This window comes from Echeneis naucrates, chromosome 19, assembly GCF_900963305.1.
Source record: "Echeneis naucrates chromosome 19, fEcheNa1.1, whole genome shotgun sequence".
NCBI lineage: Eukaryota > Metazoa > Chordata > Actinopteri > Carangiformes > Echeneidae > Echeneis > Echeneis naucrates.
Genome location: NC_042529.1, coordinates 2,080,131 through 2,151,289, shown reverse-complemented (window position 1 = coordinate 2,151,289; position 71,159 = coordinate 2,080,131). Strand labels below are relative to the sequence as shown.

General features: G+C 44.3%; 3 protein-coding genes across 6 annotated transcripts; 1 reads left to right on the top strand and 2 right to left on the bottom strand.

Annotated features, from left to right (window-relative positions):
* Positions 1-21,594: 21,594 nt before the first annotated feature.
* On the bottom strand, positions 21,595-37,835 carry ormdl3 (ORMDL sphingolipid biosynthesis regulator 3). 2 transcript variants are annotated; one of them, XM_029527329.1, is made up of 5 exons: positions 37,795-37,835; positions 32,342-32,459; positions 23,613-23,803; positions 23,371-23,522; positions 21,595-22,712 (listed from the first exon to the last, which is right to left on the bottom strand). In XM_029527329.1, the coding sequence occupies exons 3-5, from the start codon at positions 23,784-23,786 to the stop codon at positions 22,577-22,579; spliced, it is 462 nt and encodes a 153-aa protein (XP_029383189.1). In that variant the 5' UTR covers positions 23,787-23,803; positions 32,342-32,459; positions 37,795-37,835; the 3' UTR covers positions 21,595-22,576. The 2 variants fall into 2 exon arrangements, with proteins under 2 accessions (XP_029383189.1, XP_029383188.1); XM_029527328.1 differs by lacking the exons at positions 32,342-32,459; positions 37,795-37,835 and adding an exon at positions 24,363-24,510.
* On the top strand, positions 32,345-47,024 carry wnt3 (wingless-type MMTV integration site family, member 3). The gene is made up of 4 exons (XM_029527327.1): positions 32,345-32,424; positions 41,878-42,119; positions 44,477-44,742; positions 46,545-47,024. Exons 1-4 carry the CDS (start codon positions 32,345-32,347, stop codon positions 47,022-47,024), a joined length of 1,068 nt encoding a protein of 355 aa, XP_029383187.1.
* Positions 47,025-48,386: 1,362 nt separating this feature from the next.
* On the bottom strand, positions 48,387-70,954 carry LOC115060190 (vesicle-fusing ATPase-like). 3 transcript variants are annotated; one of them, XM_029528046.1, is made up of 22 exons: positions 70,822-70,954; positions 68,212-68,297; positions 68,015-68,117; positions 67,314-67,353; positions 65,406-65,572; positions 65,130-65,237; positions 64,785-64,860; positions 64,034-64,189; positions 61,904-62,103; positions 60,773-60,938; positions 60,562-60,636; positions 60,111-60,298; positions 59,129-59,224; positions 58,597-58,753; positions 58,295-58,428; positions 57,778-57,844; positions 57,583-57,662; positions 55,881-56,015; positions 55,628-55,741; positions 52,333-52,388; positions 52,110-52,181; positions 48,387-48,636 (listed from the first exon to the last, which is right to left on the bottom strand). In XM_029528046.1, the coding sequence occupies exons 1-21, from the start codon at positions 70,831-70,833 to the stop codon at positions 52,151-52,153; spliced, it is 2,247 nt and encodes a 748-aa protein (XP_029383906.1). In that variant the 5' UTR covers positions 70,834-70,954; the 3' UTR covers positions 48,387-48,636; positions 52,110-52,150. The 3 variants fall into 3 exon arrangements, with proteins under 3 accessions (XP_029383906.1, XP_029383905.1, XP_029383907.1); XM_029528045.1 differs by lacking the exon at positions 48,387-48,636 and adding an exon at positions 49,659-50,821; XM_029528047.1 differs by lacking the exons at positions 48,387-48,636; positions 52,110-52,181 and having other exon boundaries at positions 52,329-52,388; positions 68,015-68,111.
* Between the last annotated feature and the right edge of the window lie 205 nt (positions 70,955-71,159).

Here is a 71,159-nt window from a genome sequence, read left to right as displayed (position 1 = left end):
GTCCACAACCTGCATCGAACCGAAAACATGCAGATTATCAGCGTCATCGCTCAGATGTCTGGTCTCCCAACATCTCCTGATTTTGATCTGCTAAGGCCAGTTACATTTATCCTGAAAACTTCTTTCTAAGTGTCACTCTTTTCCCTCTCTAACTAGGTGGACTGCACTGGAAGGCGTCCAGACCAGAACAAACTCGACCAGCTCCTCTGCTCTGTAGGATCAGCCAGCTTAGCGCTCCCCTTTGAGGGCAGGGGCCTTCTGGGTAACGTGATGGATGGTTACCTGTCTGACTGACAAGGCAAGCGTGCACATCCGCAGTAAAACTGCGTGCTGCAGTTTAATCAGTTAAAGTGTCTGTCTAAAGTAGAGTAGAGAAGAGGACAGGAGCCGTGCTCGCTGCCAAGAAAGGAATAAAGTTATTCTGAACACCACTTCAACACCTCATCATTTCTCAGCAGGGTAGTCCAGAATAAAAGCTAGTTACGAGCCAGACTTAATGAAGCTGAGCTTTTCAAACTGCAGCTGAGAGCCTGACAGTGGGGGGGGGGGTCGCTCGCAGGAGAAACTCACTTCTCAAGTCATATTTGCATCACATCCTTGAAAACAAGTTATGTGAACATCATATTACAGGTTGTTTTTGCAGATACATACAAGTTTTGTTTTGGGTTTTTGTTTTTTTTTTTGGCAAATGCAAAATGACAGGACGGGGAAGAAAAAGTTTTGGACTCTGCTTCGGCTCCAGACGTGCACCTGAATAATCACTTTCAGTGCAGAAGCAGAGGGCCTGCTCATTTACTGTGAATCCATCTGACATCTGCAGACAGCTGCTAGCCTGTTAGCTCGCAATCAGGAACAGCAGAATTCGTGCACGCTTCACTCCACATCTTGTAGCCAGGGATCAAACAAACGGCGCTCAGACCGCCGTGCAGAAGTCTTTCCTCCAGCTCATGGATGCAATCTAAGCTCCACTGCGAGCCAGCAAACCGTCCTGAATCTGCAGGCTGTGATCATGATGTCACATCTGCTTTACTCTCAACTTAAACAACCCTTTTGTGCACGTTGTACTAATGCAAAATAATTTACTGAGAAAAGAACAAATGAAAAGATTGATGTAAAAAAAATGCCAATAATCAGATTTTTATTTTTTTTTTTTTAATCCAGCTGGAGTTGGAAGAAGTCTCATCTTCTGAAAGCTTGTGAATTGATTTCCTGTTCTCATGCAGTACAGCCTGAGAACTCCAGGGACAAATTATACTGAGAAAATTAGCGTGATCACTTTAGCTGGTTATTGAACTGATTACGTGAGTCTACTTGGTTTTGTTGAACCAATTAGTCTGAGATCAATTTCAAGAGTCAGCTGCTTTTGAGGGAGAGAACTGGGGAGCTGGGTGGATCAGAAAAACAACAGACTGATGAAGGGAGGGCTGATTAAGAGACATCTGAATGTCCTTCTGCTGGACGATGAACGTATGAGAGTTTGGCCTCATGCCCTTTAAAGTCCTGCAGCTATAAGCTGCAAATAAATCCAGTACACATTTAGAATTGCAGAGATAATCAGTTTCTGCAGGCAAGAGGAGGACCGGGTTTGAGTGAAGAGGCAGAAATCATTGTCAGCTTTGCCGGGACAACAAGGATGTACCTGCACCCAATTAACCTGTGAATCATCGACTCCGTCCTCCACGTCTCACACTGATGAGCTGTCATCCAGGTTAAGTGTCAGACAATTGACCCAGCATGCAGCTTTCCATTCTGCTCTCTAATTAAATATATTCAGCCGGTGCCACAGGTGTAAATCAGCCTACCTGACCAACCAGCAGAACTTTTCTTTACAGCCTGAACACGTATTCATCAAATCACCAATTCTTCTGAGACTTAAAATCGATGTGGAAATGGCTTTTCTAGTAAATTATGATAAACTCAACCAACATGGAGGATGCAGAATCGTTTATAGAAATTAAAACTGTTACATCATGAAATAAATGTGGTAAGTTTGTGTGTTTGTCTGCCAGATGTGCCGAGATGAAGCATCCTAAAAAAATGTAATCATTTCCTGTTGTGTTTCCTTGAAGGCATTTTCAGGCAGATCTCGGTTTACATGCGGTGTTTCACTGGGGCGCTGCAGTCTTCAGGGCCGACGTGCCCTCCCACTCCACACAGCACTCTTCTAATCTGAGCCACACTTCTTCAGATGTCTCCATACAACAGAGGGAATTCTTACATCAAATGCTGTCTGTTGATACATGGGAGAAAATACAGAGCAGAGCGAGCAGAGGAGGAGAACCAAAAGCATGTGATTGCAAAGAGATAAAAGCGGCGAGAGGAAGCTCAGGCTGCTTCAAAGAGACGTCCCAGCGAGCATGTGAACATGTGGCCTTGTGCCATTCGTGCCGTTACGAGCGGCTGCAGAAGACGAAGATACTCAGAGATACTTCGATTATTAGTCTTAAAACGGCCTCGTCACGCTAACTGTATTTTAAATGACCTCCCTTTGTGTACTCATTATCAGAATTACTCTTAATTTTGTTGAACTTTAAAAAGGAGACGCTGTGTGACTAAGGTGCTTTTCTCCTCCAGGTGTCAGAAACAGGTCTCATATAGAGACCAAATGTTATTTCTTTTTAAGAGCGACGCTAAAAAAACAGCCTGCAATCAAAGTGACTTTGGACAGATTCACCATCAGGGCCACGTGCAGTTAAAGTTGAAGGTGTATTCGAAAACAGCTGATAAATAAGATGTATCAGAGTTCAATCAGCCTTTATGCCAATAATGTGTTTCCAATTTTACCTCGTCGTGTGTTTCAGATTTTTATGAAATGATGTATTGGTTGATTGCGGCGCAGAAAGAAAAACTTCTTAATCAGGAGCCTGGAAGTGATCTGTGATTCCTGCTGGGCTTCATCTCGTCCTCACAGAGCTCTCACGTCAACACCGTGGAGGTCGGACAGAAGCCGTATGTTCATTATTATTGGTACATTTATTATCCCCCCCCACCAAGCCTGCCCCCTCGTAACCAGTTTCAGGCTTCACGCAGACCACCCTGGACTGTCCTCTGGGGGGGGGGGGGGGGCTGAAGTAATTAACCCAAACATCTCTGTTTAAACTTTCAGTGTAATTATCTTCCAGCGAGTCTGCAGCAGCATTTTAAATCAGATGCCAAACTGAAAAAGGTAGACAATCCAACGCCAACGGTTCGCCGTGCCGCCTTTAAACATTCAGGACATCAACCGCAGCGCTGTGCACGCCAACATGGCAGCCTGCCGCAACATACTGTATGCATTACATGTTCTTTTGATCATACACTTGGTGCTCTGCTCACTGTTTTCCCAACATGCCGGCTTCCAAAGCGGCCTAATGAAAGCCAAGCCTCATGTCCAGCTTAGCATCCATCGTTTTTAATGGCCCCCCTCCCTCCGTCGGCCCCCTCGGCCCCCGCTGCTGCTGCTGAGCCCAGCGTGTTCACTCAATGTGCTCGTGGGCAGCGATGAGATCAGAGCTCAGACATTAATCACCAACACACATATATACATACATACTTTACATCCATCACACATGAACTGGAGGACGAATATAAACTTCAACTAGAAGAACACATTTCAGCATCGCGAGCTGAAAATGAAAGCCTGAAGAGGAGCACGCTACTTTTTCTTTTTTAATCTCAGACATGAAAATAAATTTATACAACATGCTAAACTGCACAGGTTTATGTTTGATGACACATATTAGCGATTATGAGACGCTGGAACTCATCGTTCAGTCTCCAGGCAAAACCGTCATCAAGCTCCTTCTTGTGAAACAGATATATAACGGCGTTTCAACCAAAGGAAGACATTAATCTTAGTTTTACTCCATTAGCCCGAGCCAAAGCTCTCATACGTCTTCCTGACAGGAGAGCTACATTCAGTAGCTTCTGCAGGACAAGATGTACAATGTGGACTTTATTTTGCTGACCAACTCTCCAAAATTCATATTTTTTGAACCATTAATAGGTGTAATATTATTTCTAATGACAGTGATGATTAAGCAGAGTGCACTGACTCATTCACAGAAACATTATGACTCTCGAAATCGCACAGTATCTTTGTTTTCATGTTAAAGCGCCCCGTCTAGTTAACCCTGGAGGTGGATCTTGTCACAGCAGTTCACCTTTCTCCGCCCTAATTGGATCTTTCAGGTAAAGACTCGAATGTGCGCGTGAAATGTGAACGTCTTAAGATTCCTGCAAATCCTCATCTTTGAATGAGTAGCGCAGTCTGTGTGCTGGTTTGAAATGAGTTTGCTTTCATCTCGGTCACATCAGCAGTTTGAAACGTTTTAAAATAAAACCTGGAGATATTTTTGAACCGAGGACGTCTAATCCAGGGCTCTGTTACTGCAGCGACCGTGGTCTGTATCTTTCTTCAGTTAAGCAGATTGAACAGCACAAGTGGACCAAGACCAAATCAATGACCCTGATCCGGAGTCCCCGAAGGCTCGGCTCCATCATCACAGCAAAAAAGACTGTACTCATGTTCGATGCCATAATGAGCTCTGAAGCATCCCTGAATCGCTTATTAAAACATTTAATTCTCAGAATTGGACGCGTTTGCAGCCGTTCATTGATAAAAAAAAACAAAAAAAAAAACCTTGATACCATCACATCGATGGCTTTCTCATTTGTAAACAACCTTCTTACAGCTTATAATGGAGTTTGAACTAAGAGACGCTTGTGGGCAGGCTTACTGTGTTTACAATCAAATCAATACGACAGGAGTCGCTTGACCGGCGCTCAGAACGGCAACCATTAACATCCAAACGACCTCCATTATTGATTCAATCGCTACGAAATGTGGTGGTTTGTTTTTGACACATTCATGCTCCCCTGTGGATGAATCAGTGCAGCTTCCCCGAGGCAGCTTTAGAGTCTTACTGCAGCATCAGCGATTCAACATTCAACGGACACAGATAAATCGAAATAAGGAAAAAAAAAAAAAAGGCCAATTGTATTTTTTTCCTCTTTGTTCAGCTCCATCCAAATAAAATGTGATTTTAACATTGTTTTAACATTGTTATTTGAAATGTTTTTCACTCTTCCACACCTCTGAAGGACGCTGAATTGCTCCATCTGTATTGTCCTTTAGATGCAGTTGTAATGCCTTCATAATGTGGGATTGTTAATGTATTTTCATCTCTTCCTCCGTGAGGCACTTTGAATTTCCTGCATTTGAATGGTGCTGTATAAATAACCGTGCCTTCCAGCTATACTGTAAAAAAATAAAGCAAGCACACTAAAGCAGTTTACAAACCAGAATGACAGTCTGACTTTGAGAAATAAACCCTTTATTTCACGAAACCTGCAAATCTGTTCGGCGTCAACATTCAGTTTGACAGTTTTCAGTAAGCTGCTGCTCAGTCTGTGTTAAAAAGGTTTGCTGCCCTACACTCGCTGTTATGAAATATAAATCTCCAAAGCACACCTCATTATTAATTGATGGAAAAATGTATTAAACTATAAAAGATGAAAGCAAAAGCTCAAAAAGCTCAGAAATAAATAAATAAATATATTTGCACAAGGCACCAGGACCACCTCAGGCTGACTTCCTATGAATTTAATATTTTCTATCCAACACCATTATGCTCAAGGTCACTTTAGGACGCGCTCGCCATGTTGTTGGCCGATGAGATTCACTGAGGTGCTCGATTCTCTCATTTTTGAACAAGTTTTTATTTTTTCTGTCGTCAACAGTTTCCCTCAGGAACAAATCAGGTGAGCCGAGGACAAAAGCAGTGAACCTGATTATCGGGACACCTGGAGGAAACAATATGAAGACGCTGCACGGTCGAATGTCCCCAAGAAAACGTCAAAAGACACATCCGTTCACCCAAAAAGAAAAGCTTAATGACTGACGGCTCTTGTGTTGAAGGTGGGAGGATTAAAGACGCGAGGAGATGAGACTATCTGTAGCAGTGGGGCAGATTACTCGGCTCTGTGGCGTTCACACAGATTTCACGAAGCTAATATCAAAGCAGCAGCTGGAGGAAAAGGCCAAGCAGAGACACGAGGACAGAAAGGGAATGAGAAACGCAATCTCCATCACACACACACACGTGTGTTTCTATGTGCATGCATGTGCATTCAACGCGACACACACGTGTCTCTTTTTCTCTCTCTCTCTCTAGGATAATATTTTATGCAGCACCAAACTAAAAACTCAGGGTGAATTCTGAAACTCTCTGATTGAGGACGTCTTAAAAAATGCAAACCCCATCAAAGAGCTCCACTCTGAATCCATATGAAGATGCAGCTGACTCTCGCTGACACTTCCACCTCCCTCTCTGTGTCTGAGCAGATACTTTCTTCTCCGGCCTTGATGTAAACCCTCTGAGTTTTCATTATTAAAAACTCTTCCCATTCTGAGAACAAAAAGAAAGTTCTTGGCTCTAACCATTTCCACAAACATGTTTCTCTGACAAAGGATGAGGGATGTATGTTTTTGATTAAGCTTGTGTTCTTTATTTCTTACTGTGCTCATTAACGTACCAAATAAACTCACATAATGTAAGAGGTCATCTGCGGGTCAATAATTTGGTCCTTCTGCACCAAATCTGATGGCGGAGGTTAAAATAGTTTAATACCGTAGCAGAATTCATTTCCCAGGGAAGATAAAGAAGAGTTAAAATTAAAAAACACAGCAGAGGAAGCCGTTCCTAAATAAATATATATGTAGCACATTAAACAGCAGTTATATTATGTACATTGTGTCTAAATCATATTTTGAATAATCTCAGCAGCAAAAAATGAATAAAAAAAGACTATTTATGTGTACTATCACCTCTGATAACAACACACACTGTTGGAGTTGAAATATGAACTCATTATTATTCTGATTGCTCGTATCAGATATTTATCAGGCTGGTGTAAAGCTGCAGATACTGTCCAATATTTCAACGCAGTGACCACCGTTTGGTCAAAATAAAAAACACAAGGCGCTGCGTTCAGAATTCAGAATTAACAGCAGGGGGGAGGAAAATAAAACTGAAAAATAAGCTTTGCTCATATTTCCACAGCGTTTTTAGCTCACCAGCTAATTAGCCATCTTGTCTTCAGATTGAGCAGCGTGCTCCTTTTTCTTCCCCCCTGCGGATGTTTGTTATGTCGCTCACTGAAGCGTCTTTGTGTTTGAGTTAGATAAGAATGAGACATTTGTTGAAAAGCTAATGTGGTTTGTTGTACAGAGCGTGCTGTGTAACAGGCTGCTGAAAGGTGATATTACCATTTTATGCAAATGCCATCTGAAGTCAAACCATCTGAATTAACCTCTTTTGGGTGCTACTTTCACACTTATTTCTTTTCCCCTTGAAGGAGGGCAAAGAAAATGTGACTTACAGGGCAGACGCTGAATATATTTATACAGTATAGACCTTTAGGAGCGTTGCAACACAACTGTACTGCTCAGAGATTAAATCCAGGTCCGGCATACAAATCTGCACCGCTGTAAAACCGTCAGACTTCTCCAAGAACAGCAAATGTGAATCGTCTACAAAGAAAAGCAGAATCTAACTTCCATCCCTGAAAATCCACCAGGGACCAGAACAGAAAGTCACACTTTGTGTCAGATAGCGCCTGCATGTTAATCGACCAAACAGGAAAGCAGGAGGGAGAAAAGGTGTTTTCTTTATTACATGATGTCGGTGCATGACTGATGTAACCTGAAAGACGCTCATTCAGTTCTGCCGCCGCCTGAATCTCATGAATTGATGCAACTTAAAGAAACAAAGTGCGCTTTTGAACTGCACGCACACACATTCACACACACACACACACACACACTCACACGCACACACACTCACACACACTCACAGACATTCACTCACAGACACACACACGGGTACTAATGTCTTCCAGTATGCGTCTCTGCAACTTCACACTCAGTTAAATTCAGAATCAGTAGATTTTTGTTTGCACTTTTGTTATCATCATCTATTAAGTTAACGTTTTGAATAAACCACTTGGTTATTTTTCCATTTCCAGCCTGGATGTCAAAACTTGTTATTTTAGGCTTTTGGAAGAAACATGTCATTGCTTCTTTCCACAGTTTTCTGACATTTGACAGGCTGAAGTTTAAAGTTGGAAAATAAACTTGTCAGCAGATAAACAATGCAGAACTCCAGACAGAGAAGTTGTTGGACTACGTTTTGGAATATGTGGTCGTCAAATATGAACCAACTTCCCCAGATTTCCCAACTGCAACGAGCTCTAATTCCCTACAACACCACAGCTGAGTGTTGGAAATCAACAAAACACACTCCAAGTTTGTCTGCTTTCTCTCTACGACTGTGAAGCTATACAACCATTCCAGAGACTGTGAGGTCACGCTCATGAGTTTTTTATGAGCGAATAACTTGATTTATTTATTTAGCCTGATGGAAGTGGGAAGTATGTGTAGTCTGTGTCTTACTGCATGTTTTACAGTCACAGTAAATAAAAAACACACTACACTGTACGTCTGCAGCGTCCACGTCGTAGGCTGCATCTCTTTTATCTCTGGTTTAAATATGAGGAGGTGAAATACTAGCTTATTTCATCATCATTTCATCTCCTGGTTGTTATTTTCTGATTAGGGAGGCACTCTAATAATTCAGTCACACTATCATTCCTTTGTGAGAGACAAATTGCAGGGAGCTGCGAATACCTGACCTTTCTGAATTCCCCACAATGCAAATGAAACGATGTTCTCACCCAAAGCCACAGGAGACATTATTCAGCTGGTCATGATCAGCATCTATCAGGCATCACTGCAGCATCTCTGCACGCATTGGTGACACAGTCCACCTGCAGCCGGATTCATTTCTTCCTCTTACGCTGTTTCTTGGTTTTTAATTACAACTAAAGGAAAAAAAAACAAAAACAAAAACAAAAAAGAGTCGTCCTGTGGATGACTTTACTGATGGCATCAGTATTCTGTGCACGTGCTGCCGCCTCAAGTGGTAATAAAACATCACACTCCATTTGAAAAGGGAGGAGGATGTTTCTGTCTCAGTCCTGTATGCACATTATCACATTAGCACATTTAATACTGTAGTAAAGATAACACAGCTTCGTGCCAGCCCATATTGTAAAGCACCATCTTCGATGCCCATAAATCACAGTGAAGCCGGCTCGAAATTAGACTTCTCGACATTTTTGTATTCTTCAGCCAATAGTTGGGCTTCAAGGAGATCACATCCTGTCTCCATGAATGAAAACAGCACAAGCTTGCGTGCCTGAACTCGGCCAACAGGGATCCCGGTGTTGTTAAGCTGGAAGACACATGTAGCGTCAGGCCTCAGTCACAATACGTAGCTGCAGACGTGTTTTTAAGGAAAAGATTAGAGCGAAGCGTGTTGAGATGTTCTACCCCGATTCAGAGGAGCGAACATTATTCACTTTCCACCAGCCTTACTGTGACAGATATCACACTCTGCCTGCTTTTAAGAAGAATCATTCCTGCCAGAGATTGTGAAATTACACTTAAATGCTTGTTGACAAAATGTGTTTGTGGCAACTTTTTCCTCGCTGACATTATTGATGTCGAATTAAAAATAAAGCGCGCTAGCTGCTGATACAACCCAGCAGCAGTTTAATTTGGGTGCTGGTTCCTGCTCAGAAAAGCAGTGTTGAAGAATATTCACTTTTCTATCATCTCTGCAGAAATGGCACAAAGTCAGGCAGAGCAGATGATGAGAGTGCTGCAGTTGTGTGAAATTTTAATGGGTACACACACAGAAATTCATTTGGTGAAAGAATTAATTTTCTTTCGTTGCCCAGAAAGAAAAACACTATTGCAGATGAACCTCCCAAAAAACCGCAACAATCAGGGGTGGAATAAAAACAGTACCTGCCCAGCTGACAGACAGTGAAACGTCTGATCTGTTCTCCTTCAGCAGGAACGTCGCTCTCAAAGATCATTATTTTCATTTGCAAATAAGCAGAGCGGACGGGCGGACAGCTCACTTAACGGGTGCCGAGTCAACGCCCCACGGCCGATCGATAAACAACTTGTGGAAATGACTCATCACCCAGCTCACCCCTCAGGCAAAGTGCTGAGGCGAACCCCCCCACCCCAGAAAGAAGACAAGGAGAGAAGTGATGGCCGCACTCAGACACAAGTGGCCTGCTGGCAGCAAGTCCATCTCATCCATCGATCTGCTCGGCCCGGACCTGAGAAATATGACTGAGGGCTGATTCCCTAATGGGAGCAGCAATGAAAGCGGGAGGGCCGCGGCCTGTCGGCGTGATGCATGCCGGGCTACTCGTCCACTCATTGTCAGCTAATCGCCCCTGCACCGCGCTTTGTGTCTCAGTCAGGCCACGGCTAATAGCCAGAAGGCCGTGTCGTCCAGGCTCACACCCCTCCTTCAGCTCAATGTCACGTCTGTGCTGTACATCACCGCCTCCACTGCGTTTATGGCAAAGAGTGAAAAACATACATTTATCATCTAACATACACCCCCCCAAGGCATCAGCATCTTTGGTCTTCAGAGACACATTTGGTATTCAGGCCCAGATGCCCACAACTACAGATTACCTGCTTTTAGAATTTATTGACTTTAATAGTCAGAGTAATATTTGACAGTCATCAGAGAGAAAAGATGCACACATTCAGTCTCCTGATGATCTCTTCGCACATTATTGAAAAGGTGTCTGATAAGATCGGCCAAATCAATCATTTAGAAGGGTAATACCTTTTTTCTTCCCTGTACACAGATTCCACATCGCTTCATCAATCACAGAAACTATATTAAAGTTGGGTTATTAAAGTAAACCTGTATAATAAAATGAAATAATTGGAAAGTGGTGAGCCAACTGCAATGTCCTTGTTCTCCTACACTTAAAAAAAAAAAAAAAAAAAAAAAACAAAATGGCATGAGGCCCGGGAATCGAACCTCAGTACCGCCAACTGAAATTAGTCTGTCAGATTCATCATTCAGTCAGCACCAACTTTTGCATTTAGAGCCACTGAGATATGGAACATGATGTAACATGAACCTAACATGTCACTGTGAACTGAATCGATAGTGAACATGTTTAAATTAGATCCAGCGCCATCACGTTTCCTGCTCTGTGCCGATTGAGTTAGTTACTATTTTCCAATTCCAACAAACATCATCTGCGGCAGTCACTTATACACAATATGAGCTTCTTTTTTTTTTTCTCCAAAGCCTCCAGAAGAAAAATTATCCACCAATGAGTTAAAAAACCCCAAAAAAGTCTTTCTTGTTCGGCATCATCCCCATCAGGAGGGCCGATCACTGAACCGTGCAGAGCTTTTTTCATTCTGCTGCACACACTGTGAGAAAAAGCTTCTGATTTAAATGCAAATGAAATATAAGTCAGTCTACAGTTCCACGGCCCAGCAGAAGATCCAGCGTCAGAGTCAGAGAGTATCCGGTCTTAATTAAACACGACAGAGTGGCCTAAAGGACCAACAGGTAGGATTCAGTCTCATCTAGTGGTGAGCTTGTAAACTGCAACTGACGAAATACTGAAGAAACATGACAGGGCAGCACTGAGGTGTGTGTGTGTGCGTGTGTGTGCGCGCGTGTGTGTGTGTGTGTGTGTGTGTGTGTGTGTGTGTGTGTGTGTGTGTGTGTGTGTGTGTGTGTGTGTGTGCGCGCGTGCGTGCGTATCTTCACATCAGTTCTGTCTCGACACTGTGACCAAAACATTTCACATTTTCTGCACGTGGAACATTAAAACTGTCTCATCTTACCGTGACTGACGAGTCACTCCAGAAGTTTCACCTGCAAACACAAAAAAGAGCAACTTTGACACCTGAAAAGTGAAACCAACTATCCAGACTCTGTATTAAATGTCGATAAAAAATAGAAAGTTGAAACTAAATGCACTCTGAACTCTTAAAAATGTGACACACTCTTTCTGCCTCTTGTGGGTTTAAACGTCAGTCTCAGAATGACAAACACAGTTTGATTTGACCATGAATATGAAAACCACTTCAGTTCGGTGTCACACTTGTCAGGAAATATAAGCTCTTTAAGACATTTCAGAGGAAACAACAATCCAAGTCTTCTTCTTCCAATCAATGCTTAGAGAAGCAAATCAGGATGTGAGGCATCACCTGCAACTACGGCCTTGTCTGACCAACCCCCCCCCAGTGCTTCCAACACCAAAGTCCTGCTGTGACAGAATACAAGTTAGAATGACAAGAAAACAACTGAAACGGGTTTAACGGCCACACACGTTTTCCTCCGCCGGCGTATGAAAGAGGTGATGGGAGAGATGTGCTCGCTCTGCAGCTGACCTTGGTACTCCTCACAAATCAGCCGAGCACTCATCGCCCAGGCAGGCGAGAGAGGGGAGGGAAAAAAAAAAAAATCACCGTGAATAATTTCTTAATGCTTTCACAGAGGAACAAAGAGGGAGGGCAAAAGGAAGAAAGGGGTGGAGGCGGGGGGAAGAGGAGAGACGAGGAGGAGGCCTGAGCGATGGGAAAAGTTGTAATGGATGATCTTCTGACAGAACAAATAAGCAGCGGAGACGAAGGGAGAGGAGCGTGATGATACATAGAGTCAAACTAAAAAAGGAGGGAGGGCTGAACATGAAAGAGGAGGGTCAGGTCGAGGGGGGGGGGGGGTCTGCTATCCAGTGTCCTGGGACATGCTGCAGTCTACATTATTCATCGCAGCATTACATTCATCCAAAGTGACTTACCTTTGCTCATGATTTACATGCTATCGCCTATGAATTATTAAAATAATGAGTACTAGGACTGATGAACCATAAAGGATGGGGGGGGGGGCTACAGGGAAACTCTGGATCAGAGGTCAGTCACAAGATGGCACGGCTAAACATGCCGCAGTGATTCATGGTTGTAGGATTTAAAGAGCGTATTTTCTCATAATGTGAAACCTGAATGATGAAATAAAAAAAGAACAAAAGATAATAAAGCCTGCAAGTCCAACAGGAAGGAGGGGGGGGGGGCGCAAATCAGTAACCATCATATCAATACTAGAATCAATAGGACAGGATGACTCTTTGTCCATGTACGTGTCAATAAGCCCAGAGAGCAGCACGTCAATGAAACACCATTTTCTGATGTATGATGTTCAACCGCACATTCACTCAGTAAAAAGTCTATTTGATTTTTCTCCCACCAACATGTCACACACCTCCAGTGCAGTCCGGTCCAACAGAGCTGGATATCAACTCTGAAAATACCATGACATTTTCAGCCGTTATCTTTTTAGGATCAGGACTGATGAGATGAGATTACTGAGCTCTGATAGCAGCCAGACGCTCAGCGATGCAACATGTGTGTGTGCAGAAAACTGAGAAACAACAAATAGCGCCGTTCTTACCTTAAACACAGATACTGATGTCACTAACGGCTTAGAGATCCACACTGCTGGTTCGCAGAAGCTTCCGTTCCTCTGCGGGCAAAAGCAAATGAATTATTAACACACTTTAAAATCACTGTCGTGTTAGCAGCGAGGTCTGGTGGCCTGAACGTGCTCTTTCAAACAAACTGGTGGCATTTAAGGAGTCACTTCAACGAAAACATATCCGTAAGATTAACATTAACATAAAAACAAAAACTCTCATTTTAGTCATTTAATATTGTTTAGAAGGTCTCCTGAATCAGTCCACATCAGGCCATGTTAGCACTGCTCTATATTCTCTGATCACATATGGACCAAATCCGCTTTATTTTATTAAGATATGCTCACATAGTGGCTGGTTATTACGGAGCAGATCCAGGTGTGAAACATTAAAGTCTGCAAAAGCCCGGAGGTCTGGCACAGTAGAGTTATAGTCCAATCTCATTTTATGAGCTATAATATTCTCGTCACAGACTCCATCTCTGTCTCTTTCAGACCCCCCCCCCCCCCCTCCCCTTTCTCTGGTGCAGACTTCTTGCTGTGCAAAATAACTGCAGCTGCTTTGAAAAATATAGAGTTCAAGTTGGGGAGGAATAAATTACTGTTAATCTTAGTTGGAAACTGTCATTTAAATGAACGCAAAAAAAAAACAAAACACAACTCCGGCTGTTGTCCACTAAATGAGCAGAGGACGTTTCCTGCAGTTAAAATAGATTGCACGCCTGCCACAACACTCAGTCCTCCTTCGTCTGCAGGAACTGAAAGTTTGGAAACATTCTTCACACGTTTTCATACTTAACACTGATGATTTGTTTCGTACACTTCGGACTTTCACAATCAAAAACAACAGCAGAGCATATTAATATTAAATCAGCTTCTTTTAAATGTTTAAGGGGAAAGAGAGAGAGCGTGAATAACTTATAATAATAAAACTGTTTGTATAAAGAGCACGTTGATACAACGTGTGTGTCTCAACAGACAGCGCAGCAAAACATTTCCTTTTTATTTCAGTATGGTCTACCTGAACAGCCTCCATGCTTTCTCTTCCAGCAAACACAAACAGCAACAAACCTTTAAAAGGACAAATAACTACTTCCTGCAAAAGTTTAAGGAGCTGCACAAAATGGCAGACACACCTGAAGCCCATCAGCTGATTAGTGGGAAGGACACACAAACACACTCCACTGCAGTAAAACAAATGCATCCGTCAGTGATGGCATGTCAGCGTGTCCATTGAAATGGACTGCAGCCCTCACTTGTGCGATTTGTCCCTTCAACACAATCTCTCGACACCAGCAGTTAGCGCTCCTTCTCATATATATTTGTGTGGATGGATCTGTGTGTTTGTGTTTATACAGTGCAGAGATAAACTGTTCAGTAAAACAGTCCGGTGTTATTTATCAGCTCCTCGATAATTAGAGCAAAGCATGAAAAGTGATTTAACGGGGTAAAAAGCAGTGTAGATCTTCCCACTGATGTATAAATGTGCCACGTGGCAGCAGAAAGAAAATAAACAGGTAATTAGGAGCCGTAGTTATCGCTTTACGCCACGCTGGCTGCACATCATCTGTTAGCACCACTTCCTGAGCTTTGGTGTGAGCATCTTCTGCTCTCCGAGACGTGTCTTTGTGATGAATTTGACAATATCCTCCGAGTCACGTGGTTCCTGAAATCACCTCGAATCAGCCGCCACTTTGACCCAAATGGGAGCAGAGTGGTTGAATATTATCTCCTCTCTCACTGCTTCATGCTGCCTCCTCCAGACTAACAAGCGTCTGCAGATAAATGCTTGAGTGGTGGTTTTATTATTCTAACTGTCAACACTACCATGTTTTTGTTTTTAAGTACGGGCGGTGGCAGACAAAGCCTTCCTGGCTGGATCTCCATTTTGTTTTTGTTCATAATTCGCCAAAATGCAGTTTTGGCAAAAGAAGGCTGCTGCTGCTGCAAAACTTCATCCTCATACAGTTTGTGTGCTTGTCGAAGAGTTTCAACCTTTTCACTTCGTGACAAATAAAACTCCAAGGACGGAAAGATGTCGTTGGCTCATTTGTTTTTTAGAAATTGTTTTCACAATTTCATAAAACCTCTCTCAAAAAAAAAAAAAACAGTTCAAATTAGAACCATCACAAATAATTTTGCAGATCCAACGTGGCCTCTGAAGGCAGCTGTCAGTGAGCGTTGGGACGCGGTGAAAACACGACGGTGATTGATGGCATCATAAATGGACAGAAAGCTTGAGGGAGTTTATTTAAAAAGGTATAGTAGAGAATGAAATGCTTAGTATTCCACCCCCCATCATCAAAGAGTCTTCCTCTACCTGTGAAGCTTTAAACTTTTGGGAAATAAACAGACGCGCTTTGCATACTAAGAGTCATTTCTCCAAATTAAAGCACATTAATAAGAATAATTTATCCACCCATCTGTCCATTAACTATATTACTTATCCTTGCAGGGTCCTGGGGGGTGTAGAGGGGGCTGGAGCCAATCCCAGCTGACATTGCGAGGGCAGATTATGAATTAAGTCAATTTCGGTTTTTTTTTTTTAATTTTAAGACACTATTCTGTTTTTTGTTTTCTTTTCTTTTTTGAAAACAAACATCAATATCAACAGAATAAATGCTGAGATATGTGCAGGCAGGAGACGCGAAGGTCAGACAGCTTTCATCCTCAGAGAGTCGAATAATTGTGTTACAGTCGATGAAATGACGGCCGAGTGTGGGTTTGATGACGAGAGGAACACACACCCTGACACACACCCTGACACACACCCAGACACACACCCTGACACACACCCAGACACACACCCAGACACACACCCTGAAGTTCAGACCGCAGACAGAAACATTGATCATGAAGGCTTTTACTATCCCGACGTTTGACCACCGTCAACCTTTACCCGTCTTTTTGCTTCACTTTTGGTCACAACACAGTTTACTGATTTTTAGATGAACAGAAACATTTGACACAATCTGATGTAAACATGACAACCGGCGTGCTCTTTTGTTGAGAGAGCCGGACGCCCCTGAATACAGGCAGCAGGCAGCATCCATACTTTTAGAGCTGCACGTTTGTGTGAAATGTGCGAAAGCTAAAGTTACTCCAATCTCACCACCTCCTTTTGTTGTCATTTGATCTCAAACGTGCTCAGACTTGGATTTCCGAGTTTGGGAAAGTCTGGAGCTGGAGTCGAGTGGTTTTATTTAGTCCTGAATCACACACTGCTGCTCCCCCTCTCTTGTTTTCAGCACCCTGTAGGCCTTGTGTGGCTTTGCTTCCTTTCTTCTTCCCTTTCCCTTTAACCGCCCCCACACACACACACAAACACACAAAATGAGCTCAGAAGCCTCTGCTAACACCACCCACATGTGCAACAACACTGTTGGAAAACAATGGGGCTGGAAGTCCTGGAAGAGGGAAAAAACAACAGAAAAATTACACAAAGCCACCGCGAAATGCTCAGTAAGCCCCAGGTAATTAATTAGGAATATTCAGATTCAGTCGGGGCTTAATACCCAGCAGTGCAGTGCTAAATTGCAGCGAAGTGAAAGCTAATTAGGCCTGTCTCTTATGCTGTGGTGTGTTTTATTTATGACTGCTTTTCCTCCATTTACGCAGCACTGCCATGGTGACCGGAAAATTTGATTCTGCTGGTTTTAAAGTCGGGGTGTCAGGGAGCAATCATAAATCTTATTATTGGGCGGAATAAGCGTGTTAATAATGTAGAACAAGAAGAGTGTATGAATATTCATAGTTTCTGTGATAGATCTGTGTGAGGCTTTATGAGTTGGCCCCGCAGCTCCACCTCAGGATGAAGATAGCTCCATCCGTCACAGTTATTCATTATTTGACGGTGTCACTGCCGACTGCTCATCTGTTACAGCACTAAAGTGGTTTTTTGGTCTCAAGTCAAACAGTTTGGGCTCAGTGAGACTCAGTCTTATTGCAGCAGTGCATTATCGGGGGGGTTATATTTATTAAAGCAGTAAGCCAGTAATTTAACAGAGCCTGGTGTTGTCAGAGAAATTCACAGCAGCCATCAGATGGAGGTCGAGTCCTGCTGCGTGCAGACAGTTACACATCATCAGGGTCTTTATTTTTATTATTCACAGCCTGCTGAAGGGATCTGTGGCATTAAAGCAACCTTTTCTCTCCATCAGCAGCTTCCGAGGAGCGATGGGACTTTAGATGGACTCCGCATTCAGCCGAAGTTTGAATTTTCTTTTTACTTTTCGTGGCACATTTCTGCCTCACCTCTATTGTTGCAGCAGTCTGATTCTGAATCGGACTCTGATTTGTTTTTGTAAATTGGGAAAGAGGAGAAAAAGTTCAGTCCTATTAAAAAAAAAAAAAAAAAAAACAATTTAAATGCAAATTAATTTAAACAATTTAACTTTTGGAATCAGCAGAGAAAAGGTTGATGCTGTTCTTCTGTGGATGATAAATACTGTACACAGCAGCCATTACACGGCGGTCTGACCTTAAGAGAGTCTGCAGGATGTCGCTGGAAGCCCCACGGAGCATTTCAGTGACAGCGCAGCAGCTCTGAGGGGTGGGGGGGCATCGTCTCCTGTCATCACTCCTGCCCCTCAGCCTTCCCAGTTAGTTCAAAGACCCCGTGGGGCATCCAGAGTTCATAATTAATTGATCCAATTCTCGTTTTGGTTCTATTTATATCTGTCCCTCTTCACTCTACAGCACAGAACATGAAACAAGAATCACTGGTGATCAAGCACATTATCGTTATTAGGCTGAAGTGTGTCAGTGTCACAGCGGGGGTTGGGGGGGTCTGTTTGTGTTTTATCTCGCCCCTGATGTTGCCAATTCCACAGAAAAACAGAGCACACGCAGCAGGAGCCTCGCTACATAGCACATGCATATTTCAAATGCTTAATCTGAGTAGATGGCAGTGTCACGTGCCCCCCCCCCCCAGTCGCTCAGGGCCTTCGTTGGGTACTGCCCTCCTGGCGGAGGTTGCCATCCATAATGTAGGATGTTGGTCGTGTGGCAGCCATGTGACTTCGTTCCCCCTCTGAGAGGAGAGCACACGCTGACCGGGTTCTCATAGAGTTAAAAGTCAAGGCGAAACAAAAGAAGAGCATGAAATTACGCTAAGAAGCTGTTAAAATTAGCACTCACTCTCATGAATGATCTGCTTCTGCATCATTCTGCAATCATTTAGTTATGTGAGAGCAAAAGTCATTAAATCATATTAAAGAAAAAGTTGTTCCAGCGAAGCAATAAATAAAATATTTAAATAATTACCAAACTAAAACACCAACATGTCAAGTTGTTTGTGGTGAAAGGAAGACAAGTAGTTCAAATCCTGATTAGATGAGGAATAAAAAAAATAAAGTGTGGGGGTCGAAGGTCAAACAGGTTCTCAGGGGGCTCATTGGTTTAATCTACTATTTATTTTACAATGTTCAGGATGACGAAGTTAATCCAGACTAGGACCTCATTAGTCGTGAAAAAAGATTTAGTTCATTCTGCATAAGTGCAAAATCAACACAAACTCACACAGCATCAGCACAAAACAGAAATAACAAACGCGGTGCAGCGTCCACCTGTGGCAGGTTGAGAGACAAGAGGACAAATTATTTCACATCTGTGTTTGTAATTCTTGTTTTGTGGCTCCAAATGAGCCTAAATGTCGAATCAGTGCTGAAAGAGTTGCGACACACTTCCAATCCTTCCTCTGCGCACACGCACAATTCACTGCAGCACTTTTCTCATTCTTTGTACATTTTCCAGCATAAAACACACTGCAGATACGTCTGGACAGAATATTTCCAACAAGCCTGGACCGCTGCACATCGATTTTATGAGCGAACACAACACTTGCTCCCAGCGCTCGCTTATATTTTTACAATGTACACACAGTCTACACGAGCGTTTTATTGGCCGTGTGATGGCTGTCAGGCAGAATTAAGACTATTCCACAGAACGTAAGGTTTAAAAAGGAATTATGGGGAAAAGAAATCATCATATTTCCACAAGACTGTAAATCTTTATGTGTGTAAATGAGTGAATGTGCAGAGAAGAGGAACCTGCATTCTCACTCCTGTCCTCGTTCCTATTTTTAGAGGTTGGACGGGACGTCGCCTCAGATTAAACAACCTTTTGCTGCCCTCTGCTGTTGGACACTAAGCTTTGATATTTTTAAACCACAGCATCCTGTGTGTTTCTTCACGTTCAATGATAAACATATAATAACATGAGCAGTTAAGCTCTCAAATCACGCAGTTTTTTATTTATTTGTAATTAAAAATGGAAATTTGATGTAATTCAGTTAATTGGAGCAGCAGTTTACATTTCAGAAAGTAGCTGCAGGACTGTGCTCAGAGCCATCAGGCTGAAAATCTATCAAATTAAGGATTCAATTAAGGTTTAAAACTATCCTCGTTGCCTTAGCAACAGTCAAACTTCAGGCGCATTTCCATCTGCTAGAGAACCACAAGTGCAGCTGACCGTGTTCTTCTGTGATCACTGAGACAGAGATGGACACAAAGTTGGCAGACTGTTATTCACTCAAATGCTCCATCGTTACTTTCACCTGATCAATGTTTAAAGGGGCTCTGGTGTTGTGTAACAGCGCCTGTATCGGTGTCAAGACGGGGGATTGTGTGTTTGATTTGCTGCAGCGGAGCTCCTCGGCTTGAAGCTGCAGGGTTCACCACCTGACTGTAAAGACGTGAAGCTTAAAGGAATAAAAAGTCATTTAAGGCTCACAGGAGCTCCCTGTGACCGTCTCACACAACAGACCATCAACGTCCACACACACACACGCACACACTCCTTCACTTTGCCTGCATCTTATTAAAGCCAACACACACTGAAACAACAGATGAACAATAAAAGGACTTTGGAGATGATACTTGAAAAATACTGTATTTCGGGTCAAGCAATCTCACGGAAGGTCACAATGACATTTCCTTCAAAATGCAAGTACAGTTACCGCCGAGGGGAGTTTCACATTTAGGCCTAATCCACATTCACTTCCACCGCCTTTCAATAACTCACCTGTAACAGTTCAGTAAAAAAAACAACTAAACAAACACATAAAAGTCATGTTCTTGTGCTACAAACTCTTAAAGCATGTCCTTGGATAAAACCCTTTACGATGGCAATAAAAGAGGAAACGCTGCGGCAGAGCGGCTCGTATTTACAGCTCTGGATCTTTGGTCCACGCTCCAACGCATCGGTTACAGATTCTGCCAATGCAACAGTCTGCTGAGTGGACTCTTTGTTTCGGCGGTAATTAACACAAAAGAACATGGATTACGGTTATTTAACGAGGCAGAAATAGTCCCTTGTGTACCGGGGTTATAAAACCGAAACTGGGATTGTCTCCACTGCTGCTGCTGTCAATAATATGGATGTTAATAAGGCGACTGTTGTTTCTACTGCTGAGGGTGAAACATGTGCCTCAGCTGAACATTAACAAACGAACTGAGTACAAAAAAAGGTTGATAATCCATCTTCCAGTTTGAGCTTTGTGTTTTCAGCCTGCGTGAATAGAAGCAGTACAGGTTTGGTTCATCATTAGCAGATTAACTGTGTTGACAGACCAAATCCCTTTAAAACCAGCAACTCTAGCGTTAATATTATTAGTCATCACTTCACACAACCAACTCATTCATGCTGAGACTTGCCAAGGGGAAGACACGGAGAGTGAAGGAGGATCATACACATGCATCAGACTAAATTTAGAACATTTACAGTAAATTTTTTGATAAATTTAATGAAGCAACTTTCTAACATTATTCAGAATCCCTTAAACTCACTGCTGTCGTTTATAAATCCTAAAATAATTAAAAATGAGATTGGACTGGACTTTACTTTGCAGCCGCAGCTCCTCAAAAGAGGAAATCTGTGGTGAACTCATATCTCCTTCCATTTATTCTCCTCGGGGAAGGGAACAAATGTTAAAGTTGCACCAATTCATCCGTTTTATATTCACTTTAAAGTCGATTACAACGCCTTACGTAAAAGGACTTCGATCCAATCAGATTAAAAAAAAAAAAACCTTTGAAAAGCTGCAGCACCAAAAACTAAACAGGCAAAGAAACCGGAGTCAAATAAAGGATGAACACACAACTTGATAGAAATACTAATGTAGCTCATAACCTTCTGGAAACGTAAAGGCGGTTTTTATTAAAAAGGCCATAAAACCCTATGTTGGTGTCGGAGATCCGTTTGTTTGTTGCCCCTAAATGGCCAAAGGGGTGAAATAATGCAGATTTAAATAGTTTTTTATTACTTTCCATTTCATGGGCTTAATGGGTTTATCCTTCAGAGATGCTTCAAATATTGCGACCAGTTCACATTCATACTTAGAGGGGAAGAAATCAGAAACAGCCGGGCCACTGGATTCGACTGCACAGGCAGACCTGGTAAACTGCAGCTTAATGCACCTGCAGGTTTGATAATAAGGAGCGGACATAACAGGCGTGTGAGAATGTAATGGGTCCTGAGTACAGTTACAGGGAAGTTGCCTCTATTTGTCCCTTTTCGTAGCGGGACTGTGAGTAAGCCTGACGTCGGCCTGGCAGGGCGCTCCTGTGCATTCTTTCTGCTCACAGACCCGACAATCCTGCAGACTGTGACACAAACCAGGACAAGAAGAATCCAAAAATAGAAATGGTCAGATAAAATAAGAGATAAAGTAAGAGTTAACCTCCCAATCTTGGCCCTGAGCGGAGCAGTGAGGGTTTCTCGTGTCTCGATTCTGCAGCAGTTCACAGGTTTCTCACCATTCATTAAGGTTGTGTCACTCTCCTCTAAGCCCAGAAAAGAGGAAGCTTAGCATGGAAGTGAAGCTGAGTAAATACAGCAGTGTATCATTAAAGGAAAACAGCTTTGATCTATCATCGGGGGTAAAACGGCTCATGGGGTTTCTTCCAGCCCTGACTCCTGTCGGATCAGCAAATTGTCATTTCTACAGAAATGGACACAAAACTCCCCTTTACAGATGCGTCTCTTAAGCGCCTCTTTGGATCACAGCAGTACATCTCTCCTTTGTGCTCTCTGTACAGAGGGCTGTGTCTCCTTCCTGGAGTTTTGTACCATGGCGGTGTCCCCAGAGTTCTGCTCAGCAGAGTCGGGAGCCAAAGAGCTACAGCTCCTCGAGGACGTGCAGCCAATTCAGAGGCCAGATACTCTGTGTGCTCTCAGCTGTCCACGGGGACTTGGGGAAGGAGGTGTCCTCTTCCTCTTTGTCAGTACTTATTTATCCCGAAGATCCGAACGCCGTGGAGCTGCGGCAGCTTGGGGATGAGCACAGTGAGCAAGGAAACAGTGTTGACCACGAAATGGACCCGATCGTATTTGGTGTAGAAGCTGGTTAGAATATACCTGAATCGGGGATAAGTGAAAGAAGAGGAAGTGATGATTACAGGGGTAAGACTGAGCAGGGAGCAGATCAGGGCTGTCGGTGAGCACAAACAAAAAACAAAACAACAAGCTATGCTGATTTTAAATACAACCCCAATAAAGGAGTTAGAAATGCAGAACTGCACGTCCCGTTTTTCTGGAGAACAAGTGAGGGCATGCAAAAAAAAAAAAAAAAAGCTCTCAAAGTTAAGCTTTTTTTCCGTCTGGAGGCTGACCCCTCGCCTCCTCATGCTGGCACCAGTCGTGAAAGGAAAACGTCAAGGAGGCCTCTGAAACTGGTGCAAAAAAAAAAATGAGCTCAGCTGGTTAATAAGGAAGGAAAAGGGCATGAAAGCAGCGAGGGGTGCTGCTGCAAATACTAAACCCCTGAATCTGCCAGGCCAGCTAACAAGGAGCAGCAGGGACGCTGATCGATAAACACTCACTGTGACTGCAAAGTTCAAACTCAGGCCACAAGAGCAGCGCGTTTTGGGATTAAATGAAACCTGAAAAAAAAAAAAAAAAAGGTGCCAAATTCACCTGAGGTATTTTACTGATTAAGGAGCCTGGCCTGTCCGCCGTCCGCACATCACCAAAGTTACCTCGGTTACTCTGAAAAGGACTGAGGGCTTCCACTTACAGGACGATAGGCGTGATGGTGAGGAACTTGCGCGAGGCCGTGAACTGCACGCCGTAGTCCATCTGCTCCCAGTGCGTGAGGAGGCGAGCTTTGCCCTGATCCGGCGTCTCGAAGGGCGTCCCTTTGACCGTGTGCAGGAGGAGGTACATGCACTGCAACGGGAAAGACGCATTAAGCTACTGCGATTCTACAGAAGGCGCGACGACAACAACAGTCAGCAGCAGGAGCGGCAGAACGCTCACCAGATTGTGGATGAGGTTTGTGAGGGTCCAGACCACGGGCACGCTGACGAAGGGGATGCTGAGCAGGATGACGTGCAGCAGGCCGATGCCCAGGATGTAGGACAGCCACATGCCCCTGCTGTTCATCACCCGGGTGTTGGGGTTCACCTCGCTGTGCGCCGTGCCCACATTCATGGCGGCGGCGGCGGCGTCTGTGAAACACAATCAGAATGTAGGAGGTTAATCACACCTCAGGACGGAGGATGGTTTTTATTCTCCACGTGTAGAAGTGTGTGTGAAAACGAATGTTATGGTGCAAATAATGATCTTTATTATTCAGCTTTTCTGCTCTGATTGACAAACTAATGTGTTTTTTTTTTTATCCTCCAGATATTCTGATGATGACTAACTGCTCCTGTTTGCATGGCTGCATAGTTACACACTGAAAAAAAAAAACAAAACAACAACAACAATAACAGGTAATTATGTTTTAAACAGCCAATCAGAAAGAAGCATTCCGTGCATCGATGATTTATGAGGAACTGACGTGGAAGTGAAGCTAAAATAAGAAATATGAGCAAATCGGTGACTGACAGCAGGAAAGGTCTGCTCACTCCAGCACGCGGTGACTGTTGTTGTTGTGTTGTTGTGTTGTTGTTGTTGTTCCAAGTTGACAGTAGAAGATAATACATAACGTGGCGACGCACAAAGATCTACAAGTGGACGGTCCGGGCCTGCCGGGTGAGGAAGGGAATGAATCATTTCACTCACTTTGAGGGGAAAATGGCTTCGACTCCGACCTGCCCCGGTCCGGTGTGTGTTGTTGTTGTTGTTGTTGTTTGTTTTCTGAACGCTGCCTTCCGTTATATAACTGATAGTATCACCGGGAGGAGGCTGCCGACGCTCCGGTGGTGTTCCGGTCAATCCTCCGGTTCCGCCGTAAAAAAAAAAACACATAAAAAAAAAACAAAACAAAAACAACAACTAATAATAAAATAAATTAATAAAATAAATAAATAAATAAAAACAACGTGCCGCTCGGCGTCACGGTCCGGTGGAGGCACGAGCACTTTCCGTCCGTCCTCGAGCCAACAGCTGGTGACAACACGGCACGGCGGCGCGTGACGTCACCGCCGTGCCGTTTTCACGCTGAGACACGTTTTTTTTTTTTTTCACTACGTTCTGATTGGTCGGCGCGCCGCGTCACGTGACCGACACGTTCAACGTGCTCAAACGTCGTGAACCACGCCCCCCAGATTACGTCACCACGCGGGAGGGCTCCCAAGAAACGCGCCTGATTAACACTTAGAGGCTCCAATCAAAAAAATGATTGTCCATGATTGATTCAAATGAGAAACTGTTAATTCTTTTTTTGGTGAAGATGAAACGTAATAATTTTTTTTAAATTCTAATTCTAACAGTTTTCTAATTCTTTTATTTCAGATAAGATTAAATAATCCTTTATTCATTCCTAAAATGGGGACATTCACGTGTTTTAACAGCAAGAAATTTTACCAAACACAAGAAAAACAGAGAAAATAAAATAAACTAGATGACGTAAAATTACATTTTGACGAATTCAATATACAAATAAATAAATACATAAGGGAATATGTACAGAACAGACGTGAACATTTACCCTGATGGCAAGCTGCAAAAATCCAATTTAACTTGTGCGTCATTACAATAAGAAACATTACATTACATTACAATTATAACATTATAACATTACAATAAGAAATCAAACTCATAAATAGTGTGTTTGGCAGATTTAATGGATCCAATAGTTGCTCAGACGAGGGTACATCCTCTTGGGACCAAGACTGTTTCGATTTGTTGCCAATCCATCCTCTGCCATTTGAAATATTTCGGTCTGGGCCACAGCCGGCCCCTTGACCCACTTCTCTGGCTAAAAATAAAGCAGCTCTTGCAGACATCTACCAAACGGGGGGAGGGGGGATGCTGTAGGTATAAGGTTGAGATTCCATTTAAATTCGCTTTATTAAGAGTTTTCTGTCATTTGTGTTTAGTTAAAACACTTCTGACGCCTCTTTGGAGGCCGAGGTGGGAGGAGACCTTGCCGGAGGGGCAAAGAAAGCTGACTGATACTCCGGTCCCAAAATCAAATATCAACAGTGTCATGTTCTGGATGCCGAGATAAGGCCGAAGACTAATTTAGGCCCACGGTGGCCCGAGGCTTCAGGGGTCCACTGTCACGATGTCACACGACACCCGTCGTTTCGAAGGGCCCCCCTGTGATGAGCGGCATCAGACAGCAGACTCTCTCGCAGCCTTGGGTGCTGTGGCTGTGTCGGCCATGTAAACCGAGAGCTCTGTTGAACGGCAGACGACGGATGACAGCGCCGTGAGATCATCGCTGGCCCCTGCAACAATGGCCAAAAACACCACAATGATAGGTTGTCATCTGGGTTTGTGTGACATTTCAGAGACGCAACTTTAAGGATCATTTCACAAAAGGACTGTGATACGAATCAGCTTTAAGAGCAAAAGCAATTATTCAAAACGTTACTGTCGGCCGTATGCGTTTCTTCACAGCCGTACATTCAAAGCTCTTCAGATATCGTCTCCTGTGCCATGACATTTCTTTGCACTTTGGTTCAGATGTAACCTGATTCTGTTGACAGCTTTTTAACAGTGAGACACACCAGAAGTGAGTCAAGTGTCAGCTGAAACATCACTGTTACACTCTGTTGTGTTTCCACTCATCAGCACGTCTTCCCTCCAACGGCCTCCTCTGATGGAACATTTGCACGTTCTTCGTATTTATTTGGCATTTTTAAGATCACTGGAAGGAAACAGTCCTTCACTTTACTCGTGTTCCTCTGCATTCGTAAAACGAGTAAGCCATAACAGCCAGCTTCAAAAGAAAAACTTGGAAGAAATTCAAATTCAGAGCTGCTTTTTCTTAGCAGAAATGCAAGAGTGCATTATTGTTGGCCCGGGACTTTTACATCCCTCGGTGCACCGGAGGTCGCAGTGGTTGTCATTTAATCCAGACCCCCTCCAGCAAAAGCTGTCTGCCCACTCAGTTTGTCTTAATTCAGCAAATCCCAAATGTAAAATGGAAGTGAGGAGGTTTCCCGTTTGTCTAAGAGCAGCAGAGAAACAACAGCGAGCTGAATGCATCACTTTAAATGACAATCACTGACATTTTATTTACCGGTAAATTAAATATAGCTGCTGGCTGCTGGTGATCACATTACTTTGCTCTTTTTGTGTGCACCAGGAGCTGCTGATTGTTGTTCCTGACCAGCAGATGTCACCATCAACACACTCTGAAGTGTGTGTCGTCGTCCTGCAGCGATGTGGTCAGGTCAATATGAAGGAATCAATAATAAGGCCGAGCTCATCCTCCTCCTGTTTCCACCGATCAGACGTCTGCTTCATACGTTTCATAAATACACACATGCTTTTACACGACTGACAGCTTGGCTCCTCTTATGAGCTTCTGGCATCTCACTTGCATCAGGAACATTATTGATTTTGCAGGATTTATTTCCCAAAACGTCCCATTCATCAGGAACACCTTGCTAAATTCAGGGAAGCAAGACGTGTCAGTGTGCAGTTTTTCTCGTTGATTCATCTGAATGTTCGTTTTGGAGTTTCACATAACAAGTTTATGTAAAAAATCATCAGTAATAATTCCATTTCACTTCATTCTTCAATTCTTCTTAGTGAGTACATTTTATTTACTTATTTTATTTTATAACCTGAATCATTTTCCTCCCAACTTGTCTGGCCAGTCATTATATCACTGAGGATAGTTTGTCTAAAAAATGAGCAGTCTGATGGTTTTGTATGAACAAGGTGGGCTGTGATGGAATTAAATTCCCATTTTTAATTCTTCTTCTGGTCCGGTCCTGCTGCTGCTTCATATTAAAATGTATTTTATCACTATCTTACAACTCATTTCTACAAACACAAAAATATTTCCTGCATTTTCTTCGTGTTTGAATAGTCTTTGAAATATAGACTATTCAAATTGTCTAATTTTAAATGGGCTTGTTTTTCCAGGTAATTTTACGCGGTAATTATTACAAAAATGTTACACTAAATATGTGTTCTTAAGGTCAAAGGCAGAGGCAGGGGCTTGTATGGGCTGTGGATGAGCTGGATGTGACAGGAATGACAGTGCTGGGGCAGTTTTCCCCCCAACAGGGGAGGTGGACTTGTGACCCAGGCAGGCTTGGATGATAGCCCCGCTGGAAAAGGCTGACGCAGGGAGTCCATTATTGCCCCTGGAGGAAGCTGAGGATTAGAACACCAAAGAATTTCAATAAAAGAAGTGTCTGTTTGGGGGTCGGGGAGGGGCAGAAGGATGGTGGAGGTGGTGGGGTTCGGTGTGTGTGTGTTGGAGGGGGGTGTGGGGGGGTTCTCCTTATTGTCCCAACGGTGATTGAGAGCAAGAGGAGGGGAGTGGGACGGCATTGTGTTTGCAGCTCCTCTGAAGAAGAAGGTGGTTATTAGGGGGGATGGCTAAGGAGGGGTGAGGGATGGGGAGGCTGTTGACTCTTCATCTTGTGTGAACAAAGTCTCTGGCACATAGCCCTCCTCTGTCCCTCTGTCCCGGACTCCCTTGTTTACGAGTGCCATGAATTCTGTCCCTCTCGGCGGGGACCCCCACCAACTCCAACCTGCACCGCCACACATTGTGGGGCTTAAGTGCCCTTTAATTAGGCCGCCTCAGTGTCCGGCTAAAGACCGCTGAGGGTTTAGGCTCTTCCATGTGGGACCTCGCTGAGCGACTCGCACACACCAACAGGACTTCGCTCACACAGAGGAGGGGACGGAGTGTTTGCTGCTCTAATGAAAAAGGTTTATTTGTCATCTTTGTCGGCTGTCTTAAAAAGGACTGACAAAGGCATTGATATCATCTTTAAAATGCTCCCATTTTCAGGACGCATCCGCAGAGAGAGTGAAGCAAAGCGGCTCTTCTTCAGCTGGCGAGAGGCGCAAGACTTTAAAGTCTCCAAACAAATCATGACTCTGAACACAAGCTACCTCCTATAAAGACAGAACTGGGACTTTATTGCTTAACCAGGCGATTTCCAAACAGAGGGAGGCAGAAGACAATCCTGTCGAAGGTTTCTATCCCACACACTTTGTAGAGGAGCACGAATTCATGCAAAAATATGTAAAGGGAGTGTGAATTCACATAAACGACCAAACACATGCACAGCTTTGTCATTGTGGTGGAGCTCATTTCATTATCATAACAGGATCCAGGGTAAAAAGGGGGAGCTGGGCAAGAAGCATTGGGAATTTGTTGAACTGCTCCAGCAAAATGAGTAATTTCTGGACGCCCTATTGTGTGAAGAGCTTACAGGGTGAGGGCCCTGAAAGGAAGAGGCAAAGGGAGGATATAAACACAGGAGCAAGTGAAATAAAGTGAAAGATGGGGAGGAATGGGAGACGGAGAAGAAGCATGAAAAGAAGTTTGTGAACGGAGCAGGGTGGGATTGGGCGTGTTCAGAAACTTTTTCGCTTCAGCCCAGTGTGTGTAGATACCCTCCTAATCCTGGTTTTATTGGCTGCCTGTGTCCAGCCATGCCGGTCGGATTGAGTAGGGAGGGTAGAGAGGTGGGGGGGCCGAACACATGTCCTTCTTTGTGGTAATACGCTGATTAGGTCTGAGAAAGAGCCGGACCTGGTTACGGCCTTTCTCAGGTCACCGTAGAAACCGGCCCGGTAGGGGACCTCTGTGTGTGCCCCCCCCACACACTCACACACACTCACACACTCTCCTCAGCACCTACTGATGCAGACACTCAGACTGAGGCCTTCCTTTGCTGCAGCGAGCTGTAAAAACTACCAGCACTCAAAACAACCGACACCAGCGTTGTCGAGTCACGAGTTCCACATCAGGCTCCGGTCTTCTTGACCTCAATCGCCCGCCGTGGCCTTTCCAGACCGTTCGCTCCGTACTTGTGGCTCTTGACCTGGGAAACGTGGTTTCAATGTTGTTCAGATGCCGACCGAAGACCGATTATTTCGTCTGCGCTCATAAATCACACCACTGTCAGCCCCCCCGGCCCTGCACGCCGTCTAACGCTCCGAACAGAGCAACTGTCATCCAAATCCTCGAGCTGAGCTCGGCACATTTTTGACGATGCCGTAACGCACGACAATGTCAGTGATGGAAAACAGACCTGCCTCATTGTCAGCGCCGCCTTGACATATCGCATCTTGACTGGAGGCACTGAATAGATATCTTTATTGGTATAACGTAGAGAGACTCCCCACTACGGCTGGCAGGAGACCGGCCACACAAAGATATCTATCAATTATTGTCACATTTAGAGACTTGGAGGAAACTCCCCCCCTCCCCTTCAAACAGGGCGGTAGGTCGAGTGCTGCTCAGTCACTGCCTGTTTCCCCATCTTCTTTGTCATGGGGGAATAAAACACAGGAGGGGTGGGAGAAGGGGGCCACTCCACTGCTGACCTCCAGACTGTGGTCACCGGGCCCTCTCCCTGCGGTGGGCGATTGGGCCTCCTCGCTGCAGAGTGCGCGCTCCCAGCCCCTGCTGAGCGACCTTCCAGCCCCCTCCAAGTCTGCCGGGCTCAATGGTGGCGCGGAGGTCCTCGGCAGAAAGGCCGCGGCCCCCAGGCAGCGGACATCAGAGGGGAGGACAAGCGAGAGGCCGGCACAACGGCGCTTGTGTCGGAGCGACGCGTCCGTTAGATGACAAACTTTGTGATATTGGAGGCACCTGTTATTTTCGCAGCATCGTGAACTCTAGCAAACATTTCTACGATTATTTATGGGCCACGTTTAATTTTCAAAATCCACCTCATTTCTAAAAGAATGAAATCAATAAAACATTTGTCATCGAACGCATTATGACCTTTTCTTACTTGGAACCAGACCTCCCAAAGGCTGGTCTCCATATGGCTCCACATGCTCAGGCTGTTGTGAAATCTACCAGGTAATCCATTTGCTGCAAAGAAGCTGTAAACTGTTCTATCTTCACATTTTCAAAACCGCTACATGTGTGCAAAAGAGGGGCCTTTAAATCTAGCACAACTGAAGAATTTCTGCTTATTTACCTTGAATTTTGAGGATTATAAATCAGGTACTAAAATTTGAACTCAAAAGAAACAACAATCTGGAGGCGGAGTTGTTTCGTAACATGACACATGGAGCTAAAACTTAAAACTAAACAAAACAAAACTTGTTCTATGAAGTCCAGAAATGAAATCGGTACTGATGAACCCCTTCATTACTGGTTTCTGAATGTTTCTTCACAGCGGCCACATCTTTGGTGGTCATTCTTTCCATGACGACTGCCTGATAATCCTCTGAGACAGAAACTCTTAACTCGATTGTTATCACTACGAGCCGCTCTGTTTGATCTCTGCCGGGTATCTTGTTTGTATTCGTTCCTGATCAGTTTCCTTGTGTGTGAATCGAATGTGTGGTTACTTCAGGCTAAGTCCATCACAAGTGTCTCACCCTCTATCTCTCTCTCCCTCCCCCCCTCCTCTTGTCCCGTGGCTGCTCGCCCCGCAGCCCATCAGAATGACAATAGTATTGATGTAAAATGTGTTGCCTTTGGGCTGCTGCAGCATATAACCCCTGCATGCCTGGCCCAGCCACCGCCGCAGTTTATGGCTTTATTGTGTCCCCTTTTATTGTCCTCCCCTGTTGGGGTGGGCGGACAACAATTTAGAAAATTCACTGTATATGTCAGATTGTGTGTGTGTGTGTGTGTGTGCGCGCACGCACATATCCAGATCAGTTAGCCAGGACACAACCCCTTAAAAATCAATATGTCAGCACGTGGACGTTAGGTCTCGTCACCTGCGTCCCCCCCCCGCCTGCTTCGGAGCCACTTTGGTGAATTATTGTTTCTCTTCTTGGTTTTTTTTTTCCTCAGTAATCACGTATGAAACAAGTTGAGTAACAAGTCTGCTCTACCTTTTTTCATGCGTCCCTCCCTATACCTCCCTCTCCTGTTTCCCTCCCTCCCTCTTTTCACTCTTTCCTTTCTTTTCCACATTACCAGGGGGTGGCGTGTGATTGACAGATGGGAACGAATAATAATTTTTTTTTTTTCGTAACCTAAGGCCATCTTCTGTGATTGGCTTGCCAGCTGACATCTCCAAACCTCACCACCCCCCCTCACCACCACCACCACCTCCCCAACACACACACACACATACAGATACAACACACCCCCTCCCTTCCTCACCACCACCCCCCCTTTAATATTGGGCCTGTGGATGAGGCATCCTGAGGGAGAAAAAAGTAGAGAGAGAGAGAAAAAGATATCTACCTTAGGGAAGAACCTCAGAGAGAGGGAGGGAAGGAGAGGACGGGTAGGAGCGTGTGTGCATGTGTGTAGGAGACACTTATTCTCTTAACTACTAGGAGACAGACACACTTTCCTGGCCCGACTCAAAGAAGGGGGGAAAACAGGAGGAAGAATTTTTTTTTTTTTTTTTCACTCAATATCATTTTAATTTTCCCCTCATTCAACAATCAAGCTGCCCTAAAGCTTCTCTTTCCTGGAAACTCTTCTTCGTTGCCTACTGGAAGTTCTATGTATTGATCCATTTATCCTCTCACACACACACACACACACACACACACACACACACACACACTCACACACACACACACACACACACATATACACACACACACACACACACACACATACACATACACACACACACACACACACACACACACACACGCACACACTCTACAACAGCAAGGCTTACCTCATGGATTTGTATCTGATTGGATATTTGATGTGTGTGTGGTTGTCCAGCTCGCGGGTGCTTGGAGGCTATCCCATCTGGTGGTGAGTACAAAATGCCACAGTTTCAGCATCACACCCTATAGAGAGTGAGAGGGAGAGTAAGAGAGAGAGTCTTTTTGGTCAAATGATCATTTTGTGAGAGGGCAGAATGTGCACTTTCAGTTGACTGCGTGGAAAAATGTTCTCCGGCCCGGTCCAAAGAATCTTAACCTCAAATACTAGTGTAACGGAAAAGGCTCGCCGTTCTTTTCCTCTCCACTCTCATGTCAATTTATCATATTGGTGCATGTTGTGATGCAAAGAGGATGAATTGGTCGTTTGGTAGCCGTTAAAATATTTAATTTGTCAGCTTCTTTGTAAAAATTACATTTTAAAAGAAATAAACGAGCGAGTGGGGGGAGGAGAGGTGTGTGAGTGTGTGTGTGTGTGTGTGTGGGGGGGGAGGCTGCTCTGCGGAGATGAATTTGTCCACAGCACTGTGAGGACTTTTTGTATTTCCACACAAAGTCAGCAACATCATTTCTTATTATTACATAAATCATTGTTGTTGCTCAGGCAAAATGACAGAAGTGATTTTTACTCAACAAAGCCTCAATATTTATAACCAAACCTTCAATTTCTTCTCTGAAATATAACCATGTGATTTTGGGAGTGAAACAACCCGTGACTTAAAAAAAAAAAAAAAAAAAAAATCTGCATTGTTTTGTTTTGTTGTTGCTATTGTGCGTCACTGTCCTCCATTCAGGCCGCCGGCCCTGAATGTGAAATCTGAAATTGAGACAAAGTTGTGCGGCGTTTTTTAAAAATATTACAAATTTTTCCTGCCATGGAGCATCAGCTGTAATTAAATCAAAGCTCCCATTTCTTTTTCTTTTTTTTTCTGTCTCCCAAATACAGCTAAGCATATCATTTTGCTTTTCAATTGTGCCACAATTCACCCCCTCCACTACGGATTTGTCAGGAGACAATATGTTTAGGTGCCGCAGGGTTTTATTCTTTGTTAAATTATCCCAGATCGCTTTTGGCACCAGCAAGTGAAATTTAGAGGTTTATCTCATTACAAATTCAGCTACATGCAGCTGACCTCATAGCTCCTGGTCTTCTTTTGTAACATAAAGCTTCTATTTTGGTGATATTTGCGTAGGCGTATGACAAAGCTCTTTTGGCTCACGACACAATACTTGTCAGAGCTACTGCACTTTTAGTAGCCCAACTAGCATATGGTCCCAACGCACTGCTGTCCAAACCGCGAGCATCTTCTGGTTTCATTTACAGAGCAGGCAGCTGCCAAGCACACAGGCCACAGGGCTGAAGTGTTAATGGAAAAGAGGACTTTACACCCACTCCTGGCTTCAGCAGGAACCATCAGACACCGGTGACAAAGAGCCTGGATTCTCTCTCTCCATGTGAATTACCTGCAGCTGTTCTGTTTAAGGAGCTTACATGACACTGGTATAATGTTCGAACCCTGACAATGCGTGCCCACCTTTGATTTGGGGTTTGTGAGTTCTGAAGCGCAGGCTTTGGAAGGGGGCTACCGGGGAAGGTGGGAGGATGAAAAGCAGGAGCTGTAGCTCCAGGTGACGGGGGACAGGTGCTGAGGAATGGGTGGTGTCAGGCAGCGCTGTCAGTGGCGTCACCCTCGCGGTGTCGAACATGTCCAAAAGGTGACAAAATGAGGTGGTGTGTCAAGCGGAAGGGTGCAGAGTTACAGCGAAGGGCCCAGGAGGAGGACTCCTCTCAGCTCATGTCTCAGGGGCGATGACTCGGCCATAAATTCACCAGCCACGGCGGCACGGGTGGAAGGGAAGTGGAGTTTTGACTGCTTTATGCCTGGCAGCCTCGCTTTTACAAGATGGGGTGTTGAAAACAAAACAGAGCATAAATAACTCCGGTGATATGCACATATGCGAGGATGGAGCTGAAGTGCTGCAGGAGGAGAGAGGCACGGCGAACTAATGAGGGGGGTTTGGAAAGGTGAGGCAGCGAAGAACGTTAGGAAAGCAGCAGTTTCGTAGGAAATGGGCAAAATCAATGTTTGGGAGAATGTGCTCTGACCAAATATCCTTCCTGTGTGGTTTGAAAATGGAAGTTAAGGCCGTGTGCTGGTTTCACCTTGTGACCTGTATCAGACTAAAATGAGAGCTGTGACATAATGTGCTGATCAGGAAGCCGCCGCTGTTGTCAGCCGGCAGCGTGTTTGTTTTTTCTGCTCTGAGTGAACGATAACAGCAGCTTTCAGCCGAATCTGTTCCAATGCCAGCCGTCAACCATCAGCGGCGTTTATCGCTTTAACTCATCACCAACACATCGCATCACAGCCACGGGATGTTTGGACTGTTATTTTCTTAATCCCGTGTTTTCATCACTGCATTGACAGACATTCTGCGCTTCATGTTAATTTCATCAGCATCTCGCTGCACTTTCTGCTTTCTCCCTAAACACCTTTTAGATTTTACATCAATATCAGAGTATGAAACAGCCGTGAAATGCTCAAATTCAATCACTAAGAAAAAAACTGCTTTACAATTTACTTGTGCTGCTCTTCAGTCCGTCCACATGAATCTGTAAGTCTGCAGCTTTTCAGTGATTTCATTTGGACATCCTTTAATTAACTGCTGAAGCACATTTAGGCCTAAATGCAGCTTCCTGTTTAAAATTGTGTTTGCTGTTAGAAGTGCTACTTGTGGAAGTTTTTGGGGGGCTGAACAATATCAGGCCGTACCTCTCCAAAGCTATCTGGGTTTAACCCGACTGCCCAGTCTATACACAGACCTTTCCAGTTCAACCTGAGCGGCTTAAAGGGGGCTCTAGAGTCCATCTCTGGGTCTCAGGAATGTCATTATCTGACTGTGACAACCCCCCCCCCACCCAACCACAAACCTTCAATCCTCAATCTCCAACCCCTACCTTTGGCGAAGGGATCACTTAAATCATTCTGGCTGCGGGAAAAGCCTCCGTCTGCTGTCCTGTGTGAAAAGATCAAGGATGTTTGGGCTGTTATTTTTAACCGCCGCAGCGGAAGGTGGAGAAAAGTCTGAATGGGAATTTTAGAGCACGTTCCCCAAAATCAAACATGGATGTCGAAATGAGCAGGCGCATTATCAACCGCTCAGGTCTCAACATCGGACAGACAGGGCTGCTCAGGAAGTTCAGAATAATTCACATCACAGGGACCAAAATTATTCTGCACAAGGCCGTCTTCAGCGATCAAGCACGTGGGACGACCCGGCGAGGTGAGAGGTTCAAAGGAGAGTGGTATTTTAAAGAGGTGAGGGCGAGTCCTAATCTTCACCCACCATCAAAGGGCATGCAAAGTGCTCTCGTAGGAAATGACAAAGTCGCCCCGTGCACAGCTATTAGGTGCACTAAAACACAGGCCAGGACAGTTCCTCAAAGGGAAAACAGCAGCAGCCAGGGGCAAGGAGATCATTAGGGGACACGCGTGGAGGTACGCATAATATTTAAAGTCTTCATTACCTGGCTGATCTCACCTGTGCAGCTTGTTACAGAGGTTAATTATCAGCAGAGAGCTATTTCTGCAGCGACGGAGATGTGCCGATCACACCTGTACAGCCAGTATTCAGGCGAAGCCCTCAGGTCGCTGACCAGGTCAACACCCAAACCACTGAAATATGCAGGAAGGGAAGGAAGCTGCAGACCACAAGTTTACACATCGTTTATTCTGCCGTCAGCCCACATCGCCTGAAAACGATTAACGACGGCTCAACTACAGCCATGTTGTTCTATAAAATCTGCGGTTTAAATAATTACTGAAGTCAAGCAGCTGAAAAACAAACCAAAATAGTTATCAGAAAAATGTATGCATGGATGTAAAAGCACATTTTTTGGAACCTGCGACTGAGCGGAGCAGCGTGTAACAATGTGGGCTGCAAGCTTACACCCAACAACAACATCCACATCACAACTCTCTCACGTTATTTCTTTTTTTCAGCCAACCAAGCATGACAAAGTCAACAGCAGTCAGGTTTTTTAATTACCCACAAAGACACCACTCTGCGGTGCTTAAAAACTCCACAACGAAATTCCAGACATACAACAGAAGATTCCAGACAATCTATCACGAGTTATGATTTGCATAGGATGCATCACTGCAGAGAATTCAAGCAGCAGCGCCAACAAGCAGCCACTAATGAGCAGTGTCAGGGAACAATGCGCCGTGTGAGCTGCGGTTTATTCAAATCAGCTCTGTCCTTTTCAACACAACAGCTCAGACTGTGCTGCGTCCACCTCCGGGCCGACCGAGCTTCCAGCCTGACGTTTGTCAGAGCCTCTGCTGCTCTCATTCACTCCCTGACAGGCAGGTTTACAGGTTTTTACCCTGTTCAGTTTCCCTCATCACGTCTCCATGTTTGTGACTGCAGGGGCTCCTTGTCCCAACTCCGCAGTCGGCAGAGAGAGGGGGGTAGAAAGAAAGAACAGGTTGGAACATTTTTCAGGGGTCCTGTCATTTTTTATCTGATCAGCCAGAAGCTGTTGGACTACAAATCAAAAGTGTGCCAGAGTAAAAGAGACGACAACAAAACACAGACAGGAGCTTTGCATTCCAGCCTCCACCAGGAAAAGTCCCATCCTCGGGCAAAGCCGGCAACTTTCTTTGGCCCACTTACTCTCTTTTGAGCGTCTTTATCTCTCCGCGGACTCTGTTGTGGGATTTTACAAATGAGATTCTGGTGGCAATGTTTTCAGTGCACGTCTCTGACTTCTCTGCTAGGGCCTTATTTAACAGCACGATGCCCTGCAGGCAAATCTGACAAGTTGAGCTGCAGCGTCAACATATGGAGGTAAATTAGAGGTAGATTAGAGGTTAATGCAAACAATATTCTCAGTGTTAGGTCTTTTTTTTTGTGGTGGTGGGGGGGCCTGGCTCTCACAGGAGAAGTGAGCATGAGCAAACAATGTGAACTTGTCTCTAATGAAACAAGTGAATCATTATCGGGGCAAATCCTTTCCAGCTCCGTGTTGATTTTATTTATCTGCAGACCGCACTGAAGAGCCGAACTACTGTGATTGCTTTATACTGAAAAAAAAAAAAAGGAAGAAAGAAAGAGAGAGCACAATAAATTTGATTTGATTAAATAAACCCTCAAGTTTTATTAACTTGGATCCAGAAGGAAACCATTAAAATGAAACTCTGACTGTGTCCTTTCATGAATGAGGTGTAGTCTAATACATCATGAGCCCTACCTCTCCACTTGACCTGACAGCAGCCGCCTGGAAGCGTTCCAAGCTTGTGATTAAACGAAATGGAAAATTATATCATCGTGTGTAACAGTTTTCAGCATGTTCTGCGGCAGCCCGGCACAGAACAAAGGTTGTTATGGGCATAATGAACATGGCAGCCACCGCTTGCTATCATAAGTGATAACCTTGTTGGAAGTGGGAACTTACAAGTAGCAACATAACCGTGTAGCTCGCTTCGCCTCTGCACAGGTTTCCTTCAGTCTGCGCCTGCGGAGGAATAGATAGAGGGATGGATTGTGACAGGCTCCCTAATCCCTGCTTCACCTTCATACTTTATAGTTCAGTTCAAAGTGTTGTTGTTGTTAAGATACTGAAAACTCAGAATGAACTCCAGACTATGAATATGAAAGCTCTGCAGAATGAGGCTTTTCTAACTTCAGGAGAAACCAGAGGTAGAAAGTTGTTGGACTAAAGTCATCGCTCCCTGATGTTAATCTCATAACCACACCTGAGCAACACAAACTGCAGCATCCTGCTCAGCTTCAGTTCAACAAAAACACATGCAGTTTTGTTTGTTTCTTGCGTTCTTGTGTTTCTACACGCTTTTCCATTTTACACATTTTACACACAAAATATACGGCAGCCTTACTGGGAAATGCATGTTTCACTTCTACTGGCTGCAGACAAACAAAGGGAACTTCCATGTCAATAACACGAGCAACTCATCTGCTTTGATGGCGGACACTCACTGGAAGGTTTCTGCATCATGATTTATTCTTCCATCTATCAGATTCAAAGCTTCTCAAAGTCGTCAAATTAGAACCATTTGCTGCATGACAAAACTATTTTTTTTTTTACATTTTCCAATTAAAGGTGGCAGCCAGATGTTCGACACCTCGGTGCTTGTTTCCTAACAGAAATGTAAAGACGGGAGCGTAGAAGCTTCCCTTCGATCATCGCAGGTACAGCAGAGCGAACTATCCCACCTGATTATAATTACCTTCTCCTGGTCGTGAACTTCAAACTGTTTCTGTGGGCCGTCGGGCTGGAGGCAGCAGGGTCAGGTGTCATGTTCTGCTCAACAGGTTCATAGGGTCACCTGGTAATTTTTGTGCCTCTGGACATGGACGCTGTCGCATGTGTGCGCTGACGTGAGCGACACACTGACCCCTGTAATGCAGACCTCCAACTGCAGCAGCTGCAACGTATAACTGATCGGTGCAAGATTGGACTCAGCCTTTTTTCCACTTCACTTCTCTATCCAAGCGGCAGAGATTGTAGTGGTGATTTTATTGCGCTGGGAGTGGCTGAGTCAAAAGTTTGTGTTTACAGTGTCACAGTTTTGATTGCGTGAATTTCCACTCCTTAGCAAGGTGTGTGGTGGAATCCCTTTGTTTCCTCTGCTTCATTTCTGTGGTTTCCAGCAACCGATCATACTTTCACATCAGCCTGGTTAAGATACTAAGAAAACCCCCAACCACACCGTAAACCCCCCCCAGGGCCGGCAGAGGCCCCATAAGGACCTGCCCGGGCATGCACCTGCCAAGCCCTGCAGTTCGCTGCTGCTCTGCTGCTCGCCTCGGCCCCTGCAGCAGATTCCCCCGGCATTCTGCCTCTGTGGAGGTTCCTGCGTATGCTTCTCCCTCACTCGGTTGAGACACGTTGCTAGTGGCTTACGAGAAACGAGGCGCACATGAGGTCTACATGCATGCGTCTGCGTGAGAGTCTGTTTGCATGGCATGTCTCACAGCCCCTTGGGGTTAAGACTCTCATTAACACCTCGCCGAAAAGATATCCCTTTCATCTCAACTGTCCGCACGGATCAAATGATGCACATCCTTCGCACACAAAGACAAATAGGCTGGCGGAGCCGCAGCCTGCGTTCCAAACATGCTATGGCCACCACAAAGTCCTGTGTGGTTAGCCAACTGATTCCATCACAGAGCCTGGATTCACTGCATAAGGCAGCATTTCAGGGTTGCAGACAAGCAGTTTAGCCGCCCTGAGTGAAACCCGCAGATCATTTGAGCGGGAAAGATTTTCTTTTGACTTAATTAACTGACGTTATTGTAAAGCATGTGACAGCAGAGTTTAAACCCAACCGTGCTGCGCATCATTCGTTCTCGTCTGTCCCGTGACTGAGAAATTAATGGGCAGTAGCCAAACTAGCAGACAGTGTAATTAAGGTCCTTAGTCACTCAGTCACCAGACAGAGTGAAGTCAGCAAGGCTCGAATGAAGTGATGGTGGGACGGGCAGATGAGCTAATGTGGCTGTTTTCGCTCGGGTAAACTCAAGACGAGAACAAAAATGGAGATTGATGAGGTCGATCAAATTGCCCACTTTGAATGGGAACATCAAATTAGAAAAGCAGCATTTTGAGTTGGAGTAATTAAGTTGGATATGATAAAGGAGATGGTTATTTTTCCTCGTGACTTAACCGCGGAACAGTAATCGCTTTCTGACAGAAACACACGGGCTGGTTGTTGTGTATCAGGAGCGCCACACAAACCGATTGTGTGCTCGTCATGTGTTCATAAAAACCAGCTGCAGCAGCGTCATGTCTCTGAGAAGCTGCTGTAACAAAGCTCACCTGAGATCAAAAACTGTGTTTGGCTGGGGGAGGGGGTTTGGTGGTAGCCATAAGTAGAAAGCAAAAGAGCAGCCAGAGCTGTGAACTTATCTGAGGGTACCCCCCCCCCCCCCCCCTTCTGACTTCAATGGCTTGACTTTTGTGTCGGGGTGGGGCGCAGCGTTGCACTCATCTGTCAGAGTCAGCGGCTGCTGTGATTGGGTTGCGCCCTGCGGGGGTCCTGAGGTCATCCTGAGTGGTGCTCTGATCTGATCAGTGTCAATTGTTCCCCCCTCCGTGATCCTCTCATGGCCCCCAGCGCCACGTTGTCCGCTCAGACTCAGCCAGGTGCTGGAGAGTCTGCTCGGCGCTGGTAAAACACACCTTGGACTGGAGCCCCGAACTGGCAGCGCGTCTTCAACTCCATAACCCTGCGCAGACACACACACACGCACTGCAGAGCTTTCTTCATTCACGAAGAATGCATGCCTGCACCAAAACGTGTACGTCTCCTTGTCTCATATACTGTGGGGCTAATTTCAGCGCGAGCTTCTGGAAGAAAGCGTGCAGTTTTGTTTTAGCCTGTCATCACAGAAAACATGTTAAAACACAGGCATGGCAAACATGTTTTCTCACTCGCTCGCTCGCTCGCTTTTATTTCAAGAGAAAAAGAAAGCAATTAAAATTAATTACTTGAATGAAACTATAATGGTTTCTGGCATCACAGGCCGGCCTTGGCTGCCTCGTTGTGCTGATTAATCTCTGTTTAGGCACATCTGCACGAGCCTTCTGGTGAGGCACGCTGCTTTAGAAATGCCGGTTTATGTCTATTATCAGCGAGCTCAGCTGCACCCACTGTCATGCTTAAAGACATCAGCTCCAGAGGAAAACCACAAATTAATGATGAAACTGCAAAGGCAGGTGTTCTCATATATATTGGGATTGCATGGTGGGGGGGGTGGGGGCGGGGGGGGCTTACAAAACCAAGCAGACAGGTTTTTGTGTGTTATCTGTTAGATCAGCAGATCTGTGGATGCTAACAAGTGGGAACACTTTGAAAAGTCAGTACTAATAGCTTGTATCCCTGCCCTGAAGTGCCCCCCCCCCCCCCCGCCTCCTCCTCCTCTGGTGTAAAAAAAAAAGAAAAGAACAAGGAGACAAAATAAACAGGAGCTCTTAGTATAAACTACATTAAGCTGATAAGTCAATAAAACACTCAAGTAGGAATCACAGTATTGTCACTGAGCTACGCTTACAGTAAAACCTGAGATTAATGAATACAGAAGCGGACCCTCTCGCGGAGCAGGTTGCCTTTCAGGAGGCCCCCCTGGCAGGTCACCATCACGGCTATTGTGGGCTCGAGTTCAGGGAGGGCACAGACTTGTACTGCGAGACAAGCAGTTTTAATTCCCACATTCTTTACACATGTAGAAGCACTCGGACCGACACAAAAGATACAAAACCGAGCCTGCGTGTGATACTTTCTCAGTACTGTATATAAAGGAATGTGTGGTTTGTTTGTTTTGTTTTTTTACATTCAACAAAATAAACCACAATGTCACATGTTCCAGTCCAGGCAGAATCAAAAACTGTGTGATAAAAGAACATAAAACCATCATTAGAAATGGATTTATTACCTCGCAGAGATGGTTCCCACGCCCCGGCAGACTTCACCTGACAATCCCCCCCCCCCCCCCTCCCACTCTTTGTGTGTCTCAGGTCCCTGGCCCTCGGGCAGCAATACTCATCTCTGGGCTCCCAACCCATCCTGTGCGGCTCCATCCCCGGCCTGGTGCCGAAGCAGCTGCGATTCTGTCGCAACTACATAGAGATCATGCCCAGCGTCGCCGAAGGCGTCAAGCTGGGGATCCAGGAATGCCAGCACCAGTTCAGGGGCCGACGATGGAACTGCACCACCATCAAGGACAACCTCGCCATCTTTGGCCCTGTGTTGGATAAAGGTACTTTTTTTTCCCTACAAGCACAATAAGAACGAAAACCCTCCAGCGCTTTCTGTAAAAGGAATTACTCTAACCCTGCACCCAACTGCAGGAAGTAGGAGGAATATCTGAGGCTACTGCAAGCTGTTACAAAACTTAGCGCTCACCACATTTGCAGCCTCAGGCTTCTCACTGCCTGCACTCCGGGCTTTTGTTGACTAACTGGGGCAATTACAATAATATACACCTTTCCTGGCTGCAGTGAGAAATGAGCGCAGGTACAAGCACTGACACATTATTCAACCTCCATCCATCTTTACCTTAAATGTCGCATTTATCTTCCGAGTCAAGGCTTCTTTGCAGTGACTCCCATCCATGTTTACACTCATACATGAAAGAGGGTCAATGTGGTAAATCTATCAGCAAAGTAGAGCTGATATACTGGAGGCATCCATCACCCGCCTCACCCGCAGAATACTAATTGTCCCTTAAACAGCAGCGAAACCTTGACAGTGGGAAACAATAAGCACAGGTGTCCCGCTTTAGGCCTTACAGTCCCTAATTATGAAGGTAGGAGTTTGTGTGTTGTGAGCGAGCCTGCTGATTGGAAATGAATTACCCTGTGTGTCAGAGGGGAAGGAATCTGGGCAGAAATGGGCAGTGTGAGCAGTCCAAGCTCCTCAGTCAAATAAAAGGGAGAGGGGAGGCCAAATGAGATTACAGGCAATAGAAAAGGGCCGGGGGGCTCCGCTCAACCCCTACTGTGCATGAAGACCAGTGCGCGCCTCACACAGTCCGGCTCCCACGGACGCCCCATTCACACGCCCTTTTGACTCTGTCATGAAAACAGGCTGAAAGGGGATCTCTCCCAACCTAGCCCGGCTGTGCACTCTGGGATGGGGAAGTAAAGGAAGGAAGGGAGGGAGGAAGGAAGGAAGGAAGGAGGAAGGAGAGTGTGTCACTTTAGGAATGATGAATGGGAGCGTTCTGGTTGGGGAAGGGAAAGCTACCAACCGGCAGCACCAGCCGCTGTAAGAGGCGCGTCGGTGCTGTTTGGTGGATGCCTGGAGGAAGTGGGGGGTGGAGGTCCTGTGGTGGGTGGTGGTGTATGGGATTTCAGCTCAGGGTGTTGGCGGAGGGGTGGCTGGAGGGAGGGTTGGGGAGGGAGTTTGGGGAATGCCAGCTCCGGGCAGAGCGGGGCTGTGGGGGCGCGAGTCGCTGGGCCCTTTGTGTGGATAATACAGTGTGACACAAGGGAAACAAAGGCGGATTGATGGGCCCAGCAGGTAGCAGGAGCAGCGCTAGCCTTGGCTAACAGCCAGAGCTCCAGGGGCCCGGGGCTCACAGGCCCATGTGGTGGAGGGCCCAGTTAGTCTTGCCAGGGTGAGCAGGGATGCCCAACCTGAGGACTGTTTCATCGACACAGTTCAATGAAAACTGTTCCCTTTTCCTTCTAATAAAACTAAAAATCAGTCAACAAATGTGTGTCATCGGTATTTTTTCTAAATAGCTGATTTAAAGTTTCAGTTTTTGGATGTCATATCACATATGATAAATTATCTGACATCAACAAAAAGCTTTGGGTGTGAAAATGCTAAATGAATTTTGTGGTGTGTAAAATGACAACAATCTTCCGTTTGCTTTGGTACACATTCAAAACTCAGATCGAGGAGCGGTGCACATCATAAATGGACTCCACACTGTTGAGAAGTTAATGTGCTGCTGTGTGTGTGTCTTTTTGTCGGTGTGTAACAGAGCTAACAGTGTGTAACGGGTAACCCAACAGTAAGTGTGCTGTGATTGTGAAACAATGGTGTCTGGTTACATAATAAGCTGTTGCCTTCAAAGGAGGCGTAACTCCATCTCACAGCGTAAAAAAGAAACAGGCCGACACACTGCTAGGTTTCACCAGAGGGCCCGGAGCTCTGGAGGGGATGGACGGGGTGCGCGGGGGGGTGACAACATTCCTGAAACACTATCCAGATGCGAAGCAGCACACCTCAGGGATGACAGGAGGTCACTGAGATCCCACTGAGCGTTAGGCCCTCCTGACACAACCACAATGGGCTGATGTCACTGCAGGGATTCTGCTCTTCTGCCCCCTCGTCACCAACGATCGCGCTAAATACTGTGGACCATCTACGTCAGAGTACTTCTTTAAGGCTCTTGTTTTTTCCAGGCACACCGACGTTCCTTCCCAGTGATGTAATGCTGCGTTAAAAAGGCTTTTGCCCGAGGTTATCGCTTTCAGTAGCTCTGTCTGGATGTTGGCAGCAGTACAGATTGCCTCGTCCACGCTGACTGACGCGCTCCCTCTCTGTCTGCCTTCCTGTCTGACGCGCTCCCTCTCTGTCTGCCTTCCTGTCTGTCTCTCTCAGCAACCAGAGAGTCTGCGTTCGTCCACGCCATCGCCTCAGCTGGAGTCGCCTTCGCAGTGACGCGCTCCTGCGCCGAGGGCACGTCCACCATGTGCGGCTGCGACTCCCACCACAAGGGGCCTCCAGGGGAAGGCTGGAAGTGGGGCGGCTGCAGCGAGGATGCTGAGTTCGGGGTGTTGGTGTCCAGAGAGTTTGCAGACGCCAGAGAGAACCGTCCAGATGCTCGCTCGGCGATGAACCGGCACAACAACGAGGCGGGACGAACGGTAAACAGACACATTTTGCCCCCTCACATCTACTGATGTAGTTGATGGGGTCAAGGTTCCTCCGTCATGCTGAGGTAGAAAAGGGTCCCATCTAACTACTGGCACCAAGTTAGATGCAAACCTTTTGGAAAAACCTCAGTGAGCAAGGAAATCTGCGTACTTTTGGCCAGATTACATGAATAACACAGGACATTGAAAGTGTTTTAACATCAACATGATGTTCTGTATTTGTGTGTAAGCTCGGCGAGATGAAAACAGATTCCACTGCTGCAGAGTCAGGTGATGGAGCTCCAGAGATCTGTAATAAATCACACTAATAAGACAACCTGCACTATATCAAAGAGTGAAGGATGAAAAAAGAAGACAATGACCCAACTGTCTGTCAGAGAGGACGGATTCATCCAGGAAGCCTGATTCTTTGGGATCACTAATAGTCCCTGTGACGGGCGGGGATTTGGTATTTGACTTGTCCGCACATTTCTAAGCTTCCACCCTAAAAAATGAGCACTTAAGTTAGAATGACTGCTTAATTACTCATCTCAGCAACACCCTCGCTCCTGCCTCAAAAAAAAAAAAAAAAAAAAAAATTCCCTGACAGTCAAATAGCCCGAGTGAGTCGAGTCGGGGTGGGGAGAAGGAAATCAGCTCAGACTTAAAACATCACCGGCTGCTGTCACCACCGGGACGGCTGCTCGCTGAGGGGCAAATGGAGGGACCACACGGCAACAAGACGGGCCTTTGATCTGGATCTGAGCACACAGGAGCTGGCTGAGCGGCAGCACTGTCAGGAGGCTGCTCTGCTTCCACCTGGCCCTCTCACGCTCCATGATTTAGCCCCCGGGGCCTTTGGGACTTGATGTCACCAGTCCACCCCCCCACCCGCCCCTTTTCTCCTTTCTCTGTCTCCCCCCGTCCTCACCCAGAGGTACCACAGCCACCTGTCTTCCGCCCCAGCTGGGGGAATTCTGCGGCTAAATATAGCTGCAGAATTAAAGCACCAAAAAAAATCAAAAACACAAAAGGTATAACGTGCCCCAAGGCGGCACAGTCACGATGTGAGCCAGCGACCTCAGAGAGAATTAGCAGCAGCGCAGACCCTCCTGACTTCACAGCTGCATGACACTAAGATAAATTGCAGGCAGTGGCGTATTGTTTTTCTTGGCCTGCTCTGTGAGTCTTTAGTGGTTTTGTTAGTCTGAAGATCCTGTAAATTTCTAACCATAAAAGCTCCATCAGATCCTGCCTGGTGGTGACTGACTTGACTGGTCCCATAACATCTGAGTCAGTTATTAAATTGATACCAGCGCAGTTCGGTGAATTACTAAATTCTGAACTAACTGTGAACTAGTGAACTTTAAAGGAGCACTCCGCCCAAAAGCTGCCATTTCAGAATCAAACTCTGGCTGTCTGTCGGGCCTCAGAGGGCCTCAGAGATTTATAGCAGTCAAGAGTGGATTCCAGATACAGCTCCAAGGCTCTATCACCAACTTTAGGATCTTTAGGGATTTATTAACTAGGCCGCAGTGGCTCATCTGGCTCAACTCTGGCTTGGTGCTTCCTGCAGCAGCAAGCTTTGCTGCATGTCATCCCTTCTCGCTCTCCTATCCCAAACGTTCCTGTCTCTCTGTTCCAATCATGACCACAAAATAACTTCATTGGCTCATATTGAACATATAAATCCACTGATGAGCCTTTTTGAAAGTGGTCTGTTGCATTTTGCTTGACAAGAAGAGTTTCAGAATGAGTGTTGGTTTAAATGTTTCTCCACGCTGAGCAGAAATGTGCCCTCTTGTTTTTCTCAGACCATCCTCGACCACATGCACCTTCGCTGCAAATGTCACGGCCTGTCAGGAAGCTGCGAGGTGAAGACGTGCTGGTGGGCGCAGCCGGACTTCCGCATGCTGGGCGACTACCTGAAGGACAAGTACGACAGCGCCTCAGAGATGGTGGTGGAGAAGCACCGTGAGTCCCGCGGCTGGGTGGAGACGCTGCGGGTCAAGTACGCCTTCTTCAAGCATCCCACCGAGCGTGACCTGGTCTACTACGAGGGCTCGCCCAACTTCTGTGAGCCCAACCCGGAGACGGGCTCCTTCGGGACGCGTGACAGAGTCTGCAACGTGTCGTCGCACGGCATCGAGGGCTGCGACCTGCTGTGCTGCGGCCGGGGCCACAACACCCGAACTGAGAAACGCAAAGAGAAGTGCCACTGCATCTTCCACTGGTGCTGCTACGTCAGCTGTCAGGAGTGTGTGCGTGTCTACGACGTGCACACGTGCAAGTGAGCGAGACCTCAGCGCTCTCAGACAAACTGACTGCTGGACTACAAGTGCTGCCCGACCCGTCCTCCACCTCCTGCACGACTCCCCTGCTTCTCCACACAGACTCTGCATCACACCCACACACACACACACACACACACACACACACACACGGGCGCTGATGGGTGATGGCACATCAGTCACGGATACTTCTACGCCTTTATTGTAAAAACGTGCACTAGAGCCCGTTTGCATAACTCGTTTCCTGCGTTGACCCAACTGCTCTCGAAGTTCAGAGTTGTGTGACCCCCCCACCCCGACCCCACCTGACTCCTCCCCTTCCTTCCCCCTTGTCTTTATTTATTTCCCCCCTCCATGCCACCACAGCGCTTGTGGCATGTACAGTAACACTTTTACCTGTGAGATTAATGCAGTAAAAAAAAAAAAAAAAAAAAAAAAAAACTACAAAAAAAAAAAAAACCTTTCAGACTCTCTTTGCTTTTGAATAAAAAGCATTTTCTAACTAACACCTCACTTCTCAGGCCAGTCTGGCCGGTTTACCTTTTTTTTTTTTTTTTTTAAACTAAACCAACCTCTACACCGTCACTTGGTATGAAAGTGACACTGAACACATTGGCAGCCCCGGGAAATCATCACTTTGTAACTACTGAACTGAACTGAGAACAGCAGGCCGGCGCTGGACGTGCCACAGGCCTGCGTTCTGTAAACTACTGAGCTGATGAAATCCTCAGTGTTGCTGCTCCCCGCCGACTGACTCGACCGCAGCCAGCCAACCTGGGAAGCCTGGAAGATATACGCTGCAGCCTGATTTTTATAGCCCTGCATTTCTGAAATATCACCAATGGGCTGGGAGCGGAGGTATGCAGGAGGGGGCATGTGTGTGAGCCACATGCTCATTCCACTAACCAACAACCCTACACATGTATATGTATGCACTATTCAGCTCCACGTACAGTAACTCCAGGTGGTTAAGATTTAGAGCTTTGTTTACGCGAGCAAAATGATTTCTTCATCGCAACCTGGCACACTCTCACGAGTGACGACTTTGCTCCTGATCGACCTGTAAATTGCTCGATTGCAACAACAGACAGTTACACATCATTCAGTCTGAGGGACGTTGAGATAAACAGCATCAGCAAGTGGAAGAAGATCGTCGACGGCTGTTTCATTATGAATTCATGCATCTCCGACTCCAGTCAAGCTTTAGCATGCTTAATATTAATTCTGGTTTAATGGGAAAGGTGATTATGCCGAGATGTTTTTATCTAACACTTCATGCATTTATCAGGTCCATCTTAGAGACTTTAAGAAAATCTTTTTTTAAATCACTGTAATAAAAAAAGGGGGGGACTTGTGACGACATGTGGAGACCAGAGTGCAGAGCAGATTCTCATCGGCTTTCACATCCTTCCTTCCTTCAGTTAGACAGCTTGAGGTTTTTAAGAAGCCTGATTTATGAACTTGTGCTCTTGTCAGCGCACAACAAAAACACTTCTGCCTCGCTGTTTTTGGTTTTGGAGATATTGGAAGAACAATATAGCTGATCCAAGACCAAGTTTTTTTTTTTTTTCTTCTTCTTCTTCTTCCAGAGGCATGGATGTCATCCCAGTTGAGTCTGTATGGGAGGAAATGGTTTTGAGATCAATGAGGAAAATTGTTGTAATTTTTGAGCGGTCAGAGAGAGAGAGGGAAAAAAAAAACCTTGCAGTTCATGTAGAAAACATGGCTGACTTTAAGCTGAAGATAGTTGTGCAAGATGTGTGTGTGTGTGTGTGTATTTGCATGAATGATGGCTGGAAACCGGATGGATGGATGGATGGCTCTTCTCAATGGTGGAAAAAAACTGTGAGCGGTTTCCACACGACATGTTCTGACAGTCCCGCCTGCTTCCTATTAATTATATTCAACAACAAAAATACAAGTTACCCAGTAGTGTATAGGCGGTCCTCTCTTTGTGACATAGCTTAGCATTTGCGTCATCTTCTACCTACAGCCCTCCCTACCTGGGCCTACCTTTCTGTGTTCGCCCTCCTCACCGACCCCCCGACTTCCCCCGCTATATCCAAAGTTTTGTACAAATGTTTTAAAGTGAATAATTCCCTTTTTATTTTATAATCGTAAATGTTATGTTTTTATAAATATTATTTATTATACAATGTATATATCTGTATGACTGAGCTAAGATTATATATTTGAAGAACAAAACTGTCTCGTGGTTTTTACTTCTTAGCCAGAAAAACACAACCTGTCTCCAAAGACACATTTATCACAGGTTAAATGATATCCTCTACATGGATGATGGATTCACAGTTCTCATTTAGAGAATTTCAGAGAGCAAGTCTGCTAATTTCTTTTTCTTGCTGTCAGCAAATTACATGCAAAGACAAAAAATAACTTTGACATATTTTATCACTTAAACACCAAATGTGTATTCGTCTGCAGCTGAAAATAGTCTCCAAATAAGCGCAGTGATTTCTCCCTCTGGACCAATGTTTTCTAAAAAAAAATAAAAATAAAAATCTCCAGATCATTATTTTGAATGCCACATCTGCATTTTTATTTAGAGACTGGCGCGTTCAATAGTTGTTTTTCTTTTCATTGGATTTTTGGCAGGAAGATTTTTTTTTTTCCTGGAAAATTTTTGCATAAACATGGAACATTATTGAACAATTGGCTGTTAATTGGAAACATAAATTAGATGTGCTAGTTTTTATTTGACAGGAAATCAAGAGGAGGTGATGAGCGAAGGCACACAAGTGCACACAACGGCCAAGCTATTAATCCACCATTTTTATTTCATTCCACTTAACAGATTTTTTTTCTCAAAAAAGGGAATAAAGAGCTCAGGCTGAAGCCACACATATTTCCCTTTGCCGCACGTTCATGAAATAATAGCATGTGATACTGAAACAACATTTCTGCCTCTTTGGTTTCCATATTCGGATTAGTGGATGACTTCCTCTGCAGCTCAACAGATGTGCTGCACGAGCTACTTGGTAAATGGCTGACGGTGTCACCGCACAGCATAAGATGCAGTGGAGGTTAACCGCAGACGTCTCAGGAGATTCATTTCATTACATCAGATTACTCATAATGACAAAGTTATGCTCTGTGGTAATTATACTTTAATTTTTATGATTACAACATGTCAAAAGTATGTGCAGACTCGATACAGGTGGAGTTCAGATTCACGGTTAAACTGAACAAATGTGAATACAGTAAAAATCATCATGAGGCCCTGCCCTGAGGTAACGTCCCTTTAAAAAGTTGCTGATTTGATAATGAATTTCAGAAACTACAGTTTCCTGTTAGTACTACAATTAATTTATTCACAAAATAAAAACAGTCAGATATAAGGCAAGTACACATGAAGGTAAGAACAATGTAAGATTTTTTTAAGTCGTGCTGGAATGATCAGATTAGAAATCTGGGCATACAAATAATGCTTTCATAAACAAACTATTATAATTAGAGTTTGGTGCACGTCTACCTGCAATGCGCCTTTCGCCCCGAGTCTTCATATATAAAATCACAATGGAGTGCTCGAGGCGTCGCAGCACTAGACTTCAGGAAAAGCAACATTCACCAGATACCACAAACACTGCTTGTTTCTCTTATTTTACATGATCACAGAGTGCTGGGGAGGAGGAGGCTGCTCGGTCGTTTGCTGCTGCAGAAGACTGCAGTGCGGTGGGAGGGGGGCGGCGGGGTGCACAGAGCTTCAGGGATGGGAAGGAAGGATGCAAAGAGCTCGCTCGCTTCCTCCTGCCAGCCTCTTTCAGGCTTCCGTTCCCCAGCAACTGAGCGAAGAGAGACAAATAAAAGTGAGAAAAGACAGGCAGAGGCAAAGGAGACATGCTGCCACAAGAGAGCACCTGTCTAGTCGACCTATTTTTAGGCACACCGTGCGCGAACTATACCATAAGTCTCCGAGGCTGCGATTAGAAAACAAAGCTCTCGCTGCAAGTCGGAAAGTTGTTCCAAGTTTCTCTTCATCACCCTGAGGGGGTATTCCACAGAGCGGGATTAGCAAGTTAGGCAAATAACTTTAAAAAGAGAAATATCCGCCAAAACTTCGTCCTTTAGTGGCCACAATCAACGCGCAAGAATGATTCTTGTTAATGATAATCAGCCGACATCGAGGCTCTCTAAAGTTACATGACTATGTGGAGAAACATCACAAGTCATGATGAACACAAAGGTCAGTTACAACCTCAAGTTTGGTAACAGCTGATCAGGAGCAGCGATGGCCTGGGGTCTTTAATAATAATTAGAATAATAAAAAGGATAACATAAATAATTCAGACACTTTGCTTTCATCTTCTGAGGATTGAGCAACACTAAACTGTTAATTGGCCACTAGCTGGTACTTGCAGTGCAGAGACATGACAGTGCTAAGTGTGTTTACAAGGAGCAGACTGATTCCTTTAAAGGAGCTATACGTAACTTTCAGTATTGCCAAATAGCTGTTTACTTACCAGTCTCGCTGTGCGTTTCAGCTATCGCTGCGTTTAGAATGCACGCGGTTATAACCCGTCCTCCGTGCAGCTGGACGCAGTGACTTGACTGACCGGGGTGGAGCTATCCGTTAGCATAATAACGTCAGTAAAAGGAAAGAAGCGACAGGAATAGACGCAAAAGAACAATGCTGCTTTCCATCACTTGCTTCTGAACTCATAGTATTTCTCGTAGACTGGTAAGTAATGCTAATGTTGCCAACGTAGCAACAACAAAATTCACCAATGGCTCCTTTAAAGCAATTTGTTGAATGAAATTTATGATTTTTAAAATGATACTTGTTAAATTATTAACCTGTAAGATAGTTGTGTTTTTTTTTTTTTTTTTATGTAACTGTGATATCTGGATGTCAACATCTCCATTACAACATAAAGACGGAGGTCGTTTTAGCTGCGACTTTTGTTCTTACTGACCAATAACATTTGAATGAGGCTCATTTTTCTCTTTTACACAACCTGTGTGACATTAAATCAGTGTACCACAACGTATTCTGGGAGCATAAAAGACAGATCATTCAGATATCCACATCAGAGTACAAAAGGTGACCGTGCGGCCCGATGCTGGCCTTACCACTGAAGGATGCCTCTTTTTCCACTGCGGCTCCATTCAGTCTAGATCGCACCAAACGTTTTAGAGTCCAATCTGCAGGGAAGAAAAGGACAAAGTGTCCATTACTGATCACAATATAAACATTCAGTGATTCAGACAAAGCTTTTATAGTGACACACATGAACCGGTTCAATCCAAGGAGTCGTGTTAGACACAAGAAAACAAATAATAGTCAAGTACTTACGCTCCTTCATCCCTCAGAAGACTCAGGAACTTGCTAACTCTGTATTCAGGATCCATCTGAAACACAAAAAATTTTGCTTCTTAGTGCGAGAACACAAACAGTAAATTAAACTTCCGTATCCAGTTTGGGACGAGCGTCGGTTTCACTTCAAATTAAAATCTGAGGCGAGGTGTTGAAACATCAGAGCACTTTGAAAAAAGTGGCAGCGCCTGGAGTTCATGCTTCAGTGTGAACAAGCGGGAGGTGGGGGAGTAAAATGAATGGCAACCTATGAAACCACTTACAGGCAGTCTGAAATTGCCCGTAGCTACTGGAATGAAGACGAGTAAAGTTAGAAGGGCTGAAATGAGAGGAAAGAAGGTGAAGAAATCTGGAGACTTACTGAATGTGTACGTGTGTAGCTGTGCGGCTGTTTGCAGCATGTCTCGGCAAACACAGGTTCATACTTCTTCAGGCTCGGGATTGGGGGGTGGGGGGGCTGCAGGGTGCAGCGCATGGCGGTATTTGTGCATACCACAGCAATTACACAGCATCCAGCCTCAACAAACAGGCCGTACACATCATCAGCATACCGCAGACACAGTCAGGAGGAGAAATTAACACCAGCCAGCAGTCAGATTTAGGTCAACTGCTACGAGTCGGCTACCTGTTTCGTCAAGTAGCGAAAAGGGAGACGACTTTTGGGATGGACTCGCCACTGCGAGCTGAAAACTGCAAACAAATTCCTGTCTGAAAAAGAAGCTGCTGTGAATCAAAGGCTCTTTGGATCAAGCAGCTCCGACAGAAAAGTTGGAACACAGTTAGGCTCAGGCCTGAGGTAAGCTCTAACTAATAAAAAAAAAAAAAAAAAAAAAAAAAAAAGCTTTTGGATCTCAAGTCAAGTACGCTTCAGAAAGAGCAATCCAACAATTTTACTACACTTCCACGGAGTGGAGAGATTTGCAAGCAACAGATTAAAAACAGAATTGATGCAGCAAAGATGGAGATGACTGACGTTAAGGCCACGTTCACTCTGCAAACAGCTCAGAGGAGCGGGGGGGGTGTTTGCGGGGGCACGTTGTTTCATATATTGGGGAGACAATAAAATCCAATCCGGGAAGTTCACTTAAAGGAGCTGATTTATGTGTTTAAGATATTATTAGACGCCAACCCACAGTGCAGTGGTTTGTAATGCAGACAGAATTTTACAACGTCGCATAAGATGCTCGACAACTAAAAAAGGCTGGTCACGTAAAAAAAACCGTAATGTTTTGCAACCAGCTCCGATCAGTGATTTGTTACACAAATTCAGCTTCGGTCTCAAGTCCAAGTTGAGCTTTGGTGAACTCTGACACAAACTGAGTGGACCGCAGTGGGAATGAAGAGCTGGATATCATTCAACAAGTTATCAGGGAGTTAGCTGCATTATTTGTTGCACGCACGCCGATTCATTTCACTGCGTCGCTCTCTGGTAAGAACAGACCTTAGACGTCGGTGCAGATTGAGTGTAAATCCACTATGATGTGAAACTGATGGACAGAGCAGAGGGGTGCGGCTGCGCTCTGATTAAAGAGGTGTGGGTTACTCATATGTTTGTTATATAATAGCAGTGATGTACTACAGGCAGCAGGATGCTGCCTGGCTGCAGCGAGCAGGACAGCAATAGATGTTGGCAAATACAAAAGGTTAAGGAACAACTGATATTCCCAGCTTTCAGGATTGTTGAAGTTAGCGCCAACTAACATCTACAGTTTATGATTATGTTTACAGCTTCACCCACGCCGTTTCCTGTCCTCCGTGCTCTACGATGGCAGTAAATTTAATATGAACACACAATTATAATTTCCAAAAACCAACAGTATCTAGTTGAGTAGTTAAAGTGTCAGAAATAGTGCTGTGATGCATTTTCTGTCTTGTAGGTTTGCCACAATCTGGCTGTGTGGGCATTCAGTTTTCGATTAGCTCTATTGTATGTGATGTGTTGTGTTGTGTTTTGTTGTGTAGTAGAACACAATATCTTTCAAGAGAAAAGGAATCACTTCCTGACATTCTGTGACCCCCCCCCAAACAAATTGCCACAATTCCCAAGAAGACTAAATCTTAGAAAACGATGAGTGAGCATCTTACAGAAGCAATCACACCGATTATCCCGGTTTGACAGGGTCAGGGCCCCGAGAAGAATTTAATTTAATTCGAGTACAGTGTGAAGTAAACCAATTCCAACAGTGACTCCTCGAAAATGCAGATGCCAAAACCACAAACCCCCGAAGGCAACTTTAAACAGTGGAGTAGACTTAATGCCTACTGTACTTATCTCTATACATTCTGTTGAAAGGAAGCCAAGAATCTGCTCGGAGTTGGTGGTCTCTGTTGTGATTTTTGTTTCCATAGTGGGACGGATTTAACGTATAATATGTCCTTGTTGGCCCGTCTGTTGGCCCATAGGATGACTGATGTAAATTGTAGGTAAATCAAAACCATGAAGTGTGTATGACTGTTCTTATGAGTAGCTTCCCTGGGATTCAGAACACATAAATGTAACTTGGAAAGCTGCACCGAACATGGTTTCATAACTATGAATGCATTGGATCACGGTTGTTTTGGAGAATGGTTTGTGAACTAGAAATGTACTGGATCCTTCTGCTCAACAAATCATCAGCGAAGCCACACAGTTTCTCATTCCAGCTAACAGATGACAGTTTTCAGTGCCTGAGAGATTGATTCTGTTGACTGTTGAGAATGCTGGCCAGATGTCGAGCAAGAGGAGGGACAGGCTGCTCGAGCTCAGACCACACCATTAGAAAAACAATAATACAGAGGCCGAGCCAATCCTGAGATGTGTGTTTTGAATAAAAAATGTGAAGCAATGAGTGAGTTACTGAAAACACAAGATCGCCACACTCTGCACAGCTTACCTGCACCAAAGGGCTACTTGACTTCATCATCTAAACCTTCTATTGCACATGGAGATTTATCTAAGAACATCATGGCCTTATTGCCATTACGTCATCATCATTAGAAGTCATAGAAAAGTAAATGCAAAAATAATTGCAACTGAGACCACAATATTTGCAAAAGAAAAAAGAACCAATATGAATTCTTTCTTCTGTGTAGACGTGTGTCTGCACCAAGTTTCACAGCTATCCATCCAAAACCTGACTCAGCGCGTTACGCAAATCGGGGGATAACCAAATTCAACCGATCCCACAAGTGCAGTGACATTTGGTCTGGAAGTCTGGAAGTCTGGAAGGTGGTAGAGAGGATTGAGAGTCGGCTAGGAAAAACCAAAATGCAACAAAGTGACTCTCTTACTCACCTGCACGGCCATTTCTATCAGCATCAGCAACTTCTTGATGCCGATCCATACGCTTCGGTCCTTCACGGCTTTTGCGATGAATGCCCGCTCCTTCTCCTGGAAACCGCCCAGCAGCTGAGCGGACAGCGAGGAGAGAACAGGAAAAGCACTTTAATCACTAAATGTGTTATTCCAAATGTGGAAGTTACACTACACTTCATAAAATATCAGCAAATAAATTTCCCGGTCTGATGAACACCGTCGTTCTGGTTACCTCCAAAGCCTCGACCAGCTGCTCCCCCCTTGAGATGTTGGGAATGTGGATGGTGGTACTGAAAGCGTCTAACATCTCCATTTCCCTGAGGACGTCCTTACGACTCGTGGTGCCAATGATCAGCAGCTTTCGACCCTGAAACAGCAGCGGACACAAGCTGACTGTAAACACAACCCTTCATTTTCCTCGAGCGCCCGTGTCAGCTGGAATGTGTCCCATAACAGTTGTGTTATTTATTGTCCCATGGACTAACAACTACCTGGCGTCATTGACTTCTTATTGTTGCAGCGGTTCAACAACTATGAAATGACTTATATAATATTACAATGCAAACAAGAATCTTGTTTCCCTGATCATAACTCTGGACTATGGAGGTTCTGGCTCACTTTGTGATTTATCGATTTGATTCTGAACAGAGAAGGAAGAACAGAGGGGATAGACGGGTAGACATAACGACTCCAATCATGGCTGCAAATTAGAACTAATAAAACCTGACGTTGCCATTTCAACATAGTCAATATGAATTTTGCTTTTAGGGAGTTCACATTAAACAGAACAGAACACAAGAACTTGGGAAATCAGAGAACTACGCTTAAAACCTCCAAGAAGCCGGGGGATGATGTAGCCACATAAAAAGGTCAAAAGAAACAAAAAAAAAAAAAAAACAAAAACAACAAAACACTGTGTGGCAATGATTGGACCTTCATTTGTAACTTTTTAACCTTTAAAGCTTCGGAGGAATGTAAACTTGGCTTTACAGGTGAAAACAGAGCTGCAAAGTCACATGTCCACAAGCCAACGAGTCAAATTTAATCAGGATTTGTTGAGACATTTCCACACTGTCTTAATGTTTCCCATCATGATTCATCACACATTTATATAGGATGAAGGTGTTGTCTGTAGTTTTATGGATAAGCTTTTGTGGATTCTCTGCGTTTATTAAAGTGAGTCGGATCACAAGAAAAGAAGGGAAGAGAGGCAAAGAGGACGAATGAGGAGGCAACGGCAGAAGACAACAGGACAGAAGACAAACATGAGCAGGGAGGAAACAAGAGAAGCAAAAGAATTCTAGCTCCGCTAAGCCGATGAGCTGGACCAGGAGAAGACGACGAAGGAAGAGAGGCAGAGGAGTGGAGAGTAGACTGGGGGATTATGGCTGCTGGCTGCCCCCCCATGGCGTGGGGGGTTGTGATGCTGCATGCAGATGAGGTGCCACACAGGCGGTGGTGCTGCCAGGTCCTGGCTCTCTCACAGAGCCCATTCTCCTCCGTGTCCCCCTGGCCTCCCCTGGCCCCAGGCACCCCGCTGGGCCCAGCGCTTTACAACCCCAGAGGAGCACTGCAGCCAGGCATTCAACACCAGGCCCCGCGCCACTTCTCATGCACATGCAGCCATATAGCGGGCTATACTCTCATTCACAAACCCATCAACAACAGACACACACACACACAAACTACAACCAAAGGAACTATGAGAAATGGGTCTCTACCACCACCATTCACTCTGAGCACAACGGGCCTGGACCAAAACAGTGGCTAATAACCATACACTCACACACAGGCGCGCACACATGCCAGCCGCGCAAAGACCTCCAGCAATTCCTCACAGGAGTCTGGGCAGGCATCTGGAAGATCTGCTGCCCTCTCTCTGCAACCTCAGGACAAGCAATGCCACAGTGAGCATGCCACAAATAAATTATTACCTTCGGAGGAGGCTTCTTCAGCAGCACCAGCAGAGCTTGTAAGACCAGGTTGGAGAAACGAGGACCGACCGGGACGTAGTCTGACAACACAGATAACTTTCTTTTGGTTAGTTTGCATTCCCTATTGATAAGAAAAAAAACTTTATTAAGATGCCCCGTAGCGCTGAGGCTCTGGGTTAAATCTGGGGGTCTTACCCAATAACCTTTCTATGTCATCCACAACCACACAGCTCAGCTGTGATTTGTAGGCATCTTCGAATATCTACCACAAGGGGAAAAAACACAAACACATAGGTCAGGTCTGGATCAAAACTGTTGATTTTACACAACAGTCAAAAGGCAATAAAAATAATAATAATAATTTTCTTTTTATGATTAGGGTAAAATCCCTGTTTCAAAATGTGTCTAAATGTTTTCCATCTAGAAATTTCTTCCATATTTCTTGAGTCACTTTGAGCTCTTAGGTCCAAGTTCAATTTAATTTCCACATGTGTCATATTAAAGTAGTCAGGCAATAAATCCCGAAAATGGAGATTATTCGGAACGGCATCCACAGGATGACAAACACCAGCGTGGCTCAAACCACCTTGCATCTGCACATTTTCCACCAGTTACATATCTTCAATAAGCCCTGAACTTTTCTACACCTGGAAATGAATCATTTCTCTGCGGTTTTAGAGTTCGGGAGAACCAAAACTGTCGACTGTGCTACCTTTTTGATGGCTTGGCATTTGGCAATCTCAGAGTGTCCGATCATCTTGTCAGGGGAGCAGATCTTGATAAAGGGGAACTGGGAGTCTTCAGAAATCTTAGCTGCCAGTGCTGTTTTGCCGCTGTTAGGTGGGCCTGACGGTGGAAGATGAAGAATCAGAAATCAGTTGTTTGGAATCACGCCAAATTGTCAAATAGAGCCCATGTGCTTCAGATGTGCTGCATTAGTTTTCCTTACAGAGTTTATTTTGTGTTTCAGTGTTGTGTATCAACAGAGTGTTCGTCCCTGGGTGCGCTCTTTACCTTCCAGGAGCACAGAGACAAGCGGTGTGCGGTCACTGTTCTTTGTTTGCTGTACAAGCAGCTCGCCATCCTCCAACACCGCCGACACTGCGTCGCCCCACCGGATGATACCATTCATGATGTAGCTGGCGTAGTCCTCCTGGTTGGTGCCGAACGCCTGAGAGGAGAGGAACAGCTCAATTACCACAACTTTAACACACTGCTTAGTTTGTTGCATTCTTGTATCATTTGCATGCATCTTGGAATTAGCATGAAGCGGGCATAAAATAGAAATTTATTCATTCTTTATATTATAGTTTATATTGTCTTTCATCTAAAAGAACAAGCTCCTGAGATCTGACACTGATCCCCTACAATCGACCTGTGTTCATTACTTTTTGAAGGTTGGACATAAACATTTAACGTTGAACTTCAGATATTTTTCTACAAGAAAAGAATGTGACTTTTAACTTCATTTATAATGTTCTATATTCTGCTGTATGTGTTTTAAATATTAATTGAAAGGACAAGAGAGCGATGTGGAGCAGCTTACAGGTTTGATGTCGTTGTTCAGCGAGGCCATGAAGTCAAGTCTGCCGACCTGCAGCTTCTCCGCCGTCTCAGTGTTGACTTCCACTGTGTTGCTGGCCTGCAAAACATTCATAAATGCAGTATTCCTAAACACACATGAAATTTAGCACAGCAAACTGCAAATAACAGATAACTTTCATAAGTGGATGAACTCCATGCCCCTTCCAGTGAAATCCATTATATGAGGTATTGCACATTTAGATTGTGCAATGTGTCAGGAGACAATGTGCTCCCTCAGAGCAGAAAGGTCACACAGAGAGGAGAGGGAGGCAGGAATAAGTGCTCAGAGGAGTGAAGAGGAACGTCACAGCCATGAGACATGTGTAAGGCCCTTGTCCATTATTTATCATCACCCTACAATATCTGCAGCTCTGTGTGTGTGTTTGTGGGGCAGTCAGAGCACTTAACAGATGAGAGCTCCACCTTATCTACGTGTCCTGCTGAGCTTTGTAGATTTGAGCCCATGCACCTGATAAAACACTTAAAGTGAGCTCAAAGCGCGTTCTGTGCCTGGTCCTCGTTCACCAGGGTGACTGGTTAAACTGGCACAGTCATATATACGAAACCCAGCAGGTGTGTGTGGCCCAAAGCTTACAGCAAGAAACACAAGTCACCGATCCTTTGTCAAAAACACATTCAGCATTTTATAAGAATATGAAAGATTATTAGAAGATGATTTTAAATATCAATTACTTCGCTATTTTATTTTGGATTATCTCTTAAAACAGGTGCACTTTGGCACCAGTGAAAATTCATCAAAAATTGCTTCCGCATCCTAAAATGTGAGGTGTTGCTGCAGCTTCTCTCTACTTGAATGACTCAAAAGGAAACATCTTTGGGTTTTATACTGTTGGAAGGCTAAAAGACACCAATGAGCCGGAGATTGAATGGATGTGGGTTAGAGGTGGGCTCATTAATAAATACAGCATATCAGGAGTTCTGACCTTAATGTGTCTGTTCATAGCAGTGGACTGCGCAGCCCTGACCAGGCCCTCCAGTTCGGCGCCGCTGTAGTTCTTGGTCTCCACAGCCAGCTCCTTGATGTCCACGTCGCTGGAGATCAGATTATACTGACGCATCTTTGCTGTGTGGATGTGGAGGATCTGAATGCGACCCTTCTCATCCGGTAAACCTGGCAGAAGACAGGGAATATAAAACATTAACAACATTAGTAAATTCTATGAGTCCAGCTCAAATTAATTGCTGGACTTGTATGATAAATTAGTGCTTCACTAGTCAAACAGAAAATGCCCCAGTGAGAAGCTTCTGAAGTGGCAGCACTGATTAATCCTATTTTATCTATGAAAGACAGAGAAGGTAATTCATATATTTCTTTCTGATTGTGTGGAAAGGTTTTAGTTACAATTACAATTAGCAGTAACAATGACTTCTCACCAATCTCCATCTTGACCTCCAGTCTTCCCGGCCTCAGCAAGGCCTCATCTATCAGGTCTGGCCTGTTGGTCATACCTGAGGGAGGGACAGATGGACAGATAGTGGAAAGGATGGAAAGCAGAGGGGAGGGGAGAAAAAAAAAAAAGATGAATGTGTGAGATGAGATAGACTGCAGATGTTCATCGGTGTTGTGCGTGGGCAGACTCTGCACCTATGACCAGGATGTTGTTGAGCTGCTCCACTCCATCGATCTTAGACAGCAGCTGGTTGACCACGGTGTCGTGCACGCCCGTGCTGCCCGCCATGCTGCCACGCTGCTTACATATTGCATCAATCTCATCAAATATGATGATGTGAAGGCCGCTGTTGGCGCCAAGCTGTTGAGTGAGGAAAAAAAAAGGACAGACGTTATACTCTATATATACTGCTGGGTCACACCCCAAATCTTACATAAGGACAGAAAAGTTTGATGATGCATTATACTAACTTTTACTTATACTGACCAATATATTGAAGTTGTTTTGGATAAAAGACATCACAGCCACTGTTTATGTAGGGAATTCAGTGTGACACATCAAATCAAAATAATGTAATCTGTTTTTTGTTTTTCTTTAATGGGGGGGTGGTTACTCAGTTGTCTTTTTTAAATCTGAAAATTGGAAAGACGCTGCCAATGTTTTCCTTTCAGACTGAAAATATGGTTTTTGGGCCATCAATGGAGAGACAGATGGAAAAAGTGGGAGAGCAGCAGGGTGGGGGGTTATCGCTCCATCTACAGACCTGTCACTCTCAGACGTAGCATTTAAAGCAGGTGTGGAGCTGTCCTTATTACACACTGGACAGAGCGTGTGTGTCTGTGTCTCTGTGCGTAGGGAGGTCTAATAGGAGGTCAAAGACAACCCAGCCCCTCATTAAGTGGTGAGGAGTGAGCCTCGACGTCGACGTCGTGTCTCACCACACAAACAGCCCCCCCCACCGCCACATACACTCAGAAACACACAAGAACTTTATGTATTACAGCTATGCCTGGCTAAAGGGCAGATCTCTCCACTCCTGGAGAAATTAGTTGGGGTTTTTTTGGTTTTTTTTTTGTATCCGTAGATGAAATGCTTATCTTTTTGTGGGGATGATGGGAGAGCAGCAATCTCTGACAGCAGACTAAGTACAGCTTTATCTCACGTGAGGATGATAAATTCAGCTGGAAGATGCAGCTGGAAGTTGTAATAAAGCAGGCTCATTTGTCAACACCAGGGTTGCGCTTTGGTATTTTGACGAATCAGAATTACCCAGGATAAACACTGATGTGCGTGGAAATGTACGCTGTGACTCTTCCTGCCCTCACCCTCTTCTGTTCATCCTCCGCATCTGCAAACAGCTTCCTGATGTTGGCCTCAGACTCCCCGACGTATTTATTGAGGATCTCGGGGCCATTGACGATCTTTGGCTCCCGGGCCTTGAGCATCTTGCCAATCTGCCTTGCCATAAGGGTTTTGCCGCAGCCTGGCGGTCCGTACAGCAGGATTCCCTTCACGTGCTTACAGCCTGGAGACAGACAGACAACCAGGGAGAGAGGAATCTATGTGAAGTATCTTTCTGAGGCAGAGCCCAGAAGATTACGAGTTTAGCCAATTCAAAAAAGTTAATTACATAAATTTTACATAATTACATAATTAGTTGCATCATTTTTTGGAGGGATTGAGGTCTGCACTCAGTAAAAAGAGTTTACTCATGATGATAAATATAATCTGTCTTCAAATCAAAAAGTTACCAATTCACTGTCTGTTAATGTGTTCATCTTGGTGTGACGTTAAGCAGTTTGATGACTTCAACAGTTCACGGCTGAGAGATATACAGATCTTGTAATTCAAGCAAACCTTTGTTGTTTGCCACGATAACAAGTTTCTGCAACACCCAGGAGGACGGTCGGGTCCAGCTCTAACAGCTCCAACCACAGGTGCTTCTGATTTCCTCAGTTTGATTCCTTTTCCATGAAGCTCCAGTGTGGAGGCTGTGAGTTCTACCAAGTTTACAGTACAGGCCTTTTGCACCTGCTTAATGACATTTAGCCCAGACTAATTGAGAGGCCTCAGATAACCATCTGAGCTGCCATTTGGGCCTGCTGAAGGAAAAGCATGCGGGCTGACAGGTGGGGGTCGGTGGCGAGGGTGGGGGTGATGTGTTTGTGTTGGGGTTTGGGAGAGAAAAGCACTGAAGCTTCTGTCTGTCTGTTTCACCTCTGTGAAAGCAAAGGGCAGACAAGGTGAAACTTCCGAACTTTTAGTCAAACCTGCACACACACATGAAAATGATGTGTGCACACAGACACACACACACACAAAGCTGCTCTCTGTCAGCACCTGTGCTCCCTGCTCCCCACGCCTGCCAATTACAGCTTTACCTTTAGCTGGATTCTCTATCAGGGCATGCCATCTCATTACAGCTGCCAGCTGGCCACAGCCAAAGGCCAACTCCTGCACACAACCGCCCAGCTAAAGGTCAGCTCACACACTGCTGGACGCCGCCACAGGCCATGAGCACCATGGGTACAGAGCCTCTATGTATGCAACATTAAAGTTATGTGTTTAGCTGCCAAGCTCAGATGTTTTTACAACAGGTTTTCACAAGACCTCTGGATCTAGGAGCGAGGATTAGGACTGATGCGATTGTGTGCACACGTGCATAAGTATGAGCCTGATGGCTTTCATTAGATTGAACCGCTTTTCTTTGAAAAGTGAATCATCATTGTAATCTGACAGCTGTCAAATATCTATTAATGAGTGTGCGCAGAGATCACCAGGAGGGGATGATGGAGGCTTTAGTCACAGTCAAGACACCACAGAGGAACGCTGCCTGGACTGTTAATACAGAGCCTGCTCTGCTGATTCAGGCCGTGATTTCTTTCTCAAAGGCGTTATTAAAGTTTTGTTTGTCATCATGCTGTTTTAACCATTAGAGCACAAGCTGAACACAAAGCAAAAACTGTAATTATTTTTGACACTAATCTGTTCAAGAGACAACAGTCATTCCTAGGTGAAAGGAAAAAAAAAAAAAAAAAGTTGCTTTCTGCTTTTCTCAGCTGTTACAGTTTAGCATGCTGGGGAAATATCTTAATATGATTTATTTAACCCCCCCCCCCAAAAAAAAAAAAAAAGAAATTAAAAAGACTTTTTATTTTTTTTGTTTGGTTAATATGTTTCAAGGACAGAGGTAACAACCTGGTGAAAGGCTAAATACCTCAGCCTTGAAAATGAATGATTGCTGCAGACTGGATGTCACATTTTCTCACTTACTTAATAAATGGGAGTTATGGTTCTTATCGAATGTGCCTAAGCAGGATTTTCAGCGAAGTTTAGGATGAAAACGTGAAAATGTAAGTGTCTTTGTCACACATTCAGTGACGGTGAAAAGACACTGCCAATGTGATGGTGAGAAAGACAGAGAGAAAGGGGAGAGTTGGGGGTGGGGTACTCACCCATCTGCTCGACAATGTCTGGAGGGAAGACTCGGGAGGCGAAGGCTCTACGGAAGATGTCAGAAAACTCCTTGTCAAGGCCGCCAATACCCATTTTCTCAAAATTCCAGTCTGGGCTGATGATGGACTGGCGAGACTCTCGGGTCTTGGATTTCCCTGGGGGGATGGGGTGGGAGACAGGGAGACACAAATCAGTTCTAGCACTTGGAAGCTGTAATCCAAAGATCTCTAAAGGTCACATATTTAAGACTCTTCTTTGTTCTATTTAAAGTATTCATAGCTATAGTTGAGCAACCACTTTATCCAACATGATGCTTTAAATTAAGTCAATCTCAATCAAGTAAAAAACAAAATTTGTAATGTTTATAAGGCATAAGCTGCGACTTACCACAGCAAAACAGTTGAGTTCAAAATGTTAAGATTCTACAATAACTGATTCATACATTTTATGTCTAATCCTGTTGCATTGTAGGTGGCCACTTTACAGCTGGACTTCCAATTGATAGAAAAAGCAAGCTGAGAAAAGTGTGTGAAGTTTGCCCCCTTGTGGATTTACAGTGAACCCACTCAGATGGCATCTACAGTCAAACACTCGACCTGTCAGGTTTGCAGTATTTTTTAGGAGCTCACAATTATCAGTTTCAGCAGCTGTAATTACCATTTTCACAAAAAGAGTGCTCAACAGCTACAGTCTGTCCAGATGTTGTCTTTTTCCTTCCACTTTGCTGTAAAAGCCACGTGTGACACTCACCTATCAGAGTCAAGGATGAGCTCTCTGCTTTTTCAAAGATCACCTGACTGTTTCCCAGCAACAAACCAATCTCAATCTGAAGAAAGACAAACAAAAGAGATGATGATCGGTTTGGGTCAAGGTTCAATGAGCTGTAATGTTTACTCTGTGACAAGGCTTATTGTCAGTTTGTGTTTATTCATACATATGTAAGAAAGGTATATAACATAGCACCACGTAACACTTCAACTACCCAGAGAAGCTTTAAATAAACCGTGTTCATTAAAATTAACAACTTCCATCTATGAAAGTCACCCAGGAGGTGTGTGAACATCCCAGGACACCGACAGATTATCTTCCAGGTACCTTTTGTTTCTTGCCAGCAGCATGTTCTCCCCTCAGGATGCTGGGGTCCATGGCCTCGATATCTTTTATCACCAAGCCGAAGAGCTTATCACAGCAGCTAAACACCAGCTAGAAGTTAAACCAGGAGTTAGGACAAGAGATTTTAATATCTCCATAAAACCGATCATGGATTAAGAACCATGCGGAAGCCTTAAATCAAAGGCATCACCTTAGAATGAACCCAAAGTTTTTAATTCTGCTAAATTCAATGTTAAATTGAACACAGGCACTTTGTACCTGCTGGCCAACACTGAAGGCCTGGCTGTTGAAGTGCTGGATGAATTCGCTGGCCATCTTGTCCGAATCGTAGGGGTTGCTGTCCACGTTCTTCTTCTGCAGGAAGTCTATCTCCGCTGTCATGCTGCTTATACACTGCTTGGACTTGTCAAAGTTGTAGTTTGTTACTATAGGTGGAGGAGAGATAGCAGGATATAAGGTTTTAAAGTTTAAGACAACAGCACTTCTCAGTGACATCGATCATAAAACAAACAAGTTGCAACGTTACTTTATTTTCCCTTTGTAAAACTAAATAATTGCTCTTCTTGAAGCTTTGTGCCAACAGTCAGAGTCTGTTCCTTCTCTCAGAGTTGGTCAGAAACTTTATCCCTTTCCTCATCTCTGCGAGCAACACCTTCCTCATACACTTCAGTCATTTGACTTGTTAATTTAAAAGTACTGACTGTGACAGCTTTGATATGAATAAGGACTACAGTAGTTTTAATCATCCTCATTCTCACTCTAGCTCATTTTCTTTACCATAAAACTATCAACCATAGCAGCTGTAAACTCGACACACAGCTCTGCTGCAGATCTAATCTATCAGTCTCATTTTTGCCCATCGACTGGTTACCAAATCCGTACGTGTTGTTTCCAAGTTTTAATGAAACAGCTCCTTCATCCTTTGATGTGAGGAATAAAACCTTCACCACTGAGGCACTGAGTTCAATATGGTCTGCACCATTTATTTGTATGGGACTATTCAAATCATCTGCATGTCTTCAAACAGCTCATCATTGAAATCAGTAGTATTTTACTTTCCCATGTTGCCAGGTACCAACAACACTGCTGCATGAATGATATCATTGTTATCCAGTGACACTGCCTAAGCTCCCATTATTCATAACTATTCATCCTATACATTTTTATTTTTTTTTATGAAAGGTTTCAATAGACTGACAGGAGAGCAAGATCGTCAGCCTTTGATCAAATTCTAAAAAGAGTACATAGCATTTCTTTTTCAGAGCAATGTTGGGAATGATTAAGGTATCATGAGATTATATTTTCATTCCTCCTTTTCACTCCTGATATGCAGACAGTATCATAATAGAGCCCCATCATTTTGGGCATCACTGTGGCCTGAGGGAGCTGGGCGAATTTTTTTTTTTTTAATCAAAGAAAAGGCCTTTTAGTTCTCTGGATGGTGGCCAGCTTCTGACACAGCTGTGCAGTGACACCCTCCCCACCATATTGTTCAACTGACGGGTAAATCGTACTCCCTCTACCTCTCCTGACACCTAAACAATAGTTAAAGCCCCTAAACCCATGTATAATTAGTAATCTGCAGGATGTGACTATCAGAGGTCTCCACAGTTTGATGTTTTTCTGGCAGAGACAAAGACTGCAGGCTTTACAGTCTGTCTTATATAAGTTGAATGAATCCTTCAAAAGTCCGGAGGCTGAGTTTGATGTCAGGGGCTCTTATGTTTCTACCGTGGCGAAGTGTCTTTGACTCAAAAGGAACTCTGTGATAAGATAGACACACTGTCAAGCACTGCTAATCAATAGATGACAAATTAATGGCAGTCGTCACCAACAGTTGAAAAGAGGAGGTTTGTGCAGCCTGTGGAGGCATGTGGGGCGCTGCTGTTTAGCTTTTCATCTCTAGTCACCAAATTTCATTTTATTTACAGATGAATAGTAACACTTGGAGTTTTCACAACATTGCCATCCAGTCCAGCTGTTAGTCCATCTCCTAAACTTTCATACTCTGATACTGAGCAAAGAAAGGCTAGCCGAGCGGGAAAGTATTATGTGGGTGCAAAAGGCCTCGGCAGCAGTGTCCCTGGTTTGATCCCTGACTGACCGGACTGTTATATCCCGTCCCTGAATATATCCAAAGTGAGAGCACTTGAACATGACACTTACCTTCAACCTCTTGTCCAATTGAAAGGCCTGCCCATTTTCTCTATAGAGAAACAGAGACACTGATTCAACTCCATGTCTCATCCTTTCTTTTGCATTAGGAAACATTTTGGAGGGAAAAAACAAGAATAAAGAGGAATATTTGACCCTTAATAAGGAAATGAAATTCTCCAGAAGATCAACACTATCAGACAAAAAGACATCTACGCTTCAAATAAACATCACTATGCGTTTCACAGAGACATCAGTGTAAAACTCCTCTGCAACTTGGTCTTATTTCATCTGAGTTGATGGCTGCTGGGTCAACAATGAGTTGATCAGTGAATCTGTGCGACTTAATGAAGGTGAAATAAGACCGTCTGGAGGAGGTTACAGTAGTACCTGTGTGCTGCTGCAGCTGCCAAGTTTAGAAACGGAGGAAGAGCAGGCAGAGACAGGCGAGGTGAAAGAGGAAAAAAGCAGTAACAGACAGATTGAGACAAATAAAGAAATCCATGCAAAGAACCCAAAAACAACAATGAAGGAAGCTCACAAGTTTTGGGAAAATCAGCCCACATCAAGATTAAAAACAACACAATAATGTTTACTGCCTTCCAAACCAAAAAAAACAAAAAACAAAAACTGTGACAAAACCTTTTAGTTGAATGTATTAATATGACAGAACATTAGCTGAACTTAAAGTCCCTCCCCCACCCTGCCCTTACCTGAGGCAGACTGAAGGCGATGGTCCCGGAGTTAACACTTGGATGCGTCTTCAAGGTGAACACATACTTGTGTGTTAGATTGCGCACGATCACGTGACTGACGCTTAAGATGAATAATGAATGAAGAATGAATGTCAGCAAAAATGCACAGAACAGATTCAGACACAAACATCCCGTCTGGGAAAAACCACACTCACTGCTCAAACTGTGGCTCCTTCTCCTTGACAACGGCGCAGTTGGTCAACGACAGTTCGTCTGTCGGGCATCGCCCTGCTTGCATCATCTGAAAAGAGAGCACAGAGGAAAATGGAAACTCAGGAAGGAATATCCACAGTCAGTGTAGGAGTCGCTGATAAATATCCCCATTCATTTCTCAAATTACAAAAAGTAAATTCTCAATTTCACAAATCTATACATGATCATTATCATGAGTGAGAAGCTGGAGCCAGAGAATATTTTAGCAAAACGAACTGCAACGATCCATTACCCCAATATTTGCAATATAATTTTCTGTCAGTCGGCAAATAAAGCAACTAACTGCTGCAGTGCTAATTTGATTTATGTTTGAAGTCCTAAATGAATCGTGCAGGTTCTTTGGAGTCCTCGAAACACTTTTTAGTTTCAATGAACCTGTAGTTAAGATCAGTGCAGCACATGACCTGCTTGTGCCGCAGCTGAAAAACTATAAAAGCATGGACAGCTGTGGATAATAATTCACAATGTTTACAGTCCATATAGATGTGGCACGGATTCTAAAGCCTCTTTAGACCTTCAGTGATACTTTCCACCAGCAAAACTTTCCTTAACATCTTTAAATCTTACTCTGCATTTAAGTCATGGGTGTTTGTATTTCAGTCTATTTCAGTTTCCACCATCCGCAAGAATCATCTATCTTTAATTCACTGTGAAAAATGTCAGTGTCTAGCATCGTGGTTTCTCCATCTTGGTCCTCTCTGAGCTGGATCACCAGCTGCCCTGAGCTTTATTATGACTCTGTCTATACTGTAAATTCTGTCTGCCCTCTGTTGCTGAGGTTTCCTCCATCTCTTTCCATTGAAGTGTGTGAGTGCTGCAATGCTGTATAGATTGTACAGCATCCTATGGCTAAGGTGTGTTGTTATGCTGGGCTTTTTTAATAAAGCTGTTCTTCTGATCACCATTACACTGCTGTGCAGCCAAACAACTTTCAAACCATCATAGCTTCAGTTTTAAAGGCTGAAACATCATTAATATTTAAAAGGAAGCTGCAGCTCTTCTGCCTCTGCTCTGGACTGACAGGTCTCCATGCTACATTTCCAAAGACTGAGCTGCTGAGCAGACAGCAGCAAGTCATCATGTTACTGTTGCAATATCACAGACCGACAGTCTGAGCTACTGTCTGAGTGAGTCTGAATCCGGAACAACCTTCTGATGTGCTATGATGAAATGTCAGCAAACGGTTCAGTGAAGCTGGAGTCTATTTAACCTAAACAAACAAAAGAGACAACCCTACGATATTTACATACAATGATTCATCCTAAAAGCTTCTCCTGAATTCACTTTCAGTTACAAATAAACTGGAAAATATATGTAGAACTGAAAACTTAAAAAAAAAAAAAAAAATCAGTATTAAACCAGTTTAATTAATAAGGGCAATCATCCAATTACACTTCTTCAGTGTCAACCTACTAACTAATCAAAGATTAGTGACAACCTTGATTTGTTGCCATGAATTTAAAGACCAAGAGCTCAGTAAATCCAAAGCCTTTCCTATAGAACAGAGATTATTTAAAGGGCATTCCTTGCATTGTTCTGATGAAATCGCCTCAAATGTAAAGTGGAAATGAGGTGCAGAAAGTTCCCAGTATTTAAAAGACCTCATGATCAGGCAACTCAGTAAAGTTCTGCAGAGAGAAGTTTAGCTTTTTAGTTGTGAAACGGAAATGTAGGGCCAGATTAACACAACAGGCCACCAATTTATTGAGCATTAAAACATATATGTTGACGATATCTAGAAGGTAAGTAGTGAAAATTATAAGTCTGTTAAGATTTCCCAGTTTTATGAACTTCCTCTGATATCAAACTCTCCAAATCATAATCCCTTTGGGACTTCAATTTAGGGCATTCAGGCTTAAAAAAACAAACAAACAAAAAAAAAAAAAACACACAAAAAGAAATTAGCATGTAATGAGTCATAGATTTAATAATGATGATGGTGATGATTTGATTTCAGAGCCAAAAACAAGAAACAGAAAATGCCCATCAGTAGTGAACTACTTTGATTAAGACTGGTTGTACGTATTTATTTTTTCTGTCTGGTGTTTACATTCCACAAACACAACACAGAGACTCTGTTTACACTAAGGCTCTTTAAAAATGGCCATAAAAGCCGTCAACATCAGTTCAACCCAGTTTTTCTGGCTTTTGTTCCCTCTTCTTAAACTTTTATAAAGAAACTAACTTCCTTGACAGCCTGTCGTTGTCTTCGCCTGAAGAAAGTGTCTCAGCTTTATTTTATTTTTCTACGCGTCAATACAGCTGTTAAACCGCCACACTTTAGCTGCCCTGCAGCTCTTTAAACGCTTTAATTTGCTGCCAGGACAGAGAAAGCTTGTTTGTTTGTCTGAAACGATCGTAAGACTTGTCTTCCGGGACTGACAGGGAAGTTTTTCAATGACAAGTAATTCATGCCAGACAAGCTAGTGCCGCGCTGGCTTTACTTCACAGCTAATATACGGCTAGTTTCACGTTAGCTTTAGCATTTAGCCGCTGCCCGTTAGCCGTGGAGGTGTCTTTAAATCTTAATATTCGCCCCAAGGTTTACTCACCCGGGAAGACATCGCTGTGTTTTCTGTCGGTTTTTATTTTTTTAATATATGTATATATCTATTTGAAGCCTCGGTTCAAGTGAAAGTCAGCATTCAGGACAGGACAACTACCGCCGCTTCTTCTTCGTTGGTGTTTATCGGCGGTTGACGAGCAAGACATCGGGCGCATTACCGCCGCGCATTGATACGTAAGGAGAACTACATCTGGCATTGGCAATAAACAGTTAAAAATCACCAATTAAACAAGTAAAACAAATTAAAACTAAATGGTTAATAATATTTTTCAGTATTGTTGACATTTGAATCCTCATCTCTATTTTTAATATCCCCCTCAAATA

Excerpts from the sequence above, each read along its gene's own strand:
- ormdl3 (XM_029527329.1), bottom strand. The coding sequence starts at position 23,786 with ATGAATGTGGGCACGGCGCACAGCGAGGTGAACCCCAACACCCGGGTG. Across the intron at positions 23,523-23,612 it reads CAAACCTCATCCACAATCTG|TGCATGTACCTCCTCCTGCA; the intron begins GTGAGCGTTCTG and ends TTCCCGTTGCAG. Across the intron at positions 22,713-23,370 it reads ACCATCACGCCTATCGTCCT|GTATATTCTAACCAGCTTCT; the intron begins GTAAGTGGAAGC and ends TCCCCGATTCAG.
- LOC115060190 (XM_029528046.1), bottom strand. Across the intron at positions 64,190-64,784 it reads CTCATCCTTGACTCTGATAG|GGAAATCCAAGACCCGAGAG; the intron begins GTGAGTGTCACA and ends CCATCCCCCCAG. Across the intron at positions 52,389-55,627 it reads TGATAGAAATGGCCGTGCAG|ATGGATCCTGAATACAGAGT; the intron begins GTGAGTAAGAGA and ends TTTGTGTTTCAG.
- wnt3 (XM_029527327.1), top strand. The coding sequence starts at position 32,345 with ATGGATTTGTATCTGATTGGATATTTGATGTGTGTGTGGTTGTCCAGC. Across the intron at positions 32,425-41,877 it reads GGAGGCTATCCCATCTGGTG|GTCCCTGGCCCTCGGGCAGC; the intron begins GTGAGTACAAAA and ends TGTGTGTCTCAG. Across the intron at positions 44,743-46,544 it reads ACAACGAGGCGGGACGAACG|ACCATCCTCGACCACATGCA; the intron begins GTAAACAGACAC and ends TGTTTTTCTCAG.